This window comes from Camellia sinensis, chromosome 2, assembly GCF_055761805.1.
Source record: "Camellia sinensis isolate YWXY chromosome 2, ASM5576180v1, whole genome shotgun sequence".
In the NCBI taxonomy this organism is placed as follows: domain Eukaryota; kingdom Viridiplantae; phylum Streptophyta; class Magnoliopsida; order Ericales; family Theaceae; genus Camellia; species Camellia sinensis.
The window spans coordinates 212328592-212389539 of NC_138962.1; the positions used below are offsets into that span (position 1 = coordinate 212328592).

The following is a 60948-nucleotide window of genomic DNA, read 5'->3' on the forward strand; positions in this document are numbered from 1 at the left end:
TTGGCTATTTCTGTTAGCTGCACAAATGCCTAAAACATAACCAAGCAAGCCAGCATAAACATAAAACTTGTGCAACTCTCGTAATAAAAACAGTATTTACAATCATTCACCAAACCTAAAAGGGATTGAATATTTGGTAATGTAAATTTCCTGAGAATGTGCATATCATGCTCGAGGTTAGCTGCGCAGTGTCGAATTGTACCTAATGCACAAGGCTTACAATTAAGCAATATCAAATACTACATGAAGATGATAACATCCTTTTGACAGCTACATCATACCATAAAGTTTATAATCTCAATTCTATTGCTTTGAAAGTACAGGCGTAACTAAGTTTTTCAAAATCCATAAGCCTGTTAACTAGATAACTATCGAGTTCAAACAAAGACACCCCACTTGTCTCCACAAAGTATAGTCAAACCACTTTCTAATTTCTTCAAACCATTTTTGTCTGCTCAGCAATGGCTTATTTAGAAATTGTTAATAACTAGGAAAGAAATTGTTAAAGGTAAAGATTATCCTTTCTCAGTAACCAAAAAAAAAAAAAAAAAAAAAAAAGGTAATTTCTTTAGCATTTGTTAAAAGCATCACATTTTTTTAACTAGTATTCCTTCAAAAAACAAAAAAAAAAAAAAAAAAAAAAAAAAAGATGAAGCAAAAAACCTACTAAAACCATACAATACTTTTCAAGCAATAATCTTGGTGTTTTGGGCTTAAAGCATTGCACTATCACCAATCATGTTTTGAGCTTAAAATAATTACCTAAACTACCATTGCAAGATTATTGCAAGGGTGATTATGTAGAGAATCCAAGTCCATTTTCCAAAACCACCTAAAATTCTCCCAAGGTTCATCAAGTAATTAATAAAACCCTTAAAAAGAAAATTTAAAATAAAAATAAGAGAGTAAAATTAGAGAATAAAATGAAAACACATGTGCAATTAAACAAATTATTGGTATATACATATATACAGAGAGTGGGCTTGGAGGAAGAGGAAAGGGAGTTACTTTCATCTTAGTCTTCTTGGCCTGCAGTTTTTTTTCCTTCTTTTCTTTCTCTAATTTCTCTCCTGATTTTTTCAAATACAAATCAGAACAAACTCAATCACATACCCACAACAAAAACATATAGGAGGCCAATTTACCAAAAACTCAATTCAATTCATATATACATATATATATATATATATATAGAGAGAGAGAGAGAGAGAGAGAGAGAGAGTACTTTGGAGTTCGTATTCGTGCTGTCTTTTTCTGCGAGCTAGGTTGTTCTTCTTCGACATCTCTCCCTGGTACTTTGGGCTGGGTTCACTTTTTCCTCCATTTTTACGCTGGGCCGGTCTTATTTGGGTGATTTTATTTGCAGTAAAATTGTATTTCATTACGTTTTAATTAGAATTTTAAAATTTAAATTTTTATTATATCTTAATATAAATTTATTATAATTTATACTAAGGATAATATACATTAAACTTTTAAATAAAATATTTTTTTTCTTAATGTACACTCTAATCACTTATATTCAAGGTTGTTTATCTTTTTTTTCAAGTTTTAATTATTTTCTCATCATCTTTTTTATCACTCCAAAATTTCATTATCATCGATATTGTCGTTTCTTATTGTGTTGTTACTTGTAAATAGAAGAAAGTTTAAACAAAATCAAATAATAAATAAGAATAATAATCAAAAATATTTTTTGAAACAATTTATCAAAGATGATGTAAATATTCACATAAATATCAAACTATAATTCTTAATTTATGTATTTTTTCTTTTCATGTAAAAACACATATTTTGATTATCCCAAAAAAAAAAATGTAACAACACAAAAAAAAACACCAACAACAACCACAATAAATAAATAAAAGGGAAACAAACTTGGAATCATCAACGAAATTATGGCCTCCAGGCTTAGCCCAAGATTTGAATCTTTTTTTAAATAATTTTTCTTCACTTTTTAAAAAAAAAAAACATAATTATGAATTGGGTTTCAAATTCAAGGCCTAATCTCACTTGTGCTGGTATATCCATAATTTGGGCTTTTATTTGAGTAAGAGCCCAATGAGCTTGGGCCAGGTTGGGTTTCAAGTTCAAGACCCAATTCTAGACTCTGTCTAACTTGGGCAAGTTTGTCCAGGATTTGGCCTTTGTTTGAGTAAAATCCCAATCAACTTGGGCCAGGCTTCAAATTCAAGGCCCAGTCTCACTTGGGCTGACCAGTCTAGGATTTGGGCTTTGTTAGGTAAAAGCCCAACGAGTTGGGCTAGGTTGGGTTTCAATTTCAAGGCCCAGTCTCACTTCAGTCGACATGTCTAGGATTTAGGCTTGGTTTAGGTAAAAAGCCAATGAGCTTGGGCCAGACTGAGTTTCAAAATCAAGGCCCAAATCCAACCCAATCTCACTTGGACCGGCCCATGCAGAATTTGGGTTTTGTTTGGGTAAAAGCCCAACAAGTTTGGGCCAGACTAGGTTTCAAGGACAAAAAAACTGTATGCCATTCTCTTTTGATCTTTCTCATAATTTCTAAAATCGAGTCTTTGAGATTTATTTAATCCTTTTAAAATAAGATTTATTTGAAAGAAGTGATTTCATAAAAGAGCATTGATTATATATATATATATATATATATCTTTTTGAATTTTTTTGATAAAAATATTTGTATATAATTTTTTTTGGATTAATAAAAAAAATAAAAAATCAAGATTTCACACATTTTTTTACTTTAAACCCCAATGTTTCAATTTTGACAAATTAAACCTTGGAGTTTTATCCGTATTTCAATGTACCCTCTCCGTCCATCTCCATTTGTGTAAGGTAACGGATAATCGTTTTCGGTTTTAAAGAAAAGCTTAAACTTTAGGGTTTTTTTTTTTTTGTAATTAACCCTAATATTTATTATATTTTTTTTGTGTATATATATATAACTTACCTATCTTATTGTATATGTATATGTGTGCTTGTATATATGGTGAAATTTTTTTATTCAAATTTTGACTTTTCTAATGATAAAATTTTGATTTCATCCCTAATTTTGATAATTATGTAAGAAAGGCTATCTGAAATGTAAGAGACGCTTATCAATGTGTTTAATAGATTAAGACTACCTGAAATGTAAGAGACACTTATAATGCATTAATGGATTAATGTTATTTTTAGTCATCAAAATTAGAGACGCAATCAAAATTTTGCTCCCTCCATCCAATATTGATAGTCCCTTTTTGAAAATTCGAACTTTTTAAGAAAACATAATCATTGCACTTTGAATTCAAATTTTAAATAATTAATTCCAAAGTACCCTTTTTATTTTCATTTTTAAATATATTTGCAATCACTTATAAAGGATAATTTTGAAATTTTTTAAATTTAAAGTTTTGACTTTTCAAAGTGAACATACATTTTGAGACAATAAAAAATGTAATAATGGATCAATTGTAACTCCCCAACTTCAAGGCAATTAATATATTAAACACTCCTCAAATTTACAATTTCAAATAAACTAATAACCTCAAATGTACCAATCATCTCCAAAAATAATCACACAAATGTTTCAAAAATATAACTTATACAATTGTCTCTGAAATTAATATATAGTGGTGGGCTCCAAAATCTCTAACTCAAATAAATCCTTTGATACTTCAATCGCCATTAAATTGCTTCATACCTGAAAAATAAATTAACTCGGGAGGTATACAATACGACCAGAATAACAATACTCGGATAGAGAATAAATAAAAAGGGATTCAACAATTTACAACATTGTACAAATGATTCAATATTACCAAGAAATTTACCAAATTGCACAAACAAATAAACTCACATGTGATCATTTATCCAGGACCAAATACCTGGTCCTACTCAATACATGATCAGTGACCGACCTCACTCATCTCACCCAAGCACAATCGCTTATCCAGGTATATTGGTGCAAGCTTATTGGTAGAGTCCACTTGATCCATGTATAGAGCATTTTCATGTCATTCAGCCAGACAAATCAATACTTTCGATATAGAATAATTTCACAAAATTTATCAAATGGCCAAACTAATTAAGAGGAATACAAATGAGAAATAATCAAAATAAAATTCTTTGTAAAGAGATTTAGATAAAGCATATTCTATACCAGCTGAATTATCTCAAAAAAATTCATCCACTAACACTTTAATCATCTGATATTGCTCTATAAATCTCCAAAGGTAGCTAATCAAAATTCTAAGATAATAGGTATGTGAGGTTTGATAAAATTTGCAACTCCTTTCTAGTAAAAGAAAAAATGCTTGGTAGGCTGAATTTGTGTGCTTGAATAGCTCGAATGTGTCAAAACGACATCGTTTTGAGTGATTCGAGCCATTCGAGTTATGATTTTTCAAGCTACCTAATATTGTTGCTAATAAAAATGTTAACTCTTACTCTAAATATTCTCAAACTAAACTTAAAGTTTGATAATAATTAATGAGCAAGAGAGAGTTGAAGCAAGTGAACGGAACAGAAGAAAAGATGAAGGAGAAAGTATCTGGTTTAGTTTTGAAATTGTGATTCCAATAAAAAAAAATTAAATTCATAATCAAACACATAATTCAAAAATCAATTTAAAAATTATTTTTTAAATTCATAACCAAATACAAAACTCAAAACTCAATTCAAATTCTTTTTCAAAACTTCTAACCAAATTTTTTTCAAAACTCTATTTTAGAAAGAAAAAAAAAACAAATTTTATTTTATTTTGTTTTTTAAAATTATTTTTTATTTAATATTTTTTTCAAAAAATATTTTGTTTATTTTTAATTTTTTTTAAAAAATATTTTTTTATTTTTTAAGTATTGGCTAAATAATTTGTTATGATTTAGATATATATGAGCGGTCCATTTTGTTTTTAAATTTAAAAAAATTTAAATATTTAACAAAATCAAAAAAATTTAAGATATTAAAAAATTCAAATATTTAAAAAATAAAATAGAATATTTAAAATGAAAAAAAAATATTTAAAATAAAAAACTAAAATTTTCTTAAGCATTTTTAAATGGGGAATTTTTTTCATAAATCTCTTTTTACACACTTATGTCCCATTTAGTCTACATTATTTTTTTATGTCCCAATAAATTCTATGGGTGATATAGTTACCAAAATATCCTTAATAATAATATTCACATTTACAGTGTGAATGTTTACATCGTTAATGTGAATGTTCACACCGTTGATGTAAATGTTAACACGTCAATGTGAATATTTATGTCGTCAATATGAATGTTCACACTGTTAATGTGAATATTGACATTGTAAAATATGAATGTTTACATCATCAAATTACTAACTGTTCAAAAAATATTTGTAAGGGTATAAATATCTATAAAATAACTTAAATATGAGAATTAAGATTTGCTGGATAAATATTCAAATAATATGACTTATTAGAATACAATAATATCTTATGAACTAATTGAGATACAAACACTTGAAAAAAAAATTTCTAATAAATCTTCCATTTTTAAATATTTAAAAATATATAAATTCAAAAAAAATTAAAATATAATTCAAAATACAATTTAAAACTTTTTTCAAAATTTAAATTTTTTTTAAAGTTCATAAGTAAATAAATTTTTCTTTTTAAAACTGAAAATAAAATTTTACATTCAAATTATAATTCTAAAATCAAATCAAACAAAGCAAACACTAGGCTGTAATAAATAGAGGAGAAAGAAGGAATACAAAAATTGAAAACAAAGGAAAAAGAATAGGGGTAATGCTAGGGACACCAAATTTTCTACCAAACAAATGACTAAATGTCTCACATGGGTGTGGGGTCTGCAATTTTGTAGACCCCACACCTATATGAGACATTTAATCATTTATTTAGTAAAAAATTTGGGACCTCTAACATTTTTCAAAAGAATAGAAGCAAAGAACAAGGAAAAGAAAGGAAATGTGAGTGGTGGTGATGTGTGAGCACATGGGTTTGTTTTGGGGAGAAGATAAAATAAATAAATAGAGGAAAAAAAATTGAAAAGCAGAGAGTGGTCAAAGGAGGCTGGCAGCCATGTGCTGTCGGCCACGTTTGCTGGCAAGAAATATATATATATTTTTGCCTTTTCTTAATACCGAAAGAAGGATGGGAAATAATAATAAAAAAATGAATATAAATATAATATTAATAATAATGAGCAGGAGAGATAAATGTTACGTGTGGTAGAATTTTTTAAATATAATTTAAGAATAGAATTATTTTTTAAATTTATAAGTTTTAAAATTATTATTTGAGTGTGAAAGATTTATTTGGTAAATGAGTTTTGAAATTTTTTTTGAATTGAATGGAAATTTTTTAATCTGACATATGATATTTGATATAAAAACTTACAACTCATAATCAAATATATAACTCAAAATTCTATTCAAAACTCATAAAAAAATTAAAAAATTCAAAAAAAATTTTGTTTATTGAATATATAAAAATTAACATGTGTCAATTGTACAAAAAGAAAAATGCATTGTTTTGGTTAATTGGCTAGACAACCAGTGGGACGACCGGTTAGTCCAAATTTTTTCGTCTTGGACAATATTTTTCAAAGTGAGCGTAGAATTAATTTTTAAAAACCGTAAACAAACACGGTATGCAAATCAAAGCCTAGAACTAACGTCCCAAAGCCCTACTAAACAGAGCCAAAATTTTCACCTATGTAACGCCCTCAAAATAATACATAGAAACCCACATTATAAGCATGCATAGACATAAGTAAACAAAACTTAATTCCATTCATCAGAGTATTCTTTACAAATGTATTACATGTTGACATCAAAAGTAAATGTCCTACGGGCTTACAACTTTCCAAGCCAATACTTGGTTACAAAAATGAGAGTACTAACTCAAAACACAAAATAAGCCCTTGGCTTGACTTACATGTAATACACAAGATAATCACAAAAATAAACAAAAAAGTCTTCAACTCCCCACAACCATCCAAGCTAAGATCTCGGAGGCGGCATAATACCTGAACCTGAAAATGATGTCCCATATAGGGTGAGCCAACGCCCAGTAGAGATATGCTAAACATAATATGAGCAATAACTAAAACATGGGCATATGATAAATGTTTAATTCATATGAACCAACATACAACACAATCTAATTTCATGACAAATAATTTATGTGTCATTCCACTTTCCTTTGCCTATACCATTTTCGATTTATCAATATGGCTCAGAACCTGGCCAAACAATTCAAATGAGAGAACTTCTCATATTAAAACATTTCCTTTTTAAATAAGATAACAACTCATATCAAAACGCTTCCATAATTCACAATAGATACACATATTTGTTGTATCAATACTACATTAAAACACTTCCATACTTCACCAATGATACACAAATTCGATGTATCAATATCACATTAAAACATTTTCATACTTCATAAATGATACACAGATTTGCTGTACCAATGGAGTCCATCCCCTATCTCCTCCCATATAAAACCTGGTTTAGGAGTCCATCCCCTATCTTTCCCTAAACCGTGGAGTACATCCCCTATCTCCTCCCACATAACACAATGTATATAAACACATATCATATACACGATCAATCAATACATAAATTTGATGTATTATTCCAACCGTCATATTCAGTGACATATTCAATTGATTAGTTTTAATTCGCCTAATCATCATGCATTGTCTACAACAATCAAGACTATCCTCCACCGATAGCCCAAAGCAATTATTTCTAAACAGATAATAAATGCCTCAACAGATATATTATCAATGTTTTCAAAAGTGAACGATTAATAAATCCAACTCCACCATTTAATCTCATCTTAAGCCAATTTCGTTATTCCCAACTCAATTTCATATTTCCATAATAAATGTTATTAATTACACAAATGACCTAAATATGCCCAAACATGGCATTTTCCCCCTTTTTCTTAATATTGACCCAAAGGTCCAAATATTAACAATAAAATATTACTAATCTCATTTTAAGACCCAAAATACACATCTATGGGTTAAAATAACAAAACCCCTCTTTCTCAATGTTTCAAATCTCAAACCTTAACACCCAACTCAAACCATTTAAACAAAATGCTCAAAATCTATGTCAAAGCTCATAAAGATGAATAGTTATCCATACCTCAAATTCGGAGCTCAAATGGAGAAGATGAAGGATTTCGAAGGTGCTCCAAAATCCAATATTTTTGGATTAATAGGAAGCCCGAGCCAAGCTCTACACTTTTTGCAAAGACACTAAGGGAGTAGATCTCTCAAACTAGATCAAATCCTAGAGAGAAGTTGGAGTTCTAGAGTGAGGTGCTCTCCAATTGAGGTTTTGAAAAAGTAAGAGAGAGAAAAAAAGTCAAAAAGTGATCCAAAAAGTGATTTCTCGGATTGATATAAAAGTCGCCCCGCTCGAGCGTGGAAACCCCCGCTCGAGTGTCAGACACAGACTCACGCTCGAGCGTCAAAACGCCCGCTCGAGCGTCGGATGCACACTTCTAGAACTTTTGCAGACCATGGTCCCTGCTCGAGCGTCAAACTCCCCGCTCGAGCGGAGGAACAAAATCAAAAGGTCATGCTCGAGCGTCGAAACTCCCGCTCGAGCGTCCGTCGACTGTAGAGAAAAAAATGTTGGGAGATGAATATTCACGCTCGAGCGTCAAAACGCCCGCTCGAGCGGAGAAGCAATAACAAAGGGCCCGCTCGAGCGTCAAAAGCCCCGCTCGAGCGTGAAGGCCAAATTCTGGGCATGAACTCTAGGTTTCCAAACACAACCAACCTGTAACAAACCTGCCCAAAGCATCCTATAGCTCAAATACAAAGTATTGAAGGACGAAAACAATATATATACAACATCTAACACACGGAACCTAAGTACGGATTACAATAATCAATGGAGGAAAAACCGGGATCGCTATAACCTAAAACTCTCACCACCAGTTTATTATAATAAGCCCTCGTTTGGTTTTCTCATTGGAGCTAAAAAAGCATAAAAAAACAAAATAGGCTATATAAATCAATAAGATAAAATACTACTTTTTACCCATAACCATTATACTTTTTCTCTCACAAAAGTCAAAAAAGTCTCAAAACAAAACCAAACGATGCTAAAAAAGTCAGGATAAAAAAGTCTCAATAAAAAAAAATTGACTATATTAGTCAATACCAAACGACCCCTAAATCATAGGTTCTGTTTGGAACGATTTTGGAAAACTATAGCTTCATATTATAGCTTCATGTTTGGTTCCTACTCTCAAATTGTATTTTCACAATCAAGAGAAAACTCTGTCTCAGACGCGATTTTCAAATTTTTTTTTTTTTTTTTAAAATTTGGCCTCACCAGACGTCCCACCGGTCGTCCGGCCGGTTGACCGGAATAGTGCAAAAAAAATTTATTTTTATTTTATGCAATTGACATGTTAATTTTTATATATTTGAAAAAAATATTTTCTGAATTTTTAAATTTTTTTATGTGCTTTAATAGATTTTTGAGTTGTATGTTTGGTTATGAGTTGTAAGTTTTTATATCAAATATCATATATCACATCAAAAATTCCTCACTCAATTCAAAACTCTTTCACCAAACAAATTTTATTCACTTTTTTGTGTTGGTATAAATAATTAGAGTACTTGTTTTTGACGAAAAGTTAATGTATTTTGATCTCTTAAAGTTTGAATTCTAGATATGTTCTTGATTAAAGACCTTGTCAAATAATTAGACCTTTTTAACATTTTTGTTTGGTAAAAAAATAAATAAATTGGAACATGATATGAAAATTTTGTTTAATAAACTGTTTTTGATAATTATTTTTGGGAACAATCCTTTTTTATGTAGTGAAATTAAAAGATCCTTTCAATAAAAAATGTGTAAACATTCACACTTTCTTATTTTGAAAATACAAAATCATTTGATAAAAAATTTGTGAACACTTTTTTCCAAAAGATTAATACGAAACTCATCTACAAAAATTCCATAGAGAGAGAGAGAGAGAGAGAGAGTGTGGGAGGAAGGGGAGAAACATTTCATTGTGTGTGATATGAGAAAAGCCTCACGCGGGCCAAACAAAAACCATTACTCATTGCTTGTTACAATAAGAAAATAAACATGTGCAAATTTTAATCATTAGTTTTTATAGTTTGGTTTTGGTGTCATTTTAGGATAATTACAAAAATATCCTTCTATTTTTATTTTTAAATATATATATATATATATAATTATTTTATAAGGGATAATTATAAAAAAATTTAAATTTAAAATTTTCACATTTCAAAGTGGACATACATTTAGGAATAACAAAAAATGTAATAATGGAACAATTGTAAAACCCTAATTTTCGGACCGTTAACAAATTAAATACTCCTCAAATTTATAATTTAAGATAAATTAATAACCTCAAATGTATCAATCATCTCCAAAAATAATTACACAAATGTCTCCAAAATATAATTTATACAATTGTCTCTAAAATTAATATATAGTGGTAGGTCCCAAAATCTCCAACTCAAATAAATTCTTTGATAGTTCAATCCCCACTAAATTGCTCTCTACCTGAAAAATAAATTAATTTGGAAAGTATATAATATAACAGGAATAACAATACTTAGATATAGAATAAATAAAAACAGATTCTACAGCATTGTACAAATGATTCAATATTACCAAGGAATTTACCAAATTGCACAAATAAATAAACTCACATATGATAATTTATTTAGGACCAAACATCTAATCCTACTCAGTATATGACCAGTGACTGGCCTCATCTACCTTACCCAAGCACAATCACTTATCCGGAAGTATTAGTGCAAGCTTATTGGCACGATTCACTCGATCCATGTATGAAGCATTTTCATATCATTCAGTCAGATAAATCAACACTTTCAACACAGAATAATTTCACAAAATTTATCAAATGTCCTGTGTGGGTGATTTTCTGACCACACTGCCCGCCTAGTAATCAGCTGGAAAAGCACTGGCAGAATAGATGGCCTCTGGCTAACCTGCAACAGAAAGAGAAGTCTCCGGCGGTGGTTCAACCACCCGAGGGCACTCCGACGATCAAGTCAGTATATCTCTCAAAGATAATCAAGTGCTAAACTTACTGCTCAAAACATAAAATTGCGTACCTTAGACCCACGGGGGTGCCTCTCTTTTATAGCCAACTCAATCCTAATCCTACTAGAAGCTTGACTTCTATGGACTCCCATTCAGTACTTACTTTGAATTTCACAAGTGATAAAGATAAACTCCCTAAGAGATTTATCCTCATCTTGACTAGGTCTCCTCTTCATTCTAGGACTTCTTGTCCCTTATCTATTTATCTCGGATTCCGATATCTTCGGAGATAACCTCAGCCTTGCCAAGATAACCTCGGCGTCACAACCAGGACACGCGGCACCTCGGCTGACACATCGGCGTCACCTTGCCACGTGTTGGTATTTCAAAAAATACAACCCCACAACTACCCCCTAGGTTCTATTACCTCGGCATTCTGAGGTGATGGAACCTATATCTGTATTTTCTTCCAGTAAATCGGCTTAAAATTTGACAGCCGAGATCATTCATTTCTGGCCAACATGCCTTCCCTAAAAAGTCAAGATTTTTTTAGGGAACTTCTCACGCGCATGAGCTGTCATGCACTTCAACCCAACCGTTTTAGACATGCGTTTCCCTCTTATTGGTTCATACACGTGACGCGCTTGTTAGCCACCTCTTTTCTCACGTGCGCCGTCTGACGCCCTCGTTCTTCTAGGCGTATTAATTGCGTTTCCCTCTTATTGCTTTTGCCGCCGTTTCTGTTTAATCAAAAACTTTTTTCCCTTTTTTTCCGTCTCTTCACTTTTTCATTCGAATCTCCTGCTCTCTCTCTAGCTTTCGAAATCCTCTATCGCTCAAGCTTCTAAAGCTCTGCAACCTCCTCCGTTCACCCCTTCTGGTGAGGTTTCCACCGGTTTTCTGCTTCTGAAATCGTCCTAGGACTCGGCAAATCCCTTTCCGGCTTCCCTTTTTCTGGTAAGCTACGGTTCCTTTCATTTTCAGTTCCTTGATGTTTATTCTTCATTTGCTGTTGCCATTACTGTACTGTTTCAAGCTTTTTTAATTCATAAATTGTACATCTGAATGCAATCAACCATGATTTTGCCTTTATTTTGAACACACGCACTGTTTTGCCACTTTTTTGTACTTTTGCCACTGTTCTAGGCCATATACTCTTGCATTCTTCATGTTTTTGATAGCCCATCTCAATTCTTGTTTCTGAAACTTTGTTTTTGTTTTCTGTTTTTTACATCTTTTCCAGATTCTTGCTTTCAATCTGTGTTTCCATAGATTTAGGTCTGGGATTTGTCTGTAGAACCCATAACTTAGGAAAAAACTGAAACCTGCACCTACCTTATTGTTTGCCGAGGTCCCAATAACCTTTCAAAAACATCTTTTGAGACCCACCTTCTAAGATTAAGCCGATATCATGGGTATGTGGAAACATAGGGTAAACACCCCTTCTAAATTAGAATGCTTTAGACAGGAGTTTGAGATCCCAGCCGACGTCCATTTGAGGTTGGCTGGGGATGATGACTCTATCATGCCCACTGTCGACTCCATGCCTTTCCCCGTAGTCGCCTTTATCGAGTGTGGACTTCGGCTTCCACTAAATATTCTGTTTCGTGAGGTTCTCCATTACTATAAGTTGAACCCTATGCAACTGGCCATCAATTCTTACCGAGTGATCAATGGTATTATAGCCCTAGTTAAACAGGAAAACGCTAGGATCACCCTTGCCGACATTCAATATTGCTATACCATGTGTGGCCTTAACTTGAAAGAAAAAGGCTACATTTATTACCTTAAGCCGAGGTCCACAAATTTCAAAATTGTAGCCGACCTCCCAGACTCCAACAAGGGAGCTGGTGATGATTACTTTATTACCTCGGGGAACTGGGAGTTCGCCCCAGATGAAGACCTTCATCTCTTCCCTCTCCCACGATCAGTCTTTATAAAGGGTAATGGTAAGAGCCCTGCATTCATACTTGTTTTACTTTTAAAGTCTTGTATACTTTATCTGTTTCCTAATGTCTGCTTTGTCTTTACTTTTGCAGTTCTTCCTCAACCGCCAAAAAACTTTCGCCTATCCTTTGTTCGCAGCAAGGATTTAAAGAATTTACTGGACCTGCCAGTTCAGAAGCGAAAGGCACCCCTGCTTCTCAACTTCATCCCAACATACAAATCAGCTCTCCCCGACGTCCCCAGGAAAAAGAAGAAGAAGAGCTCATCTCCTCCCTCTACTACAACTCTTCCAGCTGCATCAACATCGCGAACAGACCAAGGATCAACCTCTGATCTAGCAGAACAGCCGTCGACCTCGGCTCCATACCTCATTCCACCATCCCAAAGAAAGCGTCGCCGACGTCTTGTTCTTACAACTGAGATGGGTCGCGCAAAGCCAGTTGCTAAAGACCTCCTGGCCGACATTCCATCATCCATTGATGAACGACCAACACAAACCCAACCTCCAGCAAAACCAAAAAGAATTAAGAAAGCTCAACCGAAGGCGAAAGTGACTCAGGTTGAGACTGAGGACACTTTGCCAGCCCCAAAACTAGCTTCAAGTCAGAAAACTGCCTCTGTCCCTTCGAAGAGGTCTGCCGAAGTACCTCTTTCCGAATTCTCTAAATCAAAAAGGCCGAGGTCATCTGCAACGACTTTGGGGTCAAAGAAACCAGATGCCCCCTGGGCCCCCGAAATCACCCTCGAGGATAAGCCCGTAATGGCAAGTGACAGCGCCGACGATATCAATGTCGGGGTTGCACTCAGTACCGCTCTACTTCTCCAAGGTGACCTGGAGCGGAACGCCCAGTATAGCGAGTATGAGAACTATGCCTTAATGTTACAGCACTTTGTTCAGGTAAACGTCTTCTTCTTGGTAAATTTTTCTTTCTCTTTATTTCCTACTTTGAATATTCTTCAATACCTCTGTTTTCTTTCAGGCCATCCAGCATGCCCATTCTTTCTCAATGCAATCTTTTGAGAATCGACAAAAGCTGGCCGACATGAAGAATGAGTTCTCTTCTATTCAAAAGATCAATAAAGGCCTTGAATCAAAAATGAAGAAGCTGGAGGATCAAGCCGAAGCTGCAATTAAAGCTCAGAATAATGCCGAAGAGAAGACTGAGGCGGCTGAGGCTATCAGAAAGGTGGCTGAGTCTCAAAGGAGAGAGGCCGAGGAAAAAATGGCCCAAGCTGAGAAAGAGCTTCAGGAGGCCCTGGCCACCAAAGAGGCTAAAATCAAAGAAGCCGACGAAAAGGCGTATTCACAGGGTATGGCCAACGTAACTGAGGCCTATGAAAAACAAGTGAAGCAAGCATGCAACAAGGGTTTCACCCTTGGTTAGATGTCTCTTCTGAAAAAACTTAATGTTCCTGATGACTCTCCATTGCGAAAGGCCGACGCCATTCCCTTGCCATTTCCTCCAGTCCCAATTCCAAGTGAAGATGTCGGCGAATCTGATGCTGAGGATGAGGCCGAGGATGAAGAGGACGAGGCTTTGATTAGAAAATCAAAAGATGCTGATGGGGCCAAGTCCCCTCTTCAGAATGAGCAAGTCCTAGACTTGACTCAGGACGAGGAAGATGATTTGGTTCCCATAGAAGCTGTTCCTGAGATTGCACCAGCCGACATCCCTTCTGAGGTCAAGACGGTTGAAGAAACTCTTCAAGAAATTGACGCCGAGATAGTGGCAGAGAAGGAGGCCGATGTGGTATCTGATCTTCAATTTAAACAATCTGGAGGAGAAGAGCCTTAGTTCTAAGTCTTCTTTTTACTTGTATCTTCTTGCTTCTTTATCTTAGGGAACAATGTATGTTCTTTGTATGGCCGATGTGCCCCCCTTTTTTCCTTGAATGTTAATACAACGTTTTTCTTTTATTGAATGCTTGTATTCCTGTCTTCTCTTCTTTGTATGATTCTATACTTAGAATATTTTGCATGTCTTATGTACTTTTCCTTCTTTGTGCAATCTTTCTCGGGGTGACACACCTCGGTTATGCCACCTGATGTTTTACTTCGGCAAGTACTTGTCCTGTAAATTGCTTACAAATTTCAACAAAGATAAACATATACTAGTTTAATCTCAACTTCGTAAACTTTTCGTAAGTTTCAACATCATCTCGGCTTAACTTCGGTTAAGCATTATCTCAGTTTAACTTCGGTTAAACATCATCTTCGGCTTAACTTCGGTTAAGCATCATCTCGGCTTAACCAACTTGTAAATTGTTACAAATTTCAACAAGCGGTAAACATCATATCGGTTTAACCAACTTGTAAATTGCTACAAATTTCAACAAGTGTTAAACAATGATCTCGGCTTAACTTAACTTGTAAATTGTCCACAAATTTCAACAAGTGTTAAACAATGATCTCGGCTTAACTTAACTTGCAAATTGTCCACAAATTTCAACAAGTGTTAAGCAATACTTTTCGGTTTAACCAACTTGTAAATTGTCCACAAATTTCAACAAGTGTTAAACAATGATCTCGGCTTAACTTAACTTGTAAATTGTCCACAAATTTCAACAAGTGTTAAACAATGATCTCGGCTTAACTTCCCTTGTAAATTGTCCACAAATTTCAACAATTGCTAAGCAATACTTTTCGGTTTAACCAACTTGTAAATTGTCCACAAATTTCAACAAGTGTTAAACAATGATCTCGGCTTAACTTCACTTGTAAATTGTCCACAAATTTCAACAAGTGTTAAGCTATGATCTCGGCTTAACTTAACTTGCAAATTGTCCACAAATTTCAACAAGTGTTAAGCAATACTTTTCGGTTTAACCAACTAGTAAATTGTCCACAAATTTCAACAAGTGTTAAACAATGATCTCGGCTTAACTTAACTTGTAAATTGTCCACAAATTTCAACAAGTGTTAAGCAATACTTTTCTGTTCCTTCTGCCCCCTAATGTGAGCCTGAGTTTCACTTGGGTTCGCATTATGCATGTATTCCAGAGACAATGTCAAGTATCTTGAAAACAGAACTGAATCTTTATTTATTTATTTATTTCGACAAATGGTCAAGGAACAAAGGAATTCTAATGATAGAAAAATTTCAAATTACAAGTGTTCCAAGATCTTGGCAATTTCTTTGCCCTCTTTATTTTCCCAGTACCGAGATGATCTTGTAGGGTCCTTCCCAATTTGGGTTAAGCTTGCCCTCTCTGGTAGCCTTCTTGTTGTTGATAACTGTTCTTAGGATGAGGTCACCATTCTGAAATTCTCTTGGACTGACCTTCTTGTCGTATGTTCTGGCAAGTTGTTGTTGGTATGCTGCAAGCTGGATTGCAGCTTTCTCTCTTCGTTCTTCCAGAAGATCTAGCTCTCGGGCTAAGAGAACATCATTAGTTCCGTTTTCTACCCCTTGGGTTCTGATTCCAGGGATGCCGATATCCAGTGGAATGACTGCTTCTGTGCTATAAGCCATGGCAAAGGGGTTTCCCCAATTGATCTTCTTGGCGTAGTCCGATATGGCCAGAGTACATTGGGCAGTTCGTCTATCCATTTTCCTTTTGCTGCCTGCAGCCTCTTCTTTATTCCATCCAAGATTACTTTGTTGGATGCCTCTGCTTGCTCATTGCTTTAGGAAAAACTTGGTGTTGAGAAGGAGTTCTTGATCTTGAATTTTGCACAAAAATTCTTCATCCCCATCCTGGACGAGGATTTTCTTTAGTGCTTCTTCGCTCTTCTCGGCTGGCTCCTTGCTGACATCTTCTAGGACTTCCACGTCCTTTTCTTCAATTTCTGCTTCCTCTAGCTCTCGAACGCTGCAAGTAGACTTCATTGCTGCCATGGAGCAACTTTTTGCCTACAGCTGATCACCCCTGACTTCTTCTATCCCATGCTCTGTTGGGAATCGCAACAGTTGATACAATGTTGAGGGAACTGCCCCTATCGCATGCAACCATGGTCTTCCTAAGATGATGTTGTAAGGGTAGGGTGTATCGATGACGGTGAATTCTGTCTTGATTTTCTTGGTGCCAGCCTGCACCTCCAAGCTTACTGCTCCCAGTGGCCATGTCGACGTTCTATTGAACCCGACCATTGGGCCGTTAGATCGTTCCATGTCATATGGGTGAAGGCCAAGCTCCTTGTAACATCGGATGTACATGATGTCACAAGAGCTTCCTTGGTCAATCAGGATGCGTTTCACTTGGCACTCCCTAACCTTGAGGGATACTACCAAGGCATCATTATGCCGGTGCTGGACCATCTCTAGGTCGGCTTCAGTGAAGGTTATCATCAGTCCCTGGTACTGTTCTGCCCGATGTCTTTTCTCTCCGACTTGATAGACATGTTGCAGGTGTTTTACCTTCTGGGTTTCTCCTCGGATTTCGTTTTCGTTGACCTTTGAGTGGATTACGTTGATTACCCGAGGTCCTCCTGCCTGTGGCTGTTGTGCTGGGGGAGGTGGGGCTGCTGGTGCTTAAGGCAATCTCGCCCGTTCTTCCCTTGTTCTGGTTTCATCAACAAGGTCTCTCAAATGTCCTTGTCTTACCAGGTCTTCCAAATATGTTTTTAGAGCTCTGCAACCCTGAGTCGTATGTCCATCTGCATTGTGATAGGCACAATGCCTACCTATGTTTCTTCCCATGAACTCTCCTAGAGTCTTTTCTGGCGTTCTGAAATAGGGCTGGTTTCGAATTTGATCCAGGACTTTGGGAATTGGGATCCGAAACACGGTTGTTACTGCTTGTGTGGCTCTTAGTTCTGCCTCTTGCTTGCTCGTTCCAATGTTACCTCGACCCCGCTTCGGCGAGCCGTTCCTTTTCTCCTGTTTTATCTCCCTATTTGTCGCTGTGTCTTCCTCGGCTCTGGCATACTTCTCGATTCTTGCCATGAGCTCTTCCATGCTTTTTGGCAAAGTTTTTGCCAAAGATTACAATTGTCTTTTAGGCCATTCTTGAATGATACGACTGCTACTTCTTGATTACATTCTGGTATTCGGTTGAATACCTCATAGTATCTTTTTGCATAGGCCCTAAGGCCTTCATCCTTACTGATCCTCAAGGCCATCAATGCGTCCACCCTTAATGGCTGTAGTTATTTGTCACGAACCAGGCCACAAACATCTCAGCCAGGCCTTCCCAAGTCTTCACGCTTCCCTTCAGTAGTTTATGGAACCAATCTGATGCAATCTCCCTGAAGGATGAGGGGAATACTTTGCAAAGCAATGACTCGTTCCCACTATACAATGCCATTGAGTTCAAATATAGTCCGACGTGGAAGTTGGGGTCTGACTTGCCGTCGTATATTTGAAACCTCGGCATACTGAATCTCTTTGGTGCCTCGAACCTGTCCAATTCCACCGAGAATGGTGTCCTCGGCTTATCTGGGGATGTTACCTCGGCTTCGGCATTCTGCTGTTTCCTCTTGAGGTAATTTCTTAAGTCTTCTTTGCTCCGCCCAGGAGCTCGGCTATCTTTCGACTTCAGTCTCTTCAGTATACTACTCTCGGCTTCGTGGTGAGCCCTTTTCGACCATTCTCCATGAGTTATGTCGAAGCACAGTGCCTGTCGCTGAACATGCCGATGTCCTCTGGGGTCTGCCTCCTTTGCGTGTTGCGTCCTTCGTGATTCTTCTCTTCTTGGCTCCCTTCGTCCGACCTCCCTGGAAGGTCGGTGAGAATGTCTTTCGCTCCTGTTGTGCTGGGGGGTTTCTGGAATTGCTTTCTGCCCTTGCTTCTGGGCATTGGCTGCTGGCATCGGCGTGTCTTGCAGCGGGTATGGTGGCTGCATGACGTTATTTTGCATCATAAAGTTGACAATCGATTGCAGGTCTGCCAACTTGTTTGCCATTTCTTTCACCTCTTCGTCCCTCCGCAGACATCTATCCTTCCATACCTGGAGGTCATCTTCATTGTAGTAGCCACTTTGATCTGGTTTGTTAGTCTGGCCGATGTCCTTTACGCCGGTATTCTGGTCACGAGCTTCTGCGTTGTATTCGTCTCCTGTGACATCAAGGTCAATGGGTCTCTCACTCCCAGCAGGAGTGTCGTCCCCTATTTTTTAATTATGTGCGTTACTGGCCATTTATTCTCCTATCTTTCCCACAGACAGCGCCAAATTGTGTGGGTGATTTTCTGACCACACTGCCCGCCTAGTAATCAACTGGAAAAGCACTGGCAGAATAGATGGCCTCTAGCTAACCTGCAACAGAAAGAGAAGTCTCCGGCGATGGTTCAACCACCCGGGGGCACTCTGACGATCAAGTCAGTATATCTCTCAAAGATAATCAAGTGCTAAACTTACTGCTCAAAGCATAAAATTGAGTACCTTAGACCCACGGGGGTGCCTCTCTTTTATAGCCAACTCAATCCTAATCTCATTAGAAGCTTGACTTCTATGGACTCCATTCAGTACTTACTTTGGATTTCACAAGTGATAAAGATAAACTCCCTAAGAGATTTATCCTCATCTTGACTAGGTCTCCTCTTCATTCTAGGACTTCTTGTCCCTTATCCGTTTATCTCGGATTCCGATATCTTCGGAGATAACCTCGGCCTTGCCGAGATAACCTCGGCGTCACAACCAGGACACGTGGCACCTCAGCTGACACGTCGGCGTCACCTTGCCACGTGTTGGTATTTCAGAAAATACATCCCTACATGTCCTAACTAATCAAGAGGAAAACAAACGAGAAATAATTAAAATAAAATTATTTACAAAGAGATTTAAAGAAAGTATATTTTATACCACCTAAATTATCTTAAAACAATTCCTCCGTCATCAATACTTTAATCATTTGATATTGCTCCATAAATTTCCAAAGTTAACTGATCAAAATTATAAGATAATAGACATGAAAGGTTTGATAAAATCTGTAATTTTTTTCTCAAATAAAAATGTCAATTCTCACTCTAAATATTTCATGATAATTAATGAGCGAGAAGGAGTTGAAGCAAGTGAACGAAGCATAAGAAAAGATGGAGGAGAGGTGAGGGTAGTGTTTGGTTTAGTTTTACAATTGTGATTTCAATCAAAAAAAAGTTTAATTTTTTTTGCAAAATTTATAATCAAACACTCAACTTAAAACTCAATTCAAAAACTATTTTCAAAACTTATAACTAAACATACAACTCAAAACTCTTAACCAAACTCTTTTCAAAAAAAATTTTCAAACCTCTATTTAAAAAAAATTTAAAAAATTGTTTTTTAAAATTATTTTTTATTTTATATTTTTTTGAAAAAATGTTTTTTTCAAAAAAATTTGTTTATTTTATTTTTGAACACAAATATTTTTTATTTTTTTGTTTTTTCAAAAAAAATGTTTTAACCTTTCTTTGTAGTTTCTCAGTCATTTTCTTTATATTTCACTAGCAAATTCTCAAGTTTGAAAAATAAATAAATTCTATTTTCAGATAATTAACTTTAATATAAGGAGAGTAATGACAAAGCAATTACCAATAAATAAATAAAAAAAGTAATGAAAAAAAAGCATTAAGCAAGTCTCTTCCTAGAATCATAGCAATGGTATCTATTTTATATGTGGCTCATAACCTTTCTTTGCAATTTCTCAATCATCTCTCTACATTTCACAGGCAAATTCTCAAGTTTGGAAAAAAATCTATATTTTCAGATCATAAACTTTAATAGAGGGAGAGTAGATATAATAATAGTTAAGATTTTTGTTAAGTTAATGTAAAAAAAAAAAAAAAAAGTCTGATTATATTTTTGTTTTCAATTATGTTCATAAAGAATATTCAATTACTACTAATTATTCACTTTTTTGTGTTGGCATAAATTAAAATTTTAAATTTTACAGTACCTGTTTTCGATGAAAAGGTATATGTATTTTTATCCCCTAAAGTTTGAATTCTGGATATGTTCCTGATTAAAGACCCTGTTAAATAATTAGACCTTTTTAGCATTTTTGTTTGGTAAAAAAAAAAAAAGAAAAGATAATTGGAACTTGATATGAAAATTTTGTTTGATAAACTGTTTTTGATAATTACTTTTGGGAACAATCCTTTTTTATAGTGAAATTAAAAGATTCTTTCAATAAAAAATCTGTAAACATTCCACACTTTCTTATTTTGAAAATACAAAATCATTTGATAAAAAATTTGACAATTTTGATAGTTTTTTCCACAAAGATTAATACGAAACTCATCTACAAAAATTACATAGAGAAAGAGGGAGGGAGAAACATTTTATTCACAAAAATGAGTAATTGGCATGATGGTTGTGTGTGATATGAGAAAAGCCTCGTAACAAACAAACACCATTACTCATTACATATTACAATAAGAAAATAAACAAGTGCAAATTTTAACCATTAATTTTTATAGTTTCGTTTTAGTGTCATTTTGATTTTAATTAATTCAATTTCAATTTTAATTTTTAATTTTTTCAATTTAAACTAATTAATTGCAATCTTTAAGTTCTTTTTTTTTTTTTTAAATATGAAAAGTGCACACATAAATAGCATGAGTTACGCTTTTAAGAGCAAAATTGTAAATTTTCTTAACTGAGTGAGTCAATCTCAATCATCTCATTAACGATTTTACTTCAAAAACACTAATTGACATTATTAATTAAATCAAATTAATACAAAATTTAAAATTAAAATCAATATTAAATCAATTAAAAATGTGAGAATCAAAATGATATACGAAAACTCCCAATTTAATTTACCCAATAAACATTACCACTTTCCCTATCTTGATTCCAGGAAAGATCCAACAAGGCCACCGGTTGGCAAGCTATCAACTTGCAACCTAACACAAGAAAATAAAACAAACAACAAAATCAAATCAAGGCCCAAAAAAACCCAAAACAAAAAAAAAAAATTATGGCAAAAAAGAATATTTTTTTTAATAATTTGTGAGACAAATCTTCATGAAAATAATCAAAAATAAAAAATTTAGTCCTCCATTTGTATTAAAAAATATTGTTCGGACTCATGAAATTCTCTGAATTTTATTCTAATAATCTAAACTGTTTGATATAATGAATGTATTATACCGGTGATCTTTATAATTAATTTTAAATTTCACTCTAATTTCTTTTTTATTTTACTCAGTTTTTTTTATATTTTAAATTCAATAATAATAACGAAAAAAATCACATTTCAACAAAAAAAAAATTAAAAATGTAAGAAACAAAACCCAAAACTATATTGTCGGGTAAAGATTGAAAAACTGCTAAGCCACTCTCCACCAACTGAGAAAAACCATGATAAAGATATAAATTCATTTAAAAATATATTAAAAAATAATTGGGTTCTACCAACTTGGGTTCTTTTATTTTTTTGACATGTTTTCGCAAAGGGACCAGGAGCCAATGAAAGAAGACGCCATTTTTGACTTATCACGGCACTCAAAAAATAGTCAACAACCTCTCTCTTTGCTTTGTTTTGCTTTTGCTTCGCTTTACTTTGCTTTTGCTTTTGATCTGTTGGTTTTTTTCCTTCTGTAATCGGAAACAATGCCTGTAGCAGAGATCTTTCTCTCTGCCTTCGTCAAATTGCTGTTTGAGAAGATGTCCTCTTTTGCCTCCTCCAAATTACCCTCCTTTGAAGGTATTGATACCCAGCTCACCAATTGGACCAATATGCTGTCTCAAATTGAAGCTCTTCTGATTGACGCGGAGGAGAAGCAAATGAAAGATCGAGCCGTGAACCTGTGGCTCGACGATCTCCAGGATCTGGCATATGATTTGGATGATTTAGTGGATGAGTTCGCCACCGAAGCTTTGCAACACAAGCTCAAGGCAAAGCCGCCCCAAGCTAGTTCGAGCAAGGTATGGAACCTCATCCCTCATTTCAAGCCAAGAGATGTTATGTTTAATTTCAAAATGAAGTCCAAGATTGAGGAGATCAATACCAGATTGCACAATAGTTTTCAACAATGTTCAAAATTTAATTTGGTTAAGATTGTTGGACCCCTCACACCTACTAAGACTTGGCAAAGACCAGACTCTACATCTATAATTGATGAACCTCGTGTTTACGGCCGGGAACACGATCAGAGTAGGATAATTGAGTTGCTTGTAAAGGGGATGTATCAAATCATAGCAACGTTGGCATAATTCCCATAGTGGGTATGGGTGGGATTGGCAAGACCACCCTGGCTCAGATGGTATACAATGATGAAACCGTGAAGAAACATTTCGATTTGAAAGCCTGGGTCTGTGTGTCAGATGAGTTCAACATTATGAGAATAACAAAATTAATTCTCGAGTCAGTGACTTCCCAGACATGTAATTTTAATGGCTTGGATCAAGTTCAAGTTCAACTGCAGAAGGCTTTGGCTGGAAGGAAGTTCTTAATTGTTTTAGATGATGTCTGGAACAAAAAATACAGTGACTGGAATGTTTTGAAAAAACCTTTCAGTGATGGAGCCCAAGGGAGTAAAGTTGTGGTGACTACACGTAACAGAGATGTTGCAAGAACTATGGGAGCTGTTGAACTTCATGACATTGAGGTCCTATCAAAGGAAGATTGTTGGTTGTTGTTTGCACAACATGCCTTCGAGCATAGAAGTATTGATGCAAATCCAAATTTGGTATCAATAGGTAAGGAAATTGTGGAGAAATGCAAAGGTTTGCCTCTGGCTGCTAAGACACTCGGTGGCCTTTTACGTTGCAAAGAACGAGATGAGGACTGGGTAGATGTATTGTGTAATAAAATATGGGATTTATCACACGAAGAAAGTGACATCCTTCCAGCTTTGAGATTAAGTTACCATCATCTCCCTTCGCATTTGAAGCAGTGTTTTGCATACTGCTCAATAATACCCAAGGACTATGAATTTGAGGAAAAAGAGATAGTCTTGTAATGGATGGCAGAGGGTTTCATTCCGCCAAAAAGAGAGAAACAAATGGAAGATATAGGAGGTGAGTACTTTCGGGAATTGTTGTCAAGGTCTTTTTTCCAGCCATCAAGTACCGATAAAAGTTCTAAATTTGTGATGCACGACCTCATCAATGATTTGGCTCAAGGAGTTGCAAGAGATACTTGTTTTAGATTGGAGGATAAATTGAAATATCAGGAGCAATGCAAAAATATAAAGAAAGCTCGACATTCATCTTACATGCAGGAGTACCATGAGGGTATGAAAAAATTTGAGATCTTTGACAAAGCCACGCATTTACGGACCTTCTTACCATTTTCCTTAGAATCTGATTCAGATTTTTATTTGGCAAGCAATGTTCCCCGTAATCTATTGCCGAAGCTAAAACGCTTGAGGGTGCTCAATATGAGTAGATATTGCATCACAGAAGTTCCAAATTCTGTTGGAGATTTGAAACATCTGCGGTATTTTAACCTATCCCACACCTCCATTGAAGAATTACCTGAATCACTAGGCTCTCTCTACAATCTACAAATATTGATGTTGAGAGGATGTCGAAAACTGAAAAAGTTGCCAACAGACTTGGGAAACCTAATTGATCTACGTCATCTCGATACTACAAATGCACATTCCTTAGAAGAAATGCCACTGGGAATAGGTAAGTTGGTTAGTCTTCGAACACTATCCAATTTTATTGTTACTAAAAACAGTGGGCATCGGTTAAGAGAGTTGGAGAACTTAATTTATCTTCGGGGGAAGCTTTGCCTATCTGGGTTACAGAACGTGGTGGTTCCATTAGATGCAAGGGAGGCAAATTTAAATGATAAGAAGGGGTTAGATGTGTTATCAATGGAATGGAGTGTTAACTCAGGTGATTCACAAGATGGAAGAGTTGAAACAGAAGTGCTTGACATGCTACAACCTCACAAGAATTTAAAAAAGCTCCATATCAAAGGCTACCTTGGTACAGGATTTCCGACTTGGATAGGAGATCCTCTGTTCTCCAATATGGCTTACCTAAGTTTAGAAAATTGTGGAAATTGTGCATCCTTGCCACCTCTCGGACGACTACCCTCCCTCAAAAAGCTTTACATTAAAGGAATGCGTGTTCTAAAGCATGTTGGTTGTGAGTTCTATGGGCAAGGTGGTGAACCTTTTCCGTTACTGGAGACTCTAAGCTTTGAGAATATGCCAGAATGGGAGGATTGGTATACTTTTGGAGATCACAAGGAAGTTCAACCATTCACTCTTGTTAGTGAGCTCTCCATCAAAAATTGTCCTAAACTTGTTGAAATGTTGCCAAGTGATCTACCTTGTTTGAATAAGCTACAGATCTCGAACTGCCCCAACCTCTGCGGAATGATGCCCAAGGATCTATCTTGTTTGAATAATCTAGAGATTTCAGAGTGCCCGCAATTCCTAGTTGAAGGTTCCAGCATTAGCCTCCCGTCACTCACCTCGATAGCTATGAATGACATTCCTCTAACAAGCCTTGAAGCGGTCCTTGAGATGAGGAGTATGGTTGATGATGAAGTGATATCGGCAAATGCAAAGTCTAAGCATCTGAGTTCAATAACTTCCTTGAGCATTGGGATGATTAAGAAACTCGAGCTCTTGCCGAAATGGGTTACTCATGGGCTGATGGAAGTCGAGGAATTGAACATTAGAAGGTGTGAAGAACTCAAGACACTGTGGAAGAATGAGGCGAGAGTGCAACACAGCTTGCCTGCATTCCGACGTTTGAGAATTGAAGACTGCCCCCAGTTTGTTTCGTTGTTTGAAGAAGATGAGGATGAAGAAAATGAAGGGCAACATCAGCAACAACAACAAGAGGGACTCCCTAGCATAGTGAGGCTTGAGCATCTAACAATAATTAATTGTGAAAAGCTGCTGGATAAACTGCCACGGCTGCTACATACCTTCTCTTTTCTTCGAGAGTTGTATGTCTTGAAGTGTCCAAGTCTCGGCTCTTTTCCAGAGACAGGTTTTCCGTGCACGCTGAAAAAACTCCAGATACGTGATTGTGAGGCTCTGCAATCCTTATTCGGGTGGATGACGCAGATTAATGACAATAATCTTGAAGTGTTATGGGTTGAGAATTGTCCATCCCTCACATGCTTGATATCGTCCAGAGGTGGGGGGCTACCGCCCACACTCAAAGAGCTTGACATTTGGGGGTGTAAAAAGTTGGAGGCACTGCTAGTAGAGGAGGGGATGGAAATTAACTGTCCATCTCTTGAGTCTGTTTGGATCAGTGGTTGTGATAGGCTGAAATACTTGCCAGATGCCCTTCCTAATCTCAGGAATCTCAGTCGATCGCGCTTGTATGGGTGTAAGAATTTGGAGTACATTCCGGAAGGATGGTTCCACTCTGTAACAAATCTGACAGATTTGAATATCATGGGATGCAACAAACTGAAGGCCCTACCACACGGATTGCAGAGCATCAACTACCTCACTTCTCTTGAAGAGCTGTGTATGAATATTTCACAATGGAACAACAACTTCAAGAAGATTGGTTTGCACAGTTTACCCTCTCTTAAAACACTGTCGATTTCAGGGGAAGAAGAAGAACATCCTGTGGGTTCCAGCTTTCCGATAGATGGGATGTTGCTGCCCACCTCTCTGATCTGTCTTCGCATCTTAGGTTTCCGAAATCTGGAGAAGCTATCTTCTAAATTGTTTCAAAACCTCGCCTCTCTTGAAGAACTTGAAATCCTTGGTTGCCCTAGGCTCAAATCTTTACCAGTGCAAAGGCTACCTCCCTCACTTAAGGAATTGTTGATCGAGAGATGTCCGAGACTAACAGGGAAGTGTGAAAAGGGAAAAGGCAAATATCGGCCCCACTTAGCTCACATTCCTCACGTCGATGTCAGTTGAGTGATCAGCACTGTGGAGATTCCACCGCAATACAAGCAGTCAAATTGCCAGGTATCAAAACAGAAACTAATTTGATAAATATAAACATTTAAAAATTATTTTCAGATTTTAAATTTAGAGGACCATTATGGGATGAGTAAATAATTTTTTAAATTTTGGTTGGTTTTGGAGGTTTCAAAAATAGTTTTAAATTTTTAATTCATATTTTTTTAATATATTGACTAATTTGTTTTATTTTTTAAATACATCTAATCTGCATATATTTTTAAAAAATTTTAAAATTTAAAAAATATTTAAAAATTTTAATAAATACAAAATACATACAAAAACGTATTAAATTTGTATATTTGTTAATATTTAGTGATTTTTTAAACGATTTTTTTCATAAATTTTATATGGTTTAGGTTTATTTAGATTGAGTGTATCTAAAACTTAAAAAATATTGATTAAAATACTTAAAAAGTTCACTAAAAATAATAAAATATAGATTGAAACTTAAAAACTATTTTTGAAAGCTCCAAAACAAAACATAGTTTTAAAAATTATTTCAAATTCGAAAACTAAATGACTTTTGGATTTTCAAATTTCTAAAAACTATTTTTAGAATATACAGCCAAACAAATTTTTAGAAAATTATCTGTCAAAATTGATTATGAAAACCAAGCCTTAGTTTGGGTTTTCTAGGCTGGTCATTAAAAAGGGCGTCTCCGATGAACGAAGCTCCCGTTTAAGCGGGGTTTGAGGAAAGGTTGATGTACGCAGCCTTACTCTCACAAGTAGAGAGGCTATTAATAAATTATTTTTATATTTGTTAAGTTGTTGCCTATCTAGTGACCGGGAAAAGTCAGATTGAAAGTGATTAAGTTAGTAAAAATTCTTGTTGGAGGGAGAATTTTTTGGCCGGTCAAATGAGGGTAATGTTAAAAATAAAAAAAAATAAAAAATGAAAGAGAATGAAATGCTGTGAAATTATGTAAGTAGTTTGCAAATGCTGAGAAAAATTAAACAATTTTTTTGTTATTGTAAGAGCTAACTTAAAAAGTTACAAACAAATATACGCATATCAGGTGTCCAAATTTCATTTTGGTGAGTTGTTCTAATAAATATGGAAACTGAAAACAATTTTAATTGTATACTTAAGTTACATTTTTTGCATGAAAAGAATTTATTAGAGTATTAAGTTTTATCAATCTATAAGGGATTATTTGATGCAGAAATGTGCTTTCAAGGATCTGAATACAGAGAAAGATTTCTTCCGATAGATTTCCTCATCTGCTTTTATTTCCCAAGGAAACCACAACAAATGGAAGAGTCCTCATTTCTTTCCAACTTTGTGCATTTGTTCCTGGATATCCTGTCCATCCAGTGATTGTTCGCTATCCCCTTGTACACTTTGACCAATCCTGGTAAGAATTTTCTTTAGTTGAAACCGTTTTGGTGTTGTCTTTTGTAATATCTTTACCTAATTTGCATCATATGGCCTTTCATTTTGTTTAGGGGAAATATAGCTTTGGGAAAGCTCATGTTTAGAATGTTCAGAGTTTCACAATTTCATGGAGGTATGTTGAGTGATTTTTTATTTATCTATAGTTACATATATTGAAAATGTAGTGAGTTTGGCTTCCCCAACTATTTTTGTTTGTAAAATTTTTGGATAGTATGGTGTATAAGGTGGCAATTTATATATATAGGTTGTTATAGTGATGCCTCATTTTGCTATTTTTATTTTAATTACTAACTCACTCTCGTAGATCATCAATACTGATTATTCATCAGCTTAAATGTACATGCATTTATATGATGTGTCCCTGACTATATTATAATTTGAATTTTGGTTACTGAATAACTTGTGTGTTGTAAAAAGTTGAATGAAGTCATTTATTGAATTGTACAGGTAGAGTATCTTCCTATTTTTTTACCCCTTGAAAATCTGTAGGAAAATGCTGCCCATTTTGCTCAGAGGGTGAGTCGACATTATTTGATTAATCTTTGTTTCCTTGTTGGCTATAGTTGATATTTTAATATTAAGTATATTCTTATACATCAAAGTTTTTAATGGGCACATTACTTACAATTTGTTAATTTTTTGTATATTGCTAACAGGTTCTGTATTTCACATGCTTAATCTCCTAAGCAATTCAGAACCAGTGGATGTTTAACACACCGTAAATATTGTAATTGAATTTGTGTGATGTTATGTCTACTGCATTTGTGTGTGGAAGCCTGTCCTTTTTTTTCGCATCTCTACACAAAGAATTAGACAATTGATGAATGGCCTTTGGATTCAAAGTAATATTATATATATACAAAGATCAAAATTTTGTTTCGGTGTGTTGTCTCAAAAAGTACAGAAACAAAAACATCTCGGAAATATTTTATGAAATAAAGATCAAATCGAAATGTTTGAAAATATAAATTGAAATATATCTAAATGTATAAACGCCTAATAATTGATTAATTAAACAAATTGAGATTGATATAGTCATTCACGTAAAAGAATTAAAAAATTAATGTTACTATGAACTAAAAATTATTAAGTATTGTCAAATAACTCAATTTTATTAAACAAAAATTTCCAACAAGGTCTAAAAAGTTACTGAAACAGTAGTAATAAATGTTTATGAAAATTTCTAAATTTGTATAGATACAATTTACTCTTTTGGTATATCACACTATGTTTTGGTATGTTTCACTATGTTTTGGCGTGTTTCAATGAAAACACTAGAATTTTGTTATTCCACTAGTGTTTCGTTTCAGTCTCTTGGAAAATGGAAACACTTCATTTCAATGGAAACAAATGACAATTTTGTTCCTCAGATATATTAAAGATAAATCCATATCAAAAAGTTTTTCATTCATGTGTTGTCTACGTTTTCCATGTTATTTGGTTCCAAACAAATGTCATATGGTACCTATTAAAATTGGGTGTAACTGCACATGCAACAGCCCTCGTATCTTCTATGTACACTATGTTAACTTACTACAATTGAAGGAATAGTTTCCTATTGTCCATCTTTAATTTGGAAAAAATTTCCCTTTTGTATTCTTTTACTAGCTGTTGGTGTATTGCCTTGATTCTTAGGGTCAAGTGACCCCACTGGAAATTTGAAAATCTGAAATTATTATTCAGACTTTTTGAAAATTTTATTTTAAATGAGGTCAATCTTGTACACTAAAAGTATGAACTATTTTCATAAAGCATAGAGATTAATATATACTCATGTTACCCTTTTTTTCCTTCTAATATTTTAGTTATTCTTTTTCATTTTCTTCTTTCTTTGAATTCTTTTGTAGGTGTTCACATGTTATTTACCTTATATATCACTATTTTCCTAATATCCAAGGAGATGATTACGACATTCTGTGACAATTTAGGAGAGGATTTATGCTTATATTTAAAAAAGGTGGGGAAAAAAAAAGAGAGAAGAGAACTTGTGGCATTAAAAAGGAATTGCCAACAAACGCGGTGTAGTTTTCTTCAACTAAATTAATTAAACAAATCTTATGTTCAAAGGATATATTTGAATTAAATTTGTTCAAAATTTTAATGAAGGAAAATATTATCCATTTGTGATTTACAGAATCAATTGTTTAACTTTATTGGCATTTATGGAATTTTAGTATTAGTGATGTAAGCGGTCATTTATTCGATTTTTGTAAAAATTAACTATTCTGGTTTTTGCTTTCATTATGGTATTTGTAATTTGGTAACTATAAATTACTTGATCCAGTTTTGTATATTACGCAAGTTTATTAGCATAAATTATGTGTAATTGAAGGTTGATATTAGTAGTGAATTGTTTAATGGACGTTTCTGGCTCCGCAATGGTTGATTCTTAGAACTTATTCTTTGTAATATGGAGAAGAATCGTATTTTTGTGAACTTGATGATTATCTAACAGCACACTCCATTTTGGATTTGTCTTGATTTGCCATTTGAGCTGCCTTGAGTATATATATCATTCTCTCTAAGTTATTTGTGGATATTGAGTTTTTAATCTATCAATTCATCCCTGATGGATATATGCAGACTAGCCATGCTATAGTTACCTCTCTTAATGTTACAAATGAAGAAGTTATTGAAATTGAATGATTTTCATTAGATTGAAAACTCAGATATATAGTACCTTATATACACTCCACATGTTTACGAAATATTTAACTAAAACATCTACCTAACTCACTCTGTTACAACAAGTTGAATTAACACTAGACTTGTTTGGTTTGCAGGACAACATATCTCTAGTCTAGTCTTAGATTGAATCCTGGATTGCTGAGTCTTGATTGGTTACACTAACTGTACAAACATCTCATTCCTATGGGGACATCATGCAGCTTGCAAAAGCTTCCGAGTCCAAACAAGTCACTTTTCGTGCTCCATGTGTTTTGGCTTTATAGTTTATCTTGCTTTTAGGTCACAAAAATGATCTTGTACTTCATTCAAACATTCTATGAAGTGCTAGATTTTAGCTCTTAAACTTAATTTGATGGCCTTTTTCGCGATGGGCCAAGAATATTTGATGCAGCTGCAATGATGGAATTTATATTGTCTCCTTGGGATCTCGTAATGTATTAGGTGTTGGCCTTGAAGCACACCATTTGATGCTTATAATTCCTCTCTTCCAAAATAAATAAGTTGAATCAATGTTTTTATTAATGACTATTGATTAATCTATATATTACTGAATGGAGGAAGGATCATAGATTAATTTGAAAAAATAAAGGTGAAAAACGCACCAGAGAAGTTTTGGAAAAACTGATGTGCCAGTAAAAGGTTTTTTATTCCTTTACTTCTAGCAAGGAGATTTTTCCATCTCAAATGGAATCTTGAAATAGATCTTTAAAATGTAAATACAATATTACTTCTATCTGTATTAATTGGTTTCTTTTCTATGGTTTCAGTAAACTTTGAATTGTTAATCAATGGAACATGAAAAAATAAAATACCTTGGAAATGAAATTTAAGGTCGTAATTTTGTGGGAAGGAGAGTATAGATGTTTAGTGCATTATGTCTGTGTCATAGCACTTGACAGGTACACCTTGAATATTTAGTGAAGGTGTAGATAAGCCAAATCAAGCAATATATCTTGCAGTCCAAATTCTTAAGCATACTTCTAGCTGCTTAACCTTGGCTGGTGAGGAGTAGATTGTTTTCAAACTTGGCAAGAGCTAAGCCAATCTTGCTCAATTGATAAGTGTATCATCATTGCATAATGGGTAATCCATTATGGAAAACTCGAATATCGGTGTAAGGTGTAGGTATGTGTCTAGGTGTTGGATTTATCTAATTCTCATGTCCAAGGACACCACAACATGACTAGATTTCATATTTGTTCAACATTTTTTTTATTCAGTGATGATACGTAGCTCGAAATTTCCAAGTTCGAATTTGCCCCGAATCCAAAACGACGTCATTTTAAACGGTAGTTTCGTTTTACGAGGGGGTTATTTAATGAAAATTATCTTACCGGTAAGAGAATTTTAATATATCTTATCAGTAAGAGAATCCAAAACGGCATCATTTTGAGTTTCGAGCCAACTATTTTCGAGCTTCCAGGTATTATTCTTTTTTATTTTATATTTTTTTAGCATAGAATGGTATTTGCTACAAAAAATTGAGCATTTTATGAATGAAATGGAAGTCTAATGCATAGTGATATAGTAAACTCAAACCATTTAGACATTCTTGTTTGGTGCATGTCCAACTAGACATGTCAGTTGCATTTCCCATACGGAACCGTTACCCTTACACACGTGGCATGTCTATGTATCGGACACATCCATGTGGCTTGTCAAATTATTAATTATTATTTTTTGCAAAACATGATGGGAACACTTCACGAACACATGTCCTATGTCTGAATAATTCTCTTAGAAAATTGATTTGGGTTCAAAGTAAATATAGGGAAATGGGGGAGAGAAGTGAAAAATAAATAAATAGTAAATACACCCACATATAACATCGATGCTTCTCATATCTTTGTGCCCTAACTTAATGTTCATATACATAGCAAATAAATATATATAAAAGAAATTTCGTACCCCCTCTGTTCGTATCTTAATTTTTTGAGAATTCCATGTCCCATGTCTGTACTCATATCTAGGTCTCTTAGGCTACCACTGTGAAACCTAAAAGGATACACGAAAGCACTTCACTTTCAAATTCAACTGAGATATCAAATCCATTCATACATTAGCACCTTCTTGATACACAAAGCCAACCAAATGAAAAACAACAAATATAATTTTTTAACAAATATAATTTTTTTTTTACTTTAAGCTCATATGATGGAAATCCATCTCTTAGGCTGTGTTTGGATCATAGATTTGGGTTTTTAAATTTCTATCCAAATCTATTATCCAAACACAGTCTTAGTAGATGCATACTACACAGAAAGTTTTGGGTGCCTACAATTTTGGATTTTAAGTTTTAGGAGACCTAATCCTCCAAAATTGTCCTAAAATGAATTTTCCTTCACTACAAGAAAATACACCTTCGGCTACTAAAAAATTAGATTTTTTAGTCGCCCAATTAGTCGCCGCAGGCATGTTGGCAATAGTATTTGGTGACTAAATTTATGTTGGTCTCTAATTATCTTCTCTTACTAAATCTAACTTAATCCCTAATTGACACCTTTTGGCGACTAAAATTGTAGTCGCCGAAAGTTCTTAAATAAAATAAAGTTCTCTTTTAGTGACTAAAATATTTAGTGGCTAATATGTTTTAGTCGCCAATAGAACTACATTTAGCGACTAATATTTTGGTCACTGTTTTATGTCACATTTAGCCACCAAATAGTTTAGTTGCCATTGTTTTTTACGACTAAACATTTTAATCGCCAAAAAAATAAATATTTTCATCCCATTGTATTTTACGACAAAACATTTTAGTTACCAAAGGATGTCATAAAAGGCTTTTGTTTTTGCTTTTTTTTTATACTACTAAATATTTAATCACCAAATATCTTTGCTTGCTTTTTCAGCTGCCAAATATTAGTCATCAAAAACTTTACTTTTTTTGGCTATTAAATGTTTAGTTGCCAAAAACTTTATATAGTGTTTTTTTTATTAATTTCGCAACCAACTGTATTTATTCCATCATTAATGCAATATGTACCCTGTATATAAACAAAACAATACAATACCGATTATATTATCATTCCACAATGTGTGCACACATTTCACTTTCAACCATCCAAAAAATTCATATTTAATGTCAAATTCCAAATATAATAGATTTCCATACAAACCAATCATAATCCAACCTCAAAAATAAAATTCCATATGAAATAGAGGATTATACAAAAATCATATCTTCTGTACACAAAAAAGTAATATCTACAATATCATGCCAAAAGGTAATATGTACCATGCCAAGTTGAGAGTAATCTGTACCGCGTGAATAAAGTAAATTGTACCACGCACAAATAGTTATCTGTACAAACAATAGTAATCCATAGACAAAAACCAATGTCTTCCGTAGACAAAAAAAAGCCGTATCCAAAATTCCACGGCAAAAACCATTTGTAAAAATAAAATTACTCATTAGTCTTGATTTTTTATTGACATATTTAAAATTATAAAAGAAAATCATATAAAACTCGAATGTATATATAAAAAAAATTATATAAAACTCAGAGGCATATGTAAGGCAACCAGTTATCTTTTCAAAGTAATCATTGTAGGTAATTAATCATTAGTTTTGCATTTTCCCCCTCTAAAAACCTTTTTTCAACTGAATTTAAGATGTTTTCAACTCTAACTCCCAACCAATGTGTCATATTTACGTACCGTCTGTCCCCACAAGTTGTATTTGTCACGAGGAAGCTGCACGTGACATCCATTGACTGGTTTGGGGGCTGTTTTGCATGTTTGCCCTCCGAACGCCCTTTTTTGACTAAATTTAAGGTGATTTCGACTCTAACTCCCAACCTATGTATCCTATTTACAGGCATAACTCTATTGTACACTTTAATTCCTTTTTACTACTGCTTATCTATGTGTTCTAGATCAAATCAAGGATCATGCCTAGGGGATCAAGTGCCCAGAAACTATAGCTTTCTCTTCTAGCTTAATGAAGCCTCTATTTAACAACCCCCCCCACCCCCCCCCCCCCCCCCCCTCCCAAAAAAAAATAGTAATATTAATATATCTATAATACTTTGAATAATTTAATTTTATATTTCTTAAGTTATTTGCATTCACCAGATCAGACTGTTCAGTTGAACTAAAACATCTGTTTCAGATTTGTAAATTAAACTGAAATAGTGCATATGCCATTGGAAAAAAGATGATAGCTCCGAAACACATGCATAAATGGTGGAAAAAATTGCTCACCCATTAGTATTTGCTTGAATAAGATTGGCATTTCAAATTATAAAATAAAAAATTATATAAAACTCAAATGTATATAATCTTTTCAAGATTTTATGAGTCCTAATTAATCATATGTTGCATGTCCGGAGAAGTTGAGAAAAGAAAGCAGAAAGAAGGGGGAAGTGGGTTGCACTTTATTGGTAGAGGCTTCCATGAGAGGGAAAACAATCTAGTTCTATCTACAAATGTAACCAGACAATAATTACAAATAAAAAATAGAGAGCTAGTACTGAAAATGCATGCCTACCTAAAAAGGAACCAGCCAATAGAGCCATTTGATTTTTGTATTTGGCTGTTTTGACACTAAACAGTAAATCCAAGCTTCTCTATATAAAGGCCTTTTAAGGATGTAACCCGGGAGCAAAGGATTAGTATCATTCTCTAGTGAAAATATGGAATTAAAGCAAAGCTTGTACTTGGAGTACTTCTTTGGGGTTTTGCTACCTCTTGAACATGTTTGCTTTTTCTATGGCAAACAAGACCATCCTTAAACACGGGCAGAACTCTTTTTTTCAACTTTTCAAAACAATAATGTCAATATTTGAATTTTTCTAGAAATTCTAGTATCATACGAATAAAAATGTTCTTACCAAATAGTAGAATGACCATCTCAAGGCTGCAAGAGGCTTGTGAGCCGTGAGACCATGTTGTTCAAATGATTGAGTTGTACTTGTGCCTCCCGAGCTTTTTTCCCATCTTCGGCTTGTTTCATCAACTCCTCTCTTCTCCCTCATCATCTCTTCATGATCTCTCTTGCCCTCCTCTCTGTCCCTCATCAGCTCTTCATGATCTCGTTGCCGCTCCTCATGAAGAGCCTCCATCTCAGCTCTCATTGCATCCATCTGTTGATCACGAGCTCGTGCCGCAGCATCAAATGTGGAAGAGGGTTGTGGCCCGATCCCAAATCCACGCAAGTAATTTTTTTTCTGTCCAAGCACTTGCCTTTGACAGTTCCTCTTGAGTCCTGAGTATCAACTTTAAGGTATTTCCTTCCTATCAACTTTAAGGTGAATATACAAAACAGACCCCTTTTAACTATGACATATATGCATATATGCACATTTAAAGAAGTAATTTATGTCACACCAAACATGAATCCTATGGATTACAAACCCCGATGCATTTGTAACTACAATATACTTTAGTTCATTGATATTCTATATATATATGATTCTCATGTTTGCCTAGTTAAAAACCACATATTCATATTAAATAATGCTGACTCACTTAAAATAGAATTAAATCAAGTCTTTATTATGTGGACCCGCATACATGTTTGAATCCAATACCCAGGAATTAGTAAAATTAAACAAACAAACAAAAAGAAAGAAAGAGAGCTTAGCTGCATAAAATATCAACGATCAGACAGTAAAATTTGCAAGAAAAATACTTAGTTCATAGAGAGGAAAACCTGATTAACAGCTTCACCAAAAGCCACAAATGCAAACTCTCTACCCGGAGCAAGTAGAAGACCAATTCATGTTGCAGATATGATTGAAATACCAAAAAGTCTACCTGCTACAGCAACCAATATAGTCTTGCCACCAATTAAAAGAGGTAATGTCCCCATAATTACCGGAAAATTTGAAACAAAAAGTTTTGGATCAATTGACATTCCAACCAGAAACCCAAAGAACAATGGCCGTTAACCAGAGGTATCGGAGCAAACTATTCCTGTTCATCAATACTGTGATCATATCAATCCGTTTCTACTTGCATGGACGAGTAATTTTTTCATTGCTTCTGTAAGAAGACTGGATCTTCTAGAAAGAAAAAGTAATTTATTAGTTAAATTAGACAATAAATGAATCTTATAGAAAGAAGTAATTTGCTACCATCATGAAGAACAGACCCAATAAAAGGCCACGATATGGAGCAATATCTGATTCAACCTGTAAAGAAAATTACGTTTCCGCAAGAAGCAAACCAGCCAAAAACGCTCCTAATGTCATGGAAAGGCCAGTCTGTTCCATTTATAATAAAAAAAATGCATACACTTAACAGTAGAATGATGTAAAAGAGTAAAACTTAATAACACATCAGCATACCCTAGCTGTAAGGAGACTAGTCCCCAGAATAACAAGGAGCGTATTTGCAGAGAATATTTCAGCATTTTGATTTTCCGCAACTTGCTTATAAATCGGCCAAAGCGGCTGAAAATTAGCATAAGAATGACTAATATCATGAATTTCACAAACGCAAAAGAAATCTGAAAATCCTTGGCTTGTGCACAGTCAAAAGCTACGCCATGGTTATGCATAAACTCAAGTAGACAATAATTTTTATCTTTGATACAACACACTGATGATGCATGATGATATGCTTTATTAAAATTTCTTGAAAGAAGGATAGTTGTTGAGAAGTTAATGATATAAATTGCATCATCGGGCATAAAATGTGGTTTCATCACTTACGATATCATATTTATGTTCAGCAACACAGAGAACTCACCAAGCGCCCTCCAGCAATTATGGCTGTAATTGCAACAATGGTCTTCACAGCAGCTAATCCAAGAGGTTCCGCAATTGCTTGGAAACCAACCTAAAAATGAGGGGAAAATTACCCATAGTAACAACAGAAAAAGAAGAAGAAGCAGCAATAGCACTGGCAGAAACAACTAAAATAGCAGTTGCAGCTATCCTACACAAGCTCAAAAGTGAAACAATCTTCAATAATTATTCATTTGACTTTCCCAGGTAGGAAACAAATATAGTTAAGCATCATATGCCTAACAGAGACTGCAGAAGAAAGGGTGATGTGGTAGTTGGCTGTTCATCAATACATGTGGTATGATAACCTAAAATTTTAAGAATCAGTAAGAACTTTTACCCCCCCGCCCCCTTTAGATGAATTCGGTGAAATAAGAGGTGTGAGTATCAGCAGAACCACAACAGCCAAATCCTGGAGGAAAAGGCAAAAAAAACAAAAAACAAAAAACAAAAAGGAGCCAGTAAAAACAATAGTTCAAAAGAGACAAACACAATCAAATCAGATAATATAACTGACAAAAAAAACTATGAAGGTGCGATCACATATGATAATTAAGGAACAAATACAGACTAAACTTATTAACGCATTATCTTTATTTCTGCTAATTCAAGCATCTTAAATGCATTTCTTAGATTATGACACCTAAAAGCAGAAATGGTGCAACATTGGATCAGAACTGTGTTCTACATTACACAGGTGTATGTAGTTCCAAAATGTTCACCTTTAAGACACATAATTATGGCACAGTACAGTTGTACAGTATCAGAAGACACTGTAAATTCCACCAAAAGCAATTCATTCACTTCATGACATCCAAGGTCAACATAATTTCTGAGACCACACAGGTACCTGGAAAGCAAAACAGAAAATGTAGCTCGTCCATGGCGTGACATGCTCTCACCTCATTCCTGCAATACCTGCAGAAAAAATACAATAAAAATAAAATAAAATATTATAAAATTATTCAACTGCCTAATAAAAGCATATCAACCAACAAATTTTGAGTCCTGACTACTTGATCCTAATGGAACAAAGTGACATAAGAACTAAAAATGGGATAGCATGAGAACTTACAAAGCTGCTCATTAACTGTTACTTGAAGGACAACAGCAGTGGAAGATAATGCCAGGCCATCCCCAATGATAATTGCAGCAGGACTGGGCTGACCAGCAATAAAGCGAGAAACTAAGCCAACCACCACTGCGGTCACCAAGACCTGCATTTGTTGTGCACGTTACAAAAAACAAAACTAAGATACAAATGCATCAATGCACATAAAACTGCTGGCTTGTGGTAAAACACAAGTGATAATATTTGAAAAACAAGTTTTCCAACCACCTGAGCAGAGCCCAAACCAAAAACATATTTCTTCATAGAACTCAGTCTTTCAACAGAAAGCTGCAAAATGAAGACAAAATGCTTAGCTTTTCTTTGTGTTATTAGCAGGTCAAATGTCATGGCAAATAGCTGTCTAGAGAAATTAACTTCAAGGTTTGATGGATTCTACCTCCAGGCCAATATTAAACATCAAGAAAACAACTTCAAATTCAGCTATCGCCTTTGTTTCATGTACATGATGAATAATAGAGAGACCATAAGGTCCAATCAATATGACAGCAGTCAAATATCCAAGAACAGGACTGCCTAAACATTGCAACGGATAAAAAACATACATCATCAATGAAACAAATAAAACTCCAAACACATATTAGAAGAAGAAAATGGCCAGAAAATACATGCAGATGATGGCTGAGTCCAAGAACAGTATGATTGTTGTTATCAAACCCATTAAATTGTACTCCTAACAATTATAATGTTCTACTTCTAGACGTTTACAAAAGCATAATCAATAACAAACAAGGATAATGAAACATGAGCTATGAAATGCCAAGTAGAAAAACCTGGATATAAAAGAGTTCAGATAGTGGCATTTGTATGCCATCCTTCTGCAGGAGCCATGCTAATCCTCTATGTACCATTCCAAATTTATCTGATACTATATAGGAACAATCATGAAGTGCATGTACCTTATACATCCAAACATGAAATCATGCCACATGCTGCAACCATCTTACACTAAAGAAATCAAAGATGAGGCTTCAATTTAACTACTACAATAATAGATCATGAGATTCAGTTACCTCCAGGGATTTTTTGGAATATAGGCACATATATGACACTTGCAAACAGCAACCACGACATGTCAAAAAGAGAAGCTTCCTCCTCATTTACCTAAAAAAAAGAAAAAATAAAAGAAGAATACTAAATCATGTAAACTGAAACAAAAAATATAATAAAATCCTAAACAAATAAGTAGTATGGAATACTAGGTTCTGAGGGCAAACAAAGTAAGCAAGGGAATTTCAAGCACATGCCTCTTGATAAGGAATCATCTCCATTAGTTTCTTAACTCTCTTGGGCAATTTCCGTATTTGACGAATCAAAGGCTTTGTATTTGATGAGACTTCGTCGATACCAGCGGTAATGATGTCTGGTTGCAGAAATAGCTGGTTAATTCTGTCCACCCGATTAAAAGGCAATCCTGTCATAAATCAAAAAATAAACTTTTGTATGAGATATAGAAATCTAATAAATGTTCACAAATCCTGTTACCAGAAATAATTGATGATAAAAATTTAAAATCAGTAACAACTGTCAACTAATATTCAAAGGGATACATGTAATAAATATTACTGTAAAAAGGATCATAGACAGAGAAATTCCATCTTTGAAAACGTTGCATATACCTGGCTCCAATGAGCAATGAGCCAACGACCAGCTTAGGCAATTGCTTCCTTGCAGACTCAATAAGACCAAGGAAAAGGGATTGCTGGTGTGAACTCAGTCCCATCTGAAAAGAAGTATGATGCAGAGAATAAACGAGAAGATTTCTTCAGCAATGCTTTTGGAGCATTAAATGGTGATCCTTCCCCGTCAAATCCTTCTGTAAATCTTGCTTTTTTGTTTGAACCATGTTCTTTGACTTTTCTGAATCTATTTCAGTATCTTTTGATGACTCTAAACTTATTTTTCCATTTTCTTGATCACTATCTGAAGATAAACTTTTTGGTTCTTCAAAACTCTGCCAAATCCATCAAATTGGGTACCTGGTAAAAGCACAATAACCAAAGAAGTAGCATCAATTTGCACATCTATTTCCCTTTCAATAACACCACCACCTGAATTTCCTTGAATCAACTTTCCCTCCTCAACCAATTCGTCCTCACTTTGGTGTACAATAGTTTCCGCACAATCAACATAAGAAACGGAGACATCTTTTTCGGCTCCTTGTAAGGCAATCTCGGCATCATTTACATGTTGTGCTGTAACAACCCCGACCTGTGATTAACTGTTAAACCATGATTAAGGATGCCTAATAAGTAATTAAGAAGAAATTCTGAATTAATTGCATGTGTGTCGCATTATTTGTGTTTGCATCTGTCTGTCATAGAAATATCTGTTTGTGTTTCTGTCTTGTTCTGCGAATTGAAGGCCTTATTGGCATCTGATCATGAAATTGACTTGGGTTATGCGTTATTTGAAATTTTTAGAATTTTACGGTAGGTTTGATTGAAATTTAATTCAGAATGAAATAATTAGAATAAAATAAATATAAGTGATTAGCCTAATCAAGAATGAATTAAATCCACTAATTAAACATATATAAAGCCACTATAGCTTCTAGAACCCTTGAATACATTACAATTTATCATCTTTTTTGAGTTCTAAACCGTGAGAGAGAGAGAGAGAGAGAGAGAGAGAGGAGGAATTAGGATCAAATTTTGGAGAATTGGAAACAATAAAGGAGAATTGCTAGATAACTTGGAAAATCACTCAAGCTTGCTAGAGTTCAAGGAAATTGAGAGTTGTATGTAAGAATTCAACTTACATTTTGTAACTTCAAGCTCATTTACATGTGAATTCAAAGGAAATTTAAGATTAATGCCAGAATTAAGCTTAGAAGAGTGAATCAAGAACTATATCATGCCTGCATGCATATATCATAGCATTTTGAGTTAGTTTTCAAAGAATTTCTACATACATGTTCTCATCTTGGTTTTGTTCAAGGAATTCAACATGTTTTTGAACTAAACAACTCATTTGATTATGATTTGAAGGCTTTGAATTCAATTGGTTACATGCATGTTATCCTCGTGTTTTGTTCTTTAAGTTTCAAGTTTACTATTACACAATTGGCATACTTTTGAGCTTTGATTTTGTGAAACGATCTTTAATTCTCAATGCTTTACAAGTTTGAACATGTTTTCCCAAGTTTTGAGCCCAAAAGATGTGTTTTGCAGCTTTGAATTTGAGTTTTGGACTTAGAACATCAATTTGGAAATTCCAGGTTTCTGCATCACCGCTCGAGCGACCACCCTTAGCTTTGCATCTCAGCTCAAGCGAGAAGAAGATGGCTCGGGCGTAAAATTCATGCTCCTAGAAGTTTTTCAAAATTTTGCATACCGCTCGAGCGACCAAAGTTGTGCTCAATCGAGAACTCTATTTACTTAGTCTTACACTAGAGCGACCATCGAGCATTCGTCGAGCGGAAAAATCACGCAACCAGTACTTTTGCAAACTTTACAAACCGCTCGAGCGGACTCCCTTGTTTTTGAAAATTTGACTAAGTGTTCTGAGTTACATTTTGGCATCCTCATTACATCTTAGGCATTCCTAAGCCCTAATTAAGACATAATAATGAGGATAAAGGCTAGAAACACACTAAGAACGAAACGAAATAAATTAAGTACTATCCGAGTGTGTTTCAATATGTGAATCCGTTCCATGTTTGTGTAGGTCACGCGCCGTAAGCTGTTTGATCCATTTGTTCTGCTATCGAAGTTATCTGTGAGTAATAACTCTGTAAAGTTATGTTTAACTTTAATTATTTCTGATGATATGAAATGATCAGTTTTCTGAAATACTATGTTTTGTATGAATGAATGATTGTCCAAGTTTCTAAAATGTATTTGTGGCATCCTTAGCATCATATGACATGCGTCCCTTTATGGGTCATCAGAATGTCTTTATGGATCATCGGAAACGTCTCTATGCACATGAGTCATCGGAATGCCTTTATGGCCGTCCCTTTATGGGTCATCGGAATGCCTTTATGGCCGTTTCTTTATGGGTCATCGGAATGCCTTTACAGCCGTCCCTTCATGGGTCATCGGATTTGTTAACGCTAATGGATATACCACGTATGATCATGTGAAATGTATGAACTTTGAACATGAATATGAATATGTATCTGCATCTGCTTCTGAATAAGAATCTGAATTCTGAATCTGTTATAGGCATCATTCATTAAAACCTTTACTCTGTTATTATTCACTGGGCTCCAGCTCACTGTATTATTTATGTATGTAGGAGACCAGGCGCGTGGCCAGGCTCAATGATGATCGCTTAGAATTCTGTTTTGTCGGCCAACCTTTGTGCCTCTCGAGGAGGTTCCGTTAAAAGTCAAGAGGTCAAGTTTTGTGAACATGATGCAAGTTTAATTATTTTCTTTTGTTTGTTTAAAGAACAGTTCTTTTGTGGTATATGGTTGACGATGTAAGCTGGATATGTATATGACGTCATATGTGGGTATATGTATATGAGTTTTAAATTTTTGTCCCATGTATGTTAGCACAGCTCAATGGTCTATGTATGTTTTATATTTGCTTCTGCAGCCCCTTATTATGTGATGATCTATTCAGAAGCCTTTGGTAATCCCAAGATTACTGGTCGGTTACGACGCTAAACCTATAGGGACGAGTTTGGATAGTGACGTGTGCCGCCTCAAGTTCAAAAGCAACAGCTTTCTCTGCTAAATGCATGACATTTGCCATATCTTCCTCCGCTTTTAAAGCATTCATTTCCGCTTGCTTTGCAACCTCATAGCTGGTCCACTTCCTTTTGCAATTCCTCTTTTCTGCTTTACAATTGTCTCAACTCTGCCTCAAATTTGTCAAAGTAGCTTGACAAACTCTAATATCATCCCGAGCTATGAAGCACGGATACGAACACGAGACACGACGCGAACACGTGGACACTCAAATTTTAAAAAAATAAGGGACACGACACACTGGGGACATGCTCAATATATATAATTATTTATTTATTTATTTATTTATTTACTTTAATATTAAATATCATTTCCAATTTTTTTCTACAAATAAAAATAATTTATTCTATATGTTAATGTTTAGCAAACAAGAATATTAAAAAATATAGAAAAAAATTTATTACTAAAAACAAAAAAGGCAAAAAAAAAGAAATAAAGAATAAAAGAGGGAGAGAGTAGAATAAAAAAGGAGAGAGAGCAAACAAGAGAGACGAGCATAGAGAGAGAGAGAGAGAGAGATACGAAAGAAACAAAGAATAGAGCACCGAACAGAGGGAAAGAGAGAGTCGAAGAAGATGAACAGGTTCGACGATGAACAGAGAGCACCGATAGAGGGAGAGAGAGAGAGAGAGAGTCGAACATACACAAATTGTAAGAACATACCTCGACCTAGCCTCGATCTATGGCTTTAATAGGTTCTTCCCCTTTCTCTTTCTCTGTCTTCAATGGGTTAGGTTTTCTCTCTGTCTCCTGGGTTAGGGTTTCTCTCTGTTTTCAACGTGTCCATAACGTGTCCAAAAGTGTCCGAAAGAGTGTCTGGCTGCAAAAATTCAAAAAAAAAGGGGGACACATTAGGTAGAGTGTCGGCCACATGTCCGTTTCCGACACGTGTCCGACACCTATACGTTGCCTCCGAAGAGATGTCCGTGCTTCATAAATCTCGAGCAACCAAGACTGCTTCCTCATTTTTCCTCAATATATTCGATTCTTCCCCTCCACTTTCATATTCTAAATCACTCTTTCTTCCTTTCGCAGCTTCTAGTGAATCCACTACCACTTGAAGCCTCGCTTCAGCCAAAGAAAGGGCCATTGTTGCTTTCTGAACAGCTGCTTGAGCAACAGTTTCTTCATTCACAATCTCTTGAATGGTATTGTGCGTAGAATTAACATTATCCCAAGCATTTGCTGCTTCGTCCTTCAATGCTATTGCAGCTTCCAATATTCTCTGAGCCTTCTCCTCAAACATGGTACTGTTTGTTGGAAAATATGGTTTTTTGGTTTGAGGATTGAATGAAAAATTGTTTCATTAAGTTGGTCTCATAAATGAGAGATTGAGAATGATGATTGTGCATTTAACATGTGGTATGGATGTGTGGATGAATGGCCTAATGCTGGAAACCATATGGTATACATGGTGTGGCCTAATGTTGGAAACCATGTGGCACGCATGGCCTAACCATGACGGACACATGGTTTTGGAAGCCATGAGGTACACATGGCCTTGCCATATGTCTTGCCAAAGATGCCTATATAAGGACATGCTCAACATTGTGAAAATGATCACAAAATAAGCTAAGTTCTCTCCTCCTCCCCATTGTGTATAAAAGGAGACCATCCTCTTTGGTTGAAGTACAAAAATTTTTGCTCCCATATTATAGTCAGTCTACTCCTATAATATATTCTTCTTGTGTGAGAGAGTGCTACCATTGTCAGTTCGCCGGAGCTGAGCAGAAGGTGCTTCTGCATTAGCGGGTTCTAAACCGTCGTATCCTGGGAGACAGACGCCGACATACCTCCAGCACCCACGGTGAGACGGCAAATCTACTTTAAGGGGACTGTGGTATCACACAAGCTTCGGTTTATTTTCTTTACTATCTTATTTAAGTATTTGATTTTGTTAAATATTTCTGTTCATCAAGTTGTAGTCTCCAGCATGATTTAGATTCATGATTTCTTGTTATGTAATATAAATTTAATTAATTATGAATCTATTCATTTTATTTAATTTACACAATTCGTACAACAATCTTAAAACATATTATATATTTCCCATGAAATTGGACAAATAGATACATGCTACATGTTTAGATTCCTAATTTCTTACCATGATTTGCATGCTTCTTTATTTTATAATATAATTTTGCATGCTCATAAGTGTTTAAATTTTTTAGTTAAATTGACATGCTTATTATTGTTCTACTTTTTTAGTATAATATACACGTTCATTATTTTCTAGATTTGTAGTTTAATTTGCATGTTATAGATTTTGAGCATGACTTTCCTAGAAAATTATGCATGATTTTATTTCTAGAATTATTTGCATGATTTTATTTCTAGAATTATTTGCATGATTTTATTGCTAGGATTATTTGCATATTTATTGTGTAGTAATTATATATAACTCTTGGCTATTAAATTTTAATTTAATTTTTGAGTTATAAGTTTATAAGTTTATTGTGTAACTCGTAAAGCTTTTTAATTCTTTACTTCATTTTGCTATTAAGTGGATTGCTAGAAGGTTTAAAATAAGTTATTACTTTTATAGTTTTTTTTTCAATTATTTGTTTTGTATTTTCTTGTGGTTCTCTACCAACTTTCTTTACAGAAATACAGATGCGGAAGGGAATGGGAAAAAAAAAAAAACCAAATGAATAGAAATTGGGACTGTAAAACCAATAGTTGGACTACTAACATTTTTGTTGAACAGAAATACCTAAGCGTGGAAAAGGATTTTTGGACCAAAAGAATCCTGATTTGGATTGATTACTTTTCTTTATATTTGAAGCAATTTGTTGCTTGTGTTTTAGTAGTAGTTTGATTTCTACTTTGTAATAGTTTCACCTTAGTGAAAGGAAAGGGGGAACGAAAGAAATTATAAACCTTCGGGTTTAGAGAAAATCTTTGGGATTAATTTTATTATTCCCAAAGTGGTTTGGTTTTCTATAATAGAAACCAAAGTTTAGCCTTGGCTAAAGAGTATTTCTGATTTACATTCAGAAATGGCAACTAAGATGGATTTGGTTTCAAACCTTTGTGGTTAGAGGAAGTCTTTGGATTTAATCTATTTATTCCCAAAGTGGTAGAAAATCAAGTATTGGTAAAGTCTTTAGTTATAATCTGATTATTTCAAAAGTGTTTTGTTTTGGGAAAATAAACCAATTTTTATCATTAGCTATAATATTTCTGATTTTTATACAAAAATAATGAGCTCAGTTCTGGAAGTACCGATTAACTTTTATGAGTGGTGTAATTATGATAGTAATTTTTTAATTGCTTGTGAATTTTGTAGCTTGGTTTGTTTTAACCTAGTTTATCCCTTGAAAAACTTAATTCTAAATTTGTTTCCCATGGACTAGGAGTCGACATGCTTTTGAAAGTCTTGTCTAAGGTTAACTGGGTCTCAAGTGGGATCAGTGTGACCCTTCCAGTCTTTCTGGAAACTTTTCTAACCATGTTCAATTCTAGGGTAAGTGGTGAGATCAGTTCTGAATTAAATTTCAGATTTCGGAATTTTCTGGTGTTAAGTTTAGTTTCTGGGAAAAAAACATAATAGTGAAATTCTATTGTGATTTTTCAGAACTGGCTTCAAGAGGTGACAACAAAAAATGTTGTTCCACCTGACAATCTTAAGCCTTGCGAAGTTCTTAAAAGAAGATCTAGAGAGATCAAATGTGATTAAAAGAAATCATAAGATTGCATGATAATATTTCTAAATTACTCAGAGGCAATTAGTATGTTATCCTTGGATTAGCATATATGATTGCTATGTGACTTTACTTACGAGCAAAAATGAGACAACCCGTTAGGGTGAGTGAATGTATTTTTTGAATTTTTATAATTCTGAATATATTCTTGAATTGGTGGCTCCTAGTGAGTGCAAGATCATTGATCACAGAGACAGAAAAAAACTGGTGGTTCTTAGGGAGACCACTGGCTACACAGTTATGAAATTGTGGTTCCTAGCAATGAACAGATTACTGATCATACGTCAAGACATGATGAATGATGATTCCTAGTAATGAAAGAGTCTACTGATCCTATGTCAAGACATTGTGATTCCTAATAGTGGAGTGACTACTGATCACACGTCAAGATATTGTGATTCCTAGTAGTGAAAAGTCTAGTGACCACATGCTAAGAAATTAGTGATTCCTAGTGATAAGACTACTGGCCATAATATGAAATTCCAAATAGTAAATTATTGAACACTGGATCTGTGTTTCCTAATAGTAAGACTATTGACTTCAAAGTAACTTGTTTGGACCAAACCTGTTTTGGTGCCTTAACTTCAGGAAAAGAACTAACTCCAAACGATGTCCTATTTGTGCCAGACATTCATAAGAACCTTGTCTCGGGATCTCTTGTAAGCAAGCATGGCTTCCGCATGGTGTTTGAGTCTGATAAGTTCGTGTTGACCAAGAGTGAAGTCTATGTAGGCAAGGGGTATATGTTGGGCGGTATGTTTAAGCTCAATGTAATGACTATTATCCCAAAAAAAAAATGAATGAGAAATCTTCCTCTTCTGCTTATTTACTTGAGTCCCTTGAATTGTGGCATGGTAAACTTAGTCATGTAAATTTTGATTCTTCGTGTAGATTAATCAAATTAGATAGCATACCATCTTTCAAGATTAATCCAAATCACAAGTGTGAAACTTGTGTAGAAGCAAAATTGACTAGGACTTCATTTCACTCTATTGAAAGAAGTATCGAGCCTTTAGATTTAGTGCACAGTGATGTGTGTGACTTGAAAGTCGTACAATCATGTGGTGGCAACAAGTACTTCATCACTTTTGTTGATGATTGCACTAAATTCTGTTATGTGTACTTGCTTAAAAGCAAAGACGAGACGATTGATAAATTTATTCTTTTTAATAATGAAGTTGAGAATCAACTAAACCGAAAGATCAAAGGTTTAAGAAGTGATTGAGGTGGAAAATATAAATCGCCGTTTATTGAGATTTGTGCTCAATCTGGAATTATCCACTAAACTACAACGCCTTATTCCCCTCAGTCCAATGGTGTTGCTGAGCAAAAAAATAGGACATTGAAGGAAATGATAAATGCAATGTTAATAAGCTCTGGGTTGCCATAGGACTTGTGGGGGGGAAGCAATTCTCTCCATGAATTACATTCTAAATAGAATACCTCGGAAGAAAGTAGACAAAACTCCGTATGAATTGTGGAAAGGCCGCAAACCTTCTTATAATTTCCTACAAATGTGGGGGTGTCTTGCAAAAGTGGCGATACCCACACCCAAGCGGGTTAGGATAGGTCTGAAAACAATGGATCGCATATTCATTGATTATACACAGAATAGTAGTGCATATAGGTTTCTTATGCACAAGTCTGATATTTCAGATATACACAAGAATACCATTATGGAGTCAAGGAATGCGTCCTCTTTCGAGGACGTGTTTACTTGCCGAACCCGAGGTGAGGATGAAAGTTCTAAAAAGGAACTTAAAGATGATCCTAGTGATAGTGATCAAGATGAAGAAATAGATGAGCCAAGAAGGAGTAAGAGGGCAAGGACTTCACCGAACTTCTTAACTTATAAGTTAGAAGGAGAATCTCGAACTTTTCATGAAGCTGCGATTTCACTTGAAAGTCCTTTATAGAAAGAAGCGATTAAAAGTGAAATTGACTCCATCTTATAGAACCATACCTGGGAGTTGGTTGATCTACCCCCAAGCAATAAGGCCTTGGGGAGCAAGTGGATTTTTAGAAGAAAGATGAAGGCTAATGGGTCAATTGATAAATATAAAACTAAGCTAGTTATCAAAGGATACAAGCAGGGAGCTTGGATTACTTTGATACGTATTCACCTGTGACAAGGATTATATCCATACGCATGGTGATTATGATAACACATTTACATGGTCTGGAGATACATCAAATGGATGTAAAGACAATTTTCTTAAATGGAGATTTAAATGAAGAAATCTACATGGAGCAACCCGAGGGGTTTTCAGCTCCAGGCCAAAATAAAAAAGTCTATAAGCTTGTCAAGTCATTGTACGGTTTAAAGCAAGCTTTTAAATAATGACATGAGAAGTTTGACAACGCTATATTGTCAAATGGGTTTAGGATCAATGAGTATGACAAGTGCGTATATGTCAAAGACACTGACAAAGGTTATGCCATTTTGTGTCTATACGTTGATGACATACTCATTATTGGTAGTATTGATGAGATGATTAAAACTACCAAAAGATTGTTAAACTCTAAGTTTGACATGAAAGATATGGGTCTTACAGATGTGATTCTGGGTATTAAGATTACCAGGACATCTGGTGGTATTGTACTTTTTCAATCTCACTATGTTAAGAAGATACTTGCGAAATTAGGTAAATCAGATACGAGTGTGTCTAAGACACCAGTAGACTTGAGTCTACATTTGACCAAGAATAATAATGAGAGTGTCTGTCAGCTAGAATATTCTCGGGTCATTAGAAGTTTAATGTATTTGATGAGCTGTACAAGGCCGGATATAGCCTACTCTGTTAGCAGGCTTAGTAGATACATGAGTAATCCTAATGCTACTCAGTGGAATGGCATTATATGGGGTGATAGGTTATCTACGCTACACTCGAGATTATGGGCTGCATTATACCAAATACCCAGCGGTACTAGAAAGGTATAATGACGCTAATTAGATATCTGATATAAAAGACTCTAAATCTACTAGTGATTTTGTGTTTACCCTTGGAGGGGCAGCCGTGTCTTGGAAATCTTCCAAACAGACGTGTATATCAAGATTAACGATGGAATCTGAGTTTATTACTTTAGATAAAGCAACTGAAGAAGCTGAATGACTTTGCCAATTTGTTGAAGATATTCCACGTTGACCAAAACCTGTGCCTGCTATTTGTATTCATTGTGATAGCTAATCAGCGATTGAACGGGCACAGAGTAATATGTATAATGGAAAGTCTAGACATATCCGTCGTAGACATAATTCCATACGACAACTACTCTCTAATGGAGTTGTCTCTCTAGACTATGTAAAGTCTAAGGACAACATTGCGGATCCGCTAACCAAAGGGTTAACTCGAGAGCTAGTAGAAACGTTATCAAGGGGAATGGAATTAAGGCCTTTAGTTAATGTTACCGAAACGGAAAACCTAACCTAGCTAACTAGAGATTCCAAGATCTAGATTCAAAGGGACAACCTAATTGCGTGTAACGGATGAGTCACTGAAGAGGTAAATCCTCTTGCCCATTCCTTTATATAGTAATTCCCTGTGAGGGTGGAAGGATAAGCTAATGCTTTTAATGACCTAAGTGATGTGAGTAATCAATCGTGGTGTAGTGAGATACCTTATGTAGGTCACCTATGTGAGTGCAAAGTGAGGCCGCTTCTTTAAGAATTGACAAGGCCAATTCTTTAAAAACACTCACTGAACCAGGCTAGTGTTCTAGGGCCATACCAGACACACCAGTGAGAACAAGAACAATGGTTGGAGTAACTCCTATTGTCTTGGTTTACACAAACGACAGAACAGTTCAAGACATCACGTTCACTAGTCAGCCAGTAAATCCGATAGGCATTCACCACGAAAGGTTCAAGGCCAACAGCTACCTTTTCTGATGCAAGGTTAGTCTGTGTGCTCTCTTTCCAAGTCTTTGTTGTTAAACGTTACCCATTATTCTTTATTTGGTCAATTTTTATTCATGTGGGGGATTATTGGAAAATATGATTTTTTGGTTTGAGGATTGAATGAAAATTTGTTTCATTAAGTTGGTCTAATGAATGAGAGATTGAGAATGATGATTGTGCATATAACATGTGGTGTGGATGTGTGGATGAATGGCCTAATGCTGGAAACCATGTGGTACACATGGTGTGGCCTAATGTTGGAAACCATGTGGCACGCATGGCCTAACCATGACAGACACATGGTTTTGGAAGCCATGAGGTACACATGGCCTTACCATATATCTTGCCAAAGATGCCTATATAAGGGCATGCTCAACATTGTGAAAATGATCACAAAATAAGCTAAGTTCTCTACTCCTTTTTTCCCCATTGTGTATAAAAGGAAACCATCCTCTTTAGTTGAAGTACAAAAATTTTTGCTCTCATATTATAGTCAATCTGCTCCTATAATATATTCTTCCTGTGTGTGAGAGAGTGCTACCATTATCAGTTTGCCGGAGCTAAGCAGAAAGTGTTTCTGCGTTAGCGGGTTCTAAACCGTTGTATCTTGAGAGACAGACGCCGACATACCTCCAACACCCACGGTGAGGTGGCAAATCTGTTTTAAGAAGACTGTGGTATCACATAGGCTTCCATTTGTTTTCTTTACTATCTTATTTAAGTATTTGATTTTGTTAAATATTTCTGTTTATCAAGTTGTAGTCTCTAGCATGATTTAGATTCATGATTTCTTGTTATGTAATATAAATTTAATTAATTATGAATTTGTTCATTTTATTTAATTTACACAATTTGTACAACACTGTTAAGTCGCGCAACCTCCAATTCCTTAAGCGCCTTCTGCAAAAACTCCCTCAATTCATCCAAAGTCGGCCCCTTCTTCTCTTCTCCTTCCCCAACTTCTTCCCCCGAACCATTATTTAACTCCGGATTGATTAATTCTTCATTATGGCTTTCAACAAATTCTACATTTCAAGCATTACATCAATGTCAGCTATTGAATCGTTGCCCTGACACCGCAACCTAACTACTCCCCTTGATGTCTTAAAGACATTTACAAAGTTACAAATCAAAGACCTACATGAATTATAACCCCACAGATTGTTATCAAAATTGCTTTTACCAAGTACACTTGAATGGACACTACTGTTAGTGCTAGACACAGTTATTTTCTTGACCTTATTTTTCAGGTATGATTTTTACATCCCCTAATTATCCTTCTTCGTTTTTTAATACATCTATACTATTCTTCTCTCCCATTCTGTAACTACTCTTAGATTATTTGTAATGGCCTGTATATCCATACTACATATTTCAAGCACACTCATGTCAGTGTGCACACCTACAAATATATATATATATATATATATATGGATTACGATCCTCTCCATTTCATAGTTGTAATGGACGATGTCCATTACTTAATAAACTGCATCAAACAATAGCTCTATGAGGCTTCACCACTAACAAAATGAAAGTGAACTATGTCCTGCAACATCATACCATATAATTCTGCTATTTCAATTTCAACACATCTCAATATTCTCAAAATAAAGCATATTTCAACACATCTCAATATTTATTAAAGTTCTTATATTTCCTCCAAAAAAAATATATATTCGTCATTTCTATTGTATTGGTCATGTACAGTTTAGTCGTACATAGAGAAAATATGCGACAATTCATGTCATATCCAGTAGTTCTAAAAACCCAGAAAAGTGCCCAGAATTTGTAATCAAAGACTGGGATTTACTCATAGTGTGGCCCCGCAATAACAAGGTCAAAATATACACCAGTGATTACAAAATCTGAGTCAGAAATTTTGGTTTGGTTTGCTAGACATTTTGTTTCACATGCCAAGATTTGAATTAGGAAACAGGGAAGGTACTGTCATGTGTTTGAAACTAGTTATCAATCTTTTAACAGGGGAGGTGGGTTGTCATGTGTTTGACGCTAATGAATTCCAAGGTCATATCTCTTATCAAAGTAACACTTGACGTTACCAAGATGTCCAACTGGGCAATTGAGCATGCCAGGAAAATCAGGGGACTAAACATCCATACAAAAGCAGAGTGCCCTGGTTACTCAAATCAACCCCCCACTAGGAATGGCAATGGGGGGCAATGGGGTGGATATTAATTCCCCATCCCCATTCCCCTATAATAAATTTTCCCCATTTCCCATTCCCCATTCCCCATGGGTATCACCCTCCCCATGTTTTAATGGGTATGGATTTTCCCCAACCCACTTTAATCCCCATTTTTATTTTTTATATTTAATGTTAACAACCACTTTTTTTTTTTTTTTTTTTTTTTTTTTTTTTTTAAGATTCACAACAAAAACTAAATATACCTTTAATCTTTTTTCTTTCTTTTTAAATATATTTAATGTTAACAATTTATTTATTTATTTATTTTTTTTTTTTTTTAAGGTTCACAACAAAAGTTAAATATACCTTCAATCTTTTCTTTTTTTTTTTTAAATATATTTAATGTTAACAATTTTTATTTATTTATTTATTTATTTATTTATTTATTATTATTTTTTTTAATGTTCACAACAAAAGTTAAATATACCTTCAATCTTTTTTCTTTCTTTTTTAATATATTTAATGTTAACAATTTTTTTTATTTTTATTTTTATTTTTTTATTTAAGGTTCACAACAAAAGTTAAATATACCTTCAATCTTTTTTCTTTCTTTTTTAATATATTTAATGTTAACAACCTTTTTGTTTTTCTTTTGTCTTTTTTTTATAAAGGTTTTAGCTAAATATACCTTCAATCTTTTTTCTTTCTTTTTTAATATATTTAATGTTAACAACTTATTTTTTTATTTTATTTTTTATTTTTTTAAGGTTCACAACAAAAGCTAAATATACATTCAATCTTATTTTATTTATTTGGTTCAACAACAAAATCAAATACACATTAATTAATTAATTAAAAAGTTTGTTTTATAATAATCAAATATATAATTTTGAGAAAATCAAAAAGCTTGTTTGAAGAAAGTGTTATAAGACTCATATTAAATTGCATCAGGGCATAAACAAGGAATTGTTAGCCACGGACAATTTAGACATTAAACCATCTTTCTCTTAGCAAATTTGAACAATTCATTTTAATTTATCCAAAATCTAATTATACCTTTAACAAATCTGAACCACTCATTTTAAGATATTTATGCATTACCACACCCAATCCATCCTCCATCTTCTTCCTTTAGTCCCCCACGAATTTTGTTGTTTGTTACTTTTAAAAAACAAAAAATATTTTTTCAATTAAATTTTTACTAATTTCACAACACCATCACCACTATTCTCACTTTCACTGTCACACTACCATCACCATAGCCACTACTATCATCACTGCCGCCATCACCCCACCACTATGTAACAATTTCTACTTTCACCTTCGTTCCATCACCACCACCACCAAATATAAAAAAATATATTTTGAATTCTTTTTATAAAAAATATTTTTCATTAAAAAATATTTTCTATCTAAATAAATGAAGCATAACATTGGGAAACAAACTGATTTCAGTTAAATCTGTTCATAACTAAGAAAAATTCTTTTAATTTAAAAAAAATTATTTAGTATGACTTTGTATCCCCTTTTTGTTTTTCTAGCAAATAAATCTATGTACCCATCATTTCTAACCAATCACAACTCATGCTTGTTTTGATTCTCTACAATTTTCTTATTTTCAAATACATTCATATATATATATATATGTTGTATAAATTATGTGATAACATAAAACAAATAGATTCATACTCGTTAATTGAAATTTCAGAACAAGCAAACCATTCTGAAAATTACAATACACAACAAAATAAAATAACATAGAAAAGCAAACCGAAACCTACACTAGACAATGTCCTTAATTTTTTTTAAATAAATTTAAAAAATTCTAGATATGCATAAAATTTGACAAGAATAATGTGACAATGTTAATTAATGTGTATTTGATTTTATTGTTGAGCCAAATAAAATAAAATAAGATTGAATGTATAGCTTTGGTTGTGAATCTTAAAAAAAAAAAAAAAAAATGGTTGTGAACCTTAAAAAAAAAATTTAAAAAAAAGAAAAAAAAAATTAAATATATATTTAGCTTTGGTTGTGAATCTTAAAAAAAAAAAAGAAAATGGTTGTGAACCTTAAAAAAAATTAAAAAAAGGAAAAAAATTAAATGTATATTTAGCTTTTGTTGTGAATCTTAAAATTTAAAAAAAAAATGGTTGTGAACCTTAAAAATAAAATAAAAAAAGATTGGAGGTATATTTAGCTTTGGTTGTGGATCTTAAAAAAAAAAAAGAAAAAAAAAATTGGTTGTGAACCTGAAAAAATAAATAAATAAAAAAAAGAAAAAGATTGAATGTATATTTAGTTTTAGTTGTGAATCTTTAAAAAAAAAAAAAAAAAAAAAAAAAAAAAAAAAAAAAGACATATGGGGAAATTAGTGGGTACCCATCCCCAACCCATCCCCTGTGGATATTTAAAGAATATCACCTACCCTACCCAATGGATAAGAAAAAGAGGGGAAAACCCATGTATTTGGGTTGGGTCTCCATGGATACCCACAGGGTAGGGTATCCATTGCCATCCCTACCCCCCACACAAAACACCCGGCCTGCAAGAAACAGAGCAATATATATATATGTGAATATTAACATCCGAGTTAAAACTTATTCGGTCATTTTGTATGAAAATTCTATAAAGTTACCCGACATGTAATCTAAAGGCATTCCAAAAACAGCAATACAATACAAAGTAGAGGAGAGACTGAACTTTGATGATTTTCTTTAGTCTTTTGTAAGGATAAGGTCTTCAGATCCTGATCTGAATGGCAAAACTTCTGCATCAGTTACAATCACATCGACTGCAAGGCCACACTAATGTTATAAATTCCAAGAAAAAGAAAAAAATAACTTCCTAAAATAAGTATATAAAAAAGTGTAATGCTATACAAGCAGAATTTATGTATTTTTTGAAGGAAAAAAAATGTTAATGCACTAGATGGGTTTTCTGTGTAAATGAACCATTGGTCGCCCAAGCATGAATGTGTGGCTCTTAGGGTTGTTGGGGCATGGGCGCTCCACGGGCATAGTAATTTTCAAACGAAACAAGGAAACTTCTCACATTAAGTTTCAAAAAGTTTAAAAGCAAACCAAACAAACTCAATGTGCCCATAGCACAACACCTATCAGTGTTTCTTCTTTTAATCTCTTGAAACCAAAACATTGATCAAATCGCTGCATGTAAATAGATAATTACTTACAAGCGTCGCAAACTCCCTTATGTACCTCAAAATCTGCCTAAAGTCTTTTGATGGTATCCCCAAAATGACTTGATATTCATACTCTGATTCATTGATGTCCAAATAATTGTAAGGGTTACCAGAAGTGCGAGGTTCGTCGAACAAAAGAGGCCTCCTTTGATCAGACACTGAAATGCAGTCAAGTTTGAAACATAAGCAATTTCAAGAAGATCAATCATTGAATTTAAATCTAAACATTTTCCAAAAATAAGCCTGTGGGATATTGCAAAAACCTTTAAAACTCAAAGTAAAACAACATCTTCCTGTTCGTCTTTCTGTAATTGAATTTGTAGTCACAAAAAAAAATTAAAATTAATTAAAATAAAGATTTTGTGAACTTCTATGGGTTTTCCTAAACTTTTTGAGAAATCAATCCAATTTAACATAAACAGAAATTTTCATATTTTAACAGATTTCCAAGAACCAATTTGAAACCAACCGTGAACCATCACATAATTGAACATAAATATGGCTTCACGTGTGTGTGTATATATAATAAACACATCACATTATGGTTATGAAATGAAACAAGAAAATGGACTATAAATCTTATCCAATGGTAAGGGGATTTTCAAGAATGAATTCGAGCAAACATAGGCAACCATGTGTCTATACACATACCTATACATATCTATTCTATTATATAAACTAAGCATACACCTTATTTCCTATAAATATTGTCACAATTTTTTTTCACTTTTTTTTTTCCTCGAAGAATACCTTCTACATTGAAATAAGTGCTAAACAACTTTTCTTTTTTGATTGGCACCGGGTGTCCTAATCAAAGCCCGACTAATCCCCAGAGATGCACAGCCCTCAGCAAGGAGTTTTCCACAAGTGCATGATTAATTCAAGAGTTTTCCCCATCCGATAACCCCAAGGAATTGTTAGCACCTAAGAAGTTTCAATCTCTAAATCTTGGAGGGAGCACACCCCCAAGGCCCAATACCTTGTCACCAGGCCAACCCTTGGGGTTTAAGTGCTAAACAATTTTTCTCATTCATAAAACTATCCAAAATTGTTAAACAGTATTCCCCCCCCCCCCCCTCCCCAATCTTCAAACCACCAAAAAAATTTTAAAACACAAAATTACAAACGCATTGCATTTGCACCAACTACACATATATGTATGCAGATGAAGTCAGAATTCTTGAAGGAGAAACTGAGTATTATAACTGATATTCAAGAATCGATTCATAAAAAATAAGTAATTCAAGAATCAATTAATAAAAAATACGTAATTGAACATAACACATGAAAATCGAACGCATCACACATGAGTCACATGAATTAGGGTTTTGGGAAGAAGAACAGAGCAGAGCGTACCGACCTGAGCGTTGTGATGAGCATTGTTGAAGAAGTTGAAACACTAACATCTTCCAGAAACCGATGGAGGTGCCATAAACTTGAAGAATCTATGGCTCTCATTGATATCTGCAGTAGGAGAGCTTGAATTAGGTGGAACACTAACATCTTCACACACACACACACAGAGTCTAGTTTGGGAAATTTGGCGCGGAAATGAAGCGGTGTTCGGCATTTTAAGCGGGTTAGTTAGCACATGTTTGCCATAGCAAATTTTGGGATTAAAAGATCATTTTAATCCTAAAAAGATGAAAGAATATAAAAAAAAAAAGGAAAATTTACCCATAAGTCCTAGTTTCTGACAAGTTGAACCATTTAGTCTTAAAAGTTTTCTTATGCTCCATTTAGTCCCATTTGCACATCAATCTAATGTTCAAAACATTAATCTGATGTTTGGAATCTAATGTTCGAAACATTAATCTGATGTTCGAAATCTAATGTTCGAAACATTAATATGATGTTTGAAACATTGTAATGGGACCTTTCAGTCTATAAGAAAACTTTTAGGACTAAACAGTGTATAAGTTATTAATTTGGGATTTATTGGTGCATCTCCCCAAAAAAAGTATTAATGTTATATTTAAATTATAATTATTAGATTTTTTCTCTTATATAAATTTAAAAAGTTAAAAAATTTATCACAAATAAAACTTTTTAATTTTAAGTTAAAATAGTTAAAAATTCAACGCAAATCCTAAACCAACCCTCCAAACACGGTTGATTTCTATGAGAAGAGTTTATATTAAAGGCTCTATTTGGATTTTATTTATTTTTTAAAATTAAAATATTTATTTTTGACTGAAAAAGCTAACAGTTGAAAAATATATTATAAATTATAAATATATTTTTTGAAATTTGCTTAAAATACAAATTGTCCTTTATAATTTAAAAAATTATAAATATTATTTTGTCCGAATTTTTTATTTAACAGCAATAAGAAAAAATAAAATTTACAATTGCTCTCATATATAATAATAAAATTATATGAATTATTAATTGAAATAAATTTATGACATCATTTGATTTGATGATTTATTAATAAAATAGACTATTTATTATAAAATTATAAATTTCAAGAACGATATGTAGTTTTCAAAATCACAAAAAACAATATGTATTTTAAATAAACGTTAGAGGTGTACTTATAATTTATCCAAAAATTAAACTAAGGACCCACACAACTTTTCCAACAACAAAAATATATATATATGTTCTATTTTTTTAACATTTATCCAACATATCATCAGTTTTTTTTAACAAACAAATTTATCTTAAAAACTAAAGAGTAACAAAAATAATGATAAAAATATAATTACCAAATCAACCCTGGTTTGTTTCAATTGAAAATATTTTTCACAAATTTTATTTATTTATTATTGTTATTATTATTATTTTGTATTTGTTTGCATTGCTAAAACTAATTTGGCAATAGTTGTGCTAGTAGTGTGCGGTGACAGTGGTGATATAAGGAGTAGAGGCTGTTAGGTTCTTTGTGTTGGCAATTTCGCAAACAAACACGTTTGGGCTGTATTGCTGAGCCTTGTTTTGTTCTTAAACTGCTTGAACGGTTTATTATTGTTAATTGTTTTTTAAGATAATGTCGGCCCAGAGTATTTTCAATATTTTCTAATTGAGCCAACCTTGTCTCAGCTTGTTGTAGAATGGTAAATTAGGACTAGTTCTAAGTGATAGATCGAGGAGATGTTTGGGAATTAAATATAAAAAATCACTACAAGTTAAATTATTCTTTTTATTTTTTTCATGTCTTTTCATGAGAAAGTAAAATATATATATATATATATATATATATATATTAAAAAGGCCAATTCTCAAACAAGTCCTTAATTATTTATAAATTCTCTATAATTTTTTAATGTATCAATAAATTCTAAAATACTTTGTCTCAATATTTTTTGCAAATATTAATAAATGAAAAAAAAAAGACTAATAAATAATAAGTCTGACCAATAGAATCAGCTCGTAAATCTTCCCTTGTTAGAATGCCCGAATTAGACGTCCAGTCTGAGTATCAGATTCTCATCGCATTTATTTTTGTTTTTATTTTGTTTTTTTAGAAAATTATTTTTTTTAATTTATCCACCTATTTTTAAATTTCATATGGATTGTTCTCTCTCTCCATATCATACTTGGATTGGAAGCCATTTCCCTTCTAATTTTGACGATCCTATACAAAAATATCAAACATTTAATTATGCTAATTTAATTTACTAATTCGCTAATATTCTACCGAATATAATAAATAAAAATAAAAATAATTGAACTATAAACTAAATAAACACAAGTTAAGGATAAATTACATTTTTTCTCATTGAATTATCATTCAATATCACTTTATTCCATCAATTAAAAATTTATACATTTTGCTAAATTTGAATAAATTCTATGAAGGAACTATTGCATAAATATATATATAATTTGACATGTTTTATACGAGACATCTCAAATATTATAAAATGAGATTATTATTATTTTTATTCAAGGAAACAACAGTGATAGTCATTGTGTAAACAATTATAATTGTTGACGTGGGTTAGTCAAACGAAGACTTACTTAAAATATAGATTGTCTTTTATGGTTCTAGAAATTAAAAATATTTTTTTGTCTAAATTTTTTATTTAACATAATTAACAAAGTTAATAAAATTATTAACTATTCTCCTATGCAAAATAAAATTATTAGAATTATTAATTGAAATATATTTTTAATATCATTAAAAATTGTTATTTAACTTAATAATTAATTAATTAAAATGATCATTTATTATACCATTAGAAACTAGCAGTTGACCCATGCAATGCACGTGTTATTTTTTTTTCAAAAAATATTTGATGGTACAATGTGTGTTATAAAAGAAAATTTTTAATTTTAATTTAAAATTAAAATTAAAGTATAATTTTAATTATTTATTTTAATAATATTGGCGCTATCGTTCTACAAAATTGTTACTTAAATACTTATATATATATATATATATATATATATATTAATTTTAGTTAAATGATTTGTGTATTTTGATAATTTTAGTTCTATCGTATTATAAAAGTATAATTATTATATAATAATTTTGTATGATATATATAAATTATAAAATAGTAAAATAAATACTCATTTTAATATTAAAAATAATACTTAAATTAGAAGAATAATTAGTAACATAAATTAAAAATAATTTTAATTATT

General features: G+C 33.8%; 1 protein-coding gene, 1 long non-coding RNA gene, 1 other non-coding gene and 1 pseudogene across 6 annotated transcripts; 1 reads left to right on the forward strand and 3 right to left on the reverse strand.

Moving 5' to 3' along the window:
* The first annotated feature begins 22307 nt into the window (after positions 1-22307).
* Positions 22308-31359, forward strand: LOC114312516 (putative disease resistance RPP13-like protein 1). The gene is given in 5 exon segments (XM_082916873.1): positions 22308-23034; positions 23037-26753; positions 27917-28108; positions 28200-28261; positions 30933-31359. Coding segments are annotated over 2 exon segments (4245 nt in total). The 5' UTR covers positions 22308-22455; the 3' UTR covers positions 26703-26753; positions 27917-28108; positions 28200-28261; positions 30933-31359.
* Positions 31360-34018: 2659 nt separating this feature from the next.
* LOC114256587 (K(+) efflux antiporter 2, chloroplastic-like) lies at positions 34019-44645 on the reverse strand (annotated as a pseudogene). The gene is made up of 11 exons (XR_014360228.1): positions 44349-44645; positions 40618-40908; positions 40264-40420; positions 39945-40111; positions 39711-39801; positions 39077-39213; positions 38908-38967; positions 38666-38785; positions 38291-38486; positions 37494-37620; positions 34019-37232 (listed from the first exon to the last, which is right to left on the reverse strand). The product of XR_014360228.1 is annotated as a K(+) efflux antiporter 2, chloroplastic-like (transcript).
* Positions 39477-39580, reverse strand: LOC114256591 (U6 spliceosomal RNA). The gene has a single exon (XR_003627241.1). It is a non-coding gene; the product is annotated as a U6 spliceosomal RNA (small nuclear RNA).
* An 11028-nt stretch (positions 44646-55673) lies between the features above and the next one.
* On the reverse strand, positions 55674-57882 carry LOC114314891 (uncharacterized). 3 transcript variants are annotated; one of them, XR_014362501.1, is made up of 4 exons: positions 57713-57882; positions 56369-56510; positions 55854-55944; positions 55674-55695 (listed from the first exon to the last, which is right to left on the reverse strand). It is a non-coding gene; the product is annotated as an uncharacterized LOC114314891 (long non-coding RNA). The 3 variants fall into 3 exon arrangements; XR_014362500.1 differs by having other exon boundaries at positions 55679-55695; positions 55854-55904; positions 56344-56510; XR_014362499.1 differs by lacking the exon at positions 55674-55695 and having other exon boundaries at positions 55853-55944; positions 56344-56510.
* Positions 57883-60948: the final 3066 nt, after the last annotated feature.